Source organism: Cibotium barometz, chromosome 2 (genome assembly GCF_041138505.1).
Source record: "Cibotium barometz isolate CiBa-2024 chromosome 2, ASM4113850v1, whole genome shotgun sequence".
In the NCBI taxonomy this organism is placed as follows: domain Eukaryota; kingdom Viridiplantae; phylum Streptophyta; class Polypodiopsida; order Cyatheales; family Cibotiaceae; genus Cibotium; species Cibotium barometz.
Window position 1 is genome coordinate 36,718,950 of NC_141047.1, and position 72,089 is coordinate 36,791,038.

Sequence of the window (72,089 nt, forward strand, 5' to 3'; positions counted from 1 at the left end):
TCCTAAAAGAAGTCACGGGAAGGAGTCATGTGCTTGGAAGCACCACTATCAAGAATCCATTCTCGAGTATCCTTTGCGGTGAACCCAACTGCCTCCTCGCTTGAAGAAGATGAAGCATCCATGTCCAACATCTCCAAGTGCACAAAGGCTGGAGTCTTTGCAGCTGAAGCTGAAGAATCAGCACTCTTCCTAGTCTGCTTGGGACACTTCCTCCAATAGTGGCCTTTCTCGCCACAATCATTATAGGTCCTCTCGGCCTTCAGTTTCTCTTGGTTTGAGTCGGGCTTCTTCTGAGAAGACTTCTCCGATGAAGCCCTCCCTTTGCCCTTGTTGTTGTTATTACGGCCTTTTGACCGTTGGCCAGTTAAGGCCTCAGAACCTCCGCCCTGTGGAGGGTTTGTGAATCGCTCTTCTTGGTCCAAGACCATGGACACAAGCTCCTCCCATGTGATGGTGCTGAGCTTGCCACTGGTGATCAACGAAGAGTAAAAGGCTGAGTACTGAGAGGGCAAATGTAACAGCAACGTTATGGCCATATCCTGTGACGATATCTCTTTCCCTGCCTGGAGAATCCTGCTGAAGAGCCTGTAGCTAGTTGATGTGCTCCCCAATCGTCGACGACTTTGCAGGATTCATCACTCGCATCTGAACTTCCAAGGAGATTCTCTTCATGGGTGATACCCTGTTGTAGAGAGAAGCCAAATGTTGCCAAATACCTCTGGCCAGTGTCATATGCTTTATATGATTGATCACTTGTGGTGTGCAATTGAGGAAGATGAAAGAACGGACTCTGGCATTGACACGATCCCATAACTGTGCTTGTGACTCCCGTTCCTTCCGAATAGAGGGTAACTCCCCTTCCTCAAACTCGAGCTGTGGAACCCCAACAACAATGAAATCAGCTAAGTCATAGGACTCCAAAACAGATTCCATCATTACCTTCCATATGTTGTAGTTGTTCCCGTCCAACTGGTGGTCTGTTCCCGTCCAACTGGTGGTCCACCGGGAACGTGGGGAGTGTCGGGATCTTCACGTGCTTCTTAGCCATCTCAAGCAAATCTGCCATCTCAAGGGTTCACAAGGTGTTGTGAAGAGAGGGTGGGTGGGAAAAAGGAAGAAGAAGAGGTTGCAAATAGAATGCAAGGTGGCTGTCCAACGGTGATGATGGCCTTCTACCCGATCTGCAAGTCCCGAACAGCCCAAAACAGTCTCCAATCAGCACCTAATCAGCAAACCCTCGACGTCCCACTGTCTCCAAGCTTCAAGCCACCTGGGGCTTTGATACCATGTCAGAATGCACAGCGGAAATGAAGACAACTGCTGTAGAGAGCAATACACAGATGCAAGAGAGAGAAGATAGTGTAACTTGCTATATATACACCAATAAATCCCGGAATACTGAATGAATAGTGTGGGGGGGCAAGGGGCCATTTTAGATGGCCCCAGGCAGCTGGTTGGCTAGCACTAAAAACAGCTTACAGCAGCCCACGACTTGATCCAGCCCAGTCGGCCGGCATATGGGCAGTCGGCCAGGGCAGAACATCATGTCGGGTCAGAGACCATCAGTCGGCCAGCAAATGGAGGTAGCCGACAGCCCTCCCACACCCAGAAAGAAATGGGAAAAATACATGGAAGTGAGGAAAAATGGGGACACACCAAAACTGGGCGGGCACACCCACAACAGAGGCCCTGACATAGTGTACAGATAGGAGATGACTGCTAACAGACCAGTAGTGGCACTTTCTTGGACTGGTGGGGACAAGCTCTAGCAAGGTGTCCCATCTGATGAAAAATGAAGCACTTTCTTGGGAGGCCAGAGTACTCCACTCTCTGCAAAATAGGAGTTCCACGGAGGCACGGAAGCAATATGACATGAGGAACTGTCTCTAGAGAAGCTATGCAGATGCGAAGAGAGGGAATCCCTGATGTCCGAGCGAGAACCGAAGCGGTGGTGGAGGGAGATTCCATCTCTCTCCCGATATCTCCACCTAACACTGGGAGAACGGGAGGATATTCCTTCTTGGATGTCTGGTCGAAGCCGTGCCACCACCTTGCAAAGAAGGCCTAGGCCGTACATAGTGTGACGGGGCTTAGCCGCATGACTCTGTCCAATGCTGCTGGTGAATCAAACTTGACCTAGTAGTATCCACACCCCAGAGGATGAATATCAGTGATCTTTCCAGGCTTGCCGATGTGGCTAGCCTGCAAAAAATCCCTAAGCTGTCATGCGCCGGGCGGCTACCAACTAGCTTATGGACCAATGTGGAGGCCTCTAGGAAGGCGACTATCGCTAACGAGGAGCTGGAGGTCCACTTTAGAAAAAGACGGGTAGGGAGGGGTGGCCTCAGTCGGGGTTTTCAGAGTGTGTGCTATGGAGTCCTCCTGTGGGAAAAGACCAAAGGTGGCGACACTGCAACAAAAGGAAACAAGCCCTTGCCTTCATGGGAGATGTGTGAACCGGGTCCCGGGGTTGGGGGGCGCGCAGGGTTGGAGGGGGGGTTGGGATGAGGGAGCGGTGAAGCGCGAGAGGAAGAGGATCGGATGAAAGGAGAGGCCAGGGTGGGGGCAGCACAGGGTCAAGGTGTGAAAGGGAGGAAGAGGCAGCGGAAAGCAGGGGGCAGCCGTGGAAGGCAGAAGCCGGGGCGCGGGGGGGGGGGGGGGGGGGGGGGGGGGGGTTTGTTTCCAGCTTGATGCTGAGAAAAAGCTTTTCTGCCCGCTTTCCTTCTCGTCTCTTCCACTAGGGGAGAGAGCTAGGTGCCGGAAACAGAGCCCAGTTCAGAGTTAGCTACATTTTGAAAAAACAAGGGTGTATCATATGCACTTCAATAGATTTCTTATTTATTTGAGAAAATTTGTGCTCTCTTTTTTGATACATCTCCTTAATTAAGATGATTTTCAAGATTTTCTTTTGCAGGGCATGACAGCTGTGCATTTGTCTATTTATAAGTACGAGACAAGAAGGAAGCTTGATGTTTTGGAGTTACTTCTCAAGTATGGTGCCAATGCTTGTCTGAAAGCTGCAGCGCCTCCACAAGCAAGCAAGTTATCGATCATCCGACATGATTCTAAGGGCTACTCAGATACGTTATTGGAAACGAAAAAGATCAGTTTGGACCAAAAGATGCCACTACTACTAGCCTTGGAGCTGAAATCAGCACTTTATCTACGTGGTAAGGTCCCTCAACCTTAATCTCAACATCATGCTCTCTGGAGGTCTTATTAGCAATATGTAAGATAGAATGAGAGTGGAGTTACATAAGATTTGGCATAGAATAGGAGTTATAAAAATATTAAAAAGACCTAAGATAACAAAAATTGGCGCTTCCATTAGCTCCAAATTCATAGTAGGGGTGTGATTAAGGTTTTTGTTTTTTGAACATAGAAGGGTTTTTGTCCTGCCATGCGATGGGTAGACATTATAGCCTGGGATGGGTAGGCCTCAGTGATACTTCTCGAGTCAAGACCCTTTTTACCATGGCCAAGATTTATTTTAAAGATTCTCCAAATCACTTGCACATGAACGGCTGTGCGCCGCACGTGCACATGTACACACAAAAACTACAAAAACACACCCAAACCCACACATTGTCCAAACTGCACCACATAAATATAAGCCCATCCAAGCACTGCTCCCCACAGCACTAGCACGGACTGCACTCCAACAATAGCCAGCACCGTTCAACACTATGCCAAGGAATGTGTCCCACCACAATTGAAACAACACCAGAAAGAAAATTTTGCAGGCATGTGATATTTCCTATACCTGTTTTGCTTACCCTTGAACGCATGTGCTCTAGAAGGTTTTGATATAATGGAAACTTGAGCTCTTGCATTGAGAAGATGGCACTACCTAGTTTAAGCGGTGTAAGCTTCTCATGCAGGTTGGGAATACCGGCACTGGGACCCGGTGCTGAAGCTTCTTGCAGAAGCTACTTTGAGGCACTTGTCTACGAAGGGGGTTCACGAGCAAACTCCACTTCATGATATTCCAGATTTTGTCAAGCTAGGATGGAATAGTGTCTTCCAAAGTGGAAATCATAATCTGGTGGAAGTGTGTGTGGAGGGTAAGGATATAAGCGCCCTTGAGTTGTTGCTGAGTGGAGCATCAAAGGTCAGTTACAAGTCTCTCTCCTCTCTCTCTTTCTCTCTCTCAAGGTTTATGTACTTGATGTTTGGCATCACAGCTCTTCTAGCTGATTAGTAGGTCTTTCTTTTTATTAAAAATGTTCTCATTTGTTATACCGGAAAATTGGCTTAAGACCTCCATGGTCTCATGTTATTTATTTCTCTCATACATCATCTTGGCCTTTTGTAGACGTTAATATAACTCTCTCTCTCTCTCTCTCTCTCTCTCTCTCTCTCTCACACACACACACACACACACACACACACGTACATGTTATTTGTGCCTTTGTTGCATAATTATGCACGTTTATGTTTTTCTTTTTCTTTTTCTTTCATAATTCTGCAGAAGATTAAGTTGAAGTTGGAGAGTATGGCTGCATGTCATTCCAACAAACTTGAGCTAAAAGATACATCTTTTAGCATAGCAAAGGCCATGGTGAAGTTCATCTACACAGGATCAATAGAGCCGGAGTTTATGGAACAGAGGGGAATCGACCTTCTTCAAGCTGCTCACAAGGTTGTGATCTTCATTCAGTAAAACAAGTAATGGGTAATGGAGCCATTGATGATCACTAATGCAGAAGACACGCCTGTTAATCTTGTTTTGATAACATTTGTTAATTATATTTAATTGCAGTATGGAGTTGATGCTTTAAAGGCTCTTTGCGAAGTACAAATCAAACCTACACAAGGTGTGTGTCCGACGTCGTCTCCATGCTTTCATGGTTTGTGTCAGAATGCACCAAATGATCTAGATTTGGCACTAATTCTATTTCAAAGGAGGCAAGGAGATATTTCTTCGGCATGCATTGGGTTAAAAAGTTCAATTAGTATAGTAATCAGTGTGCATTATACATAACTTTGTTTCATTTTTACAGAGAACTGGATCAAACTACTTGCAGTGGCTGGTGAAAGTGACTCAGATTTGCTAATCTTAAAATGTGCAAGATCAATTGAGGATGTTATGGTGAAACGGCAAGAGGGCACCCATATATTGAGAAAGAGCTTTTCAGAATCTGGTCATGCTGCCCCAAACGAGTTGTTTCATGATCCTCATCATGTATAACATCGTGTTTTGAAATGATGTGGTAATCAAGGGGGGGGGTTATGATTGTCTTTTATGTTGTATGTTTAAAGGATGGTGCAATGTGCTAATGTATTCATAGAACATTTCCTAGCACTACCTTTTGTATTGGAACTACTTTATTGGTGTGAATCTCAGTTTGGAAGCCTTTCGAAGAAAACCATTTAAACTTGCCTTTACAAACACAACAGCTAGAGGAAGAATGATGAGGCAAAACTTGATCAGTACACTTGAAGTAAGCTATTTCTAGTTTAGTAGAGGAGAGCCAAAACAAAGTAAATACATTACAATATATACTATCTAAAATTGATAAGTTAGATGACCAACCTAACTTGAGTGAATTTCTTTTGTATTCTTAAAGTTGCTTTTATGATCTAAATTACATTTTTTCTCTTTCCAAATCTTTGAAAGGTCAATGTTAGTTCAGTTTTAGGACAAATTAGAGAATAGTCAATGAGTAGACTATTCTCGGTTGGAAAGCAGCAAGTTGGGGGTAGCCAATGAGCAGCTTTCCGAGGGAATGGTCTGCTCATGATCATTCACGCTTATCAGTCATCAGAGAGGTGAGCAATGTGACAAAACACCTAGGGTTTCTAGAGGCAGACAAACGGATTTGACAAGCGAGCAATCTGACAATCACATCTACTATCTCTAGGCAATTCGAAGGCAAGTGACAGCTACACAAATGACACATTTCAATGTTTTGGTGCAACAGTGATAGACATGTAGTGGAGATCTTGACCATTGATAAAATTTGAAGGGTGCAACATTGCAATGGGCTGCTTCAAAGCTCCTTTTAGCCTTCAAAAGAAGCCAGCCTTTGAAAATAGGGTTTTGAAGGCCACCTCCAAGTAAATTCTGTGAAGTAATGGGCATCACTTGAAGGCTTCTAGGCCGTGCAATTTTGAAGTCCAATGCAGGGTTGCAAATTCCAAGCAAGTGCAGCTTTTTTAAATGCAGGAAGGTCGATTAGATGGCATTGATTTGCTGGAATTGGTTTGCGCTTTGTTGACTCTGAGATTTAGAGAGGTTGATTGGATATCCTCGATTTGGTGTGATATTGCAAGCCCTTCTTTTAGAGTTTGATGTGGTAATTAGAAACTCGTGAGAAGTCCCACATTCATTATGGTTTCCCAGGAGTCCCTAGGGGTACCACATTCATAGTGCATTTGTTTGGTAGCCTAGTGATCAACAATTAGAAAAGACTCATAATATGTAATGTTGCATGTGTGCTGTAAACTTTTGCCTGCAGCAAGCCTTGTCCTCTTTCCTATTGAAGTGTATGATGGCTCGAAAATGATTTGAAGCGAGTACTCACCATGTAAGTACAATGACAGACCCTATGAAAGTACATTGTCCACTATCAACATTGAAAGTGCTCATCCTCCACTTTCAACACTAGAAGTGTTCATGTTCCAAAACATAAAATTAATTGAATAACTGGAAAATAGAAACAATTGATTACTAGATATTGCAAGGTGGCATATGCTTCTCAGGCTAAAGCTAGACAAAGTCTTTTGTAGAAGTATATGAAGGGGTTACACTTGACAAAGTTATCTCTTTAGCTCGTGGTGTTTTGTGAGTCAAGGACCTCAAAATCCTCTCAACAAATAGGGGCCTCAAGACAAGATGCATAAGTTGCTTCTATGTAACCTTCACGATGTGAGATGGTGGCATGTGTCTTAAGGTACTTACAACCTGAGATCCATGCATTTAAAATCCTCAGGGCATGTGTGAGGCATCATATGAGGTGCATAACCATAGCCTTAACCTCCTTAGACACTTGGCATGTGCATAATTATATAGACTTAAGCTCTTGAAGGATATGGTGGTAAGTGCATAGAATTGACGACAAAGAGGATGGGTCCTAGGAAACGATTGATCTAGCTATGCAATACAAAAAACAAATTTTATTGTATGTGAAGGCCGTTGTCCTCTCTCTCTCTCTCTCTCTCTCTCAATTTTTTTGTAGGGTTTTTAACATTGAGAGTTGGTATCATTGAATCATTAACGAAGGATGCATAGTGGTTGCAATTTGAGAGTTGGTATCACAGTTTTTGTGAAAGGAGGCTAAGTGTTTCTTTTATGTTATTTATTACATAACAATCTACTATACTATTGGAGTGGTCTTTTGCAGTGTTTATATGTGTGTGTGAATGTACTAAACTTCTATTTTGGTTAACTTAGCTTCAATTTTTATCTTTAAAGAAACCCACTACCCAAGCACATGCAATTTCACTTAACTACCTGGCCGTATGATCTTCTCTTTATCAACTCACCACATCCTCAAGACTGTCTGTTGGCTTTCCTAGTTTTCTCTTGGTTTCGGCTTTCTCTATGGTTATCTACAACAATCTCTCTCTCTCTCTCTCTCTCTCTCTCTCTCTCTCTCTCTCTCTCTCTTGAGGCTAGTCTCTTGTGTCTGCCAAGAATGGGTTATCATGGTTGCCGAGCTAAAATCGTGAGCTAACATTTATTTTGTCCTCTTTGTAGACATATTTCTTCAAGGAATAGTGTTAGATGGCATCAAGACATCGTTAAGGGATTAAAATTTTCCAACGAAGCACTAATGCCTAGGCTCTTGAAAGATCATGGTCCATACAAAGCACAAGTATAATCATAATAAGATTTTGAATAACTACATTAATACATAATATGAATTAACCAAGGTAATGGCCCTCATAAATCACTATATACTACAAATATAAGTATGAAATGAAATCTCGCACTCACACAACTTTCAACTTTGCAAGAAAGAGATCATAGTCCATACAATGCACAAGTATAAACACCTAAATCTTGTGAACAAGTTCATTAACAAAGAAAATGAATTGATGAGGATGATAGCTCCCATTAATCACTATGTAAATTAAGCATTAGAATGAAAACGTAGTATAAATACATTAGAGTGAATAGTGCAGAAGAGTGTACTATGTAGTTTAAACATGAGAGTGAAAATGTAGTATAAACATGAGTGAATAGAGCAGAATATCATACAATGAAAAATGTTATTTCAAACCTTGCATTTACATAGCTTTCAATTTTGTAAGATATAATAGTCCATACAAATCACAAGTATAAGCATCATAAGAGCGTGAATATGATTGTGTGTTTTTTTTAATCAATTTTGGTTGATTTTAGATACTTTTTTTAATTGATTATGGTTGATTTAGCTTATGTTTTCAAAGTGGATTATAATCATAAATTATAGATATTTATTGATTCAATGCAATGAAATCCAAGTCTTGTGGGATTCAAAATCATGCAAATCATCAAGGAGGTTCAACTTTTCCTCTTTCCAAGTATGGCACTAGAATGACCTAATGCAAACAAGCTTTAAATTAAAATAAAACACAATAAATCTAACACATCCAAAGCTCCAAGACCATATGTTTTTCAAAGTGTGGCCTCAGAGGCCTAATCAACACCATGCAATATTGGGTGATCTTGATAGCTTGGAGAATGGACACAAAAATAGAGCTAACTAGTCCTTGACAATGGTATCAAATATGTTCAAGTCAAGATCTTACCTTAGTCTTTGCCAAATCAAGTCTCATTTGGTCTTTACCTTAGAGACATAAATGCAACTTCCTGATGTGTGTGTGCTCCTTCGCTAAGAAAATGAAGATAGATCTTTAATCACCTGGATGAAGGTGAGGAGAAGGTTGCCTATACTATAGATCAATCACGCAAGAGGTGGATAGAGAGGAGAGAGGAAGCTCATGTAAGAGAGGTCCTATAATCAAATATATCTAAGTAAGCAAGATCCAACAGAGCATATCTAAGTAAGCAAGCTCATCTAAGAGAGGTCCTATAATCAAACATATCTAAGCAAGCAAGATATCTAATAGAACATATCTAAGCAAGCAAGATATGTAAGAGAGGTCCTATAAGCAAACATATCTAAGCAAGAAAGATCCAATAGAACATAAGCTAGCAAGAGTAGAGAATAAGGAGAGCTCACAAGTGTTCTATTGCAAATGAATGAATGTGTATTGCCTAATGTCAAAATTGACTTATATAAAAATGACTACAAACTTAAAAATAGTACATGAGTTCTAATCTTAAGGTATGTGAAGTTTGCCACTTCCCCATTTGGCATTAAGCTCAAGGTAAGGCCTCTTTATAAAATCCAACGGTGTCTTGGGTTTGTGCTATACACAGATAAGATGGCAAAAAAATGCCTTACAGTAGGTAGGGTGGGTGAAACCATGTGAACCAGTGAAATTAGGAATTGGCTAAATTATGGTAGCTTAAAGATGCAAACTAGTGTGTGTTTCAAATTGTTTTCCATGTTATTATTATAGATTTATTGATGTAAACAATTTTACTGTGCTTATTATGAGAAGAAAGATGGCTTATGAACTCCCTATATTGAATGTTCTTTTATAAAAAAAATACTTTCACTTTGTTCCCTACCAAGCCATGCACTTCATCTAATTATTTTAGTCGATTCTTCTGACTATTCAAAGAATTTTGAGTATTTTGTTCTCTAAGATAAAACTCCCATTGCCATATGGAACTATAGGTCTCGCTTCACTAAGTGTTTAAGGCTATAAAGGACCATTACATGTATCCATAGGTTTTCTACATCTTATGGAAGGTTACACATTAGCCCAATGGCTACAATCATCTTCCACATTTACTATCATTTTAGGCCTCTCATCATAATAGTGTCTCTTTACTCTTTCGCCAAGATGTATAATTTCATCCCTTATGGTGGTTGGGGTGTGTAAGTTGTAGTAGTGAAATAGTTTAAACACAATACTAAATTCTTTTATTAAATTACTACACTCAATGTATGCTCAATGTAACTAGCTAGCCCTCTTTTCAATCCTTCCTTGTTGAGAATATATGAGCAAACCCCAAGTGTGTTAGCCCATTTGGTAAGGTTTCCTAGCAAGAGGTTGTAGGTGCAAACCCACTGGCAACATTGTGTTAGCCCAAGTGAAATAGTTTAAACACAATACTAAATTCTTTTAATTAAATTACTACACTCAATCTCTCTCTCTCTCTCTCTCTCTCTCTCTCTCTCTCTCTCTCCCACCTGTTTAGAGATGCCTTAACTCAAGCTCCAGATAACTCATAACCACCCATCACCAACTTCTTTTACTTGACCCATGATGGAGGCCCTTAATAATGGTTATAAAGGCCCCAATTTTTTAATGAACCTCAATTGACATACTAGACAACGCACATTGGCAGTATTACGGCCACCTCGACCACTATGCCTCCTAAGTGTCACATTGGAAAGACCACTCCAATTGCAATGGGCCAGATGTCTAAGGCCTACACATCCTCCACCAAATCCAAGAGATCCTCCCATAGGATAGTAGCACTTCACCATAAGCAATGGACATAGAGAATCAGTATGAGGTCACAAATGTAGAGGCTACACATTCAACCCCCTTTTTGGCTAGATAGGGAACTTGTGCCTAGCATTGGTAGTTTTAATGACATTGCATGCTTTAGCCACTACTATAGAGCTACCTTTTAGATTTGTCTTTCTTTCATATGATTGTCTTATCTACATAGTTAGTTTGCTTTATCTTGTCCAAAATACAACTACTTCATTGATTCATTGTTACACTTTTGCTCTCATTGCTCTTTTGGCCTCTCTCTCTCTCTCTCTCTCTCTCTCTCTCTCTCTCTCTCTCTCTCTCTCTCTCCAAATTTCCCATACGTTAGGCTTACACATAAAGACAAGAACTGGGTGATTTGATACTACCTATTGAGGCTATACACACAACATGTGGATCACACCGGTAGGCCCATTACCTACCAAGATGCAATACTACAAAGATCGGCACTATGTTTGCCACCACTAGTGCCAAGTCTACTATGAGATCAAAGGGAGATTTCACTGTCTATTCAGAGGGCTTTGGACCCTTATCCCAGATCATGGAGTACCTAGATCTCAGAGGTGCCTTGGACTCTTCCTACTGGAGCTCAGCCGACACAGAGATTCACTACTCAAAGATCCTCGCTCCCAATGGTCCTCCTTTGAACTTACCACCATAACCAATTTCTTCCAACCTAGAGGGATGGATAGGAAGGCACCAAAGCCCATCATAGTGGATATGGGAGCCTATACCACAATGCCACCTTGTAGTAGGCCCATGGGAGTCGCATCAGATTAGGCACACACTCCAACAAGCTAGATGTCCTCATCCCGTCAAACCCCAGACACCCCTAGCTCATCTGCCCTAGATTCAAGAGATCATGGCCTGCCATCGAGCAGCCTCCTCCTCCTCACAGGGGACTATTGATATCTATAGCCTTCTTGTATCATCCTTGATGGACATCTTGGATGGACCCTTGCCTGACATACAGGGTTGATTGACTGCTTTTATTCAACTCTTCCATATCCCATCACTTATTGTACCCTATACCTGGCATAATAAGATCTAGTTTTTTCATCTTGAATAATCTGAGAGTCTGAGATCTTAGCTTTCAGTTTTGAGCTTTAGGTTACTATTTCCTTTTCTTATTTCATCCATGACGAGATTTCATGGACACTATGTATACATCATTTTGGCCTCATAGACCCTTTGGGCCTTTTGAAGACATTAACTTATTTCTCTCTCTCTCTCTCTCTCTCTCTCTCTCTCTCTCTCTACACATATACACACACAAATATACACACATGTATACATATTCATGCATATGCACATATATATATATATATATATATATATATATATACACAGAAAAATATACATAATTATGTACGCATGCATACACACATACACATTTACATAGATTTATGTGTGTGATACATTACACACAAAGTACGAATCCAAGTCCATAAGCACATCACACAAGAGTGGAGGAGCTAACTTTCAACCCAAAGAGCATGGAAGCTTGTGGAACCTAGGAAATGAGTGACGAAGGTGACGAAGCTATTGGCTTGTGTGTTACCCTTCTACTTCACTGTCAAACAAAACTAGCTTAGTCGAAACAAGGGTATTAAGCCTAAACGAAGCTAACTTGTCCATTTTTTCCTTTGACACTTTTGATGATGGTAGTTAAAGAGAAGTACATGGAGAGCAAGTACATTCTAGAGCAAACTTTAATCATCACACAATCTCCTAACATCATATCATGAGACAAGCGTACTATGAGACATCAAATTTACCTCAAAAACTAAGGTCTTGCTCAATATATAAACAATAATATCTTGCAATCATATGCTCTAAGGCTTATCTCACATTCAAGATTAATTTTTCTTCACTGTACCTCAAAAGCTTACCATGTAGCATGCTATGGGTGTAAACTCAAAATATGCTTTGCTTTCCCACCATTTTAGTGGTTGCCTTGGATGCATGATGGATATTGCTTCTTGTTTGACAAGCTTGACAATTATACACTTTATTACCAAGTCACAATCATGGTTTGGCTTTCACTGGTAAAGAATGTGCAGGATTAATCCCAAATTACTATCTATGTGCATGCATGTATACGCACACCTTTGTATACATTCATATATGTGTATGTATCGTATGCATTTGTCCATATGTATGAATTATACGCTCGTATGAATGCATGTACATATGTGCACACGTATGCATGTATGTGTTCATGTAAAAATAAAGATGCCATCAAAAATCTCAGTCGTCCCAACAAAGTTGCCTCTACATGAGTCCTCTGCATCTGCTTAGGAGGCCCCACCATTCATCTCTCTCTCTCTCGTAGTGTGTGTGTAAGTTGGTCATATATGCCCTTGTGTTGCATTCTGTCGACGTTAATACCTCTCTCTCTCTTGTAGTGTGTGTGTGTAATAAAAGAGGACCCTCGCACTACCTTTCTGCCACCCACAAGTGGGGCAGATTGACTAGTGCGAGGGCCCTTATAAAGGTCATGATCCACACAAGTTCAAGTCCCACCGTTGGTCGTATATGCCGTCGTGTTGCATTCTATCGACGTTAATACCTCTCTCTCTCTCTCTCTCTCTCTCTCTCTCTCATGAATGCAGTGTAAACGTGTGCATGTATGTGTTAATGAATAAAGAAAGACATGTCAAAACTCTTATAGCTATATTGACAAAGTTGCCTCTACACAAGTGCTTTCTCCATCTACTTAGAAGACCCCATCGTTCATCCATCAAAGATGCATGTGCATGTACTTGATGGAGCATAGACAACACAAGGATGTAGCGTTGAGATAGCATGCTGAGAGATAAGCCCAGCCCTGATTGGAACTCCCAGAGTGAGTCATCACAGCTTTCTTTGTGATACACACATCCACATCAAAGTCCACCACCCATATAATGCCTCTACTCCGACTTCAGAGCCCACCACCCATACCCAAGTTCTTAACAAAAGAGCATGATCAGTTTTACGATCCAAACATCCCTAACCCATTGAATCAGGACCCTCCACCACACAGAGATCCGGGAGGTTCTCCATTGAGGTTACATGCTCCCATGACAGGCCTGACTCTCTTTCTACCTGAGATTGGTATGGGTGAGAAGGGATCACAGAACAATAATCTATTATTTGGATGTATCCTCGTTTCCTTTCCAGACACTCATAAATGTACTTCGCAAATTGCAATAAAGACCATGTAAAGGCATTATTAGTCGCCCTTTAAGGAGTGGCCCAATGAAACAGGAAATGAAACACTAGGCAAGTCTCATGAAAGGTCTTGTTATAACCTCATGGCCAAACAAGTCTACTTGTATAACACTGCCACATACTGCTCTAAAAGGCTTGAAATTAAGAGCATCTCATCCACAACCTTGACATGACTTCTATCACTAACTGATCTGGTTTCTTCCAAGAACACAACCAAGCACAATAACAAACTTTGTACGGATGGAATCTTACTGTGAGCATGGCAGAAAAAAGTAACGACATGCCAGCATAAATGATGCTGAAGGAACTTTAGGTGCTAAGCACAGGGTTAAATCAGATTAACAGACATACTGTGTTTTTTGTCATGCTAGCAAACAAATCTTCTATTCTAGGTGTACAAGGGTATAGCATAGATTTCTATTAAAAAGCACTTTTTGATAAGGTAAAATTTCCGTCCACCCCTCTTGTGAAAAGGGTACAAAACCCTTTGAAAGGATACTGGTGGACAAGAATGAAACACATGTTGAATGATTGTACATTTACTTGGAAAATTTGCCACATGCTTCAATAACTATCTTCTTAAAAAAGCACACTTCTTGCTGCCTTGCTGTGGGTAAAATGTCACCTGTCATGCACCTGAACTTCTCTTTAGCATAGCATCCATATACGCGTTCTGAACAAAAGGTACGACAAAATTTCTCTTTTCTAGTCTTTACTGTATCAAGGTACTAACGGTATGTCTATGATCCATTTGTACAGATCACCATTAGGACATAAGCTCTATGTTAAACGTATGTGCAAACTTTTTGGAACAACCTTACCTTCGGCAGATACAAGCCTCAACAACAGAAAGGTAGTCTTTGAACCTATTGTGTGCGCTTTAACATGAATTGCAGATACTTTTCCTGCACCACCCCATGAATAACTTGTTTCATTCCACAGTGGGTAATTTTCTTTTAAAAAGCCCTTGAAAACGTGTTTTGAATGTTTGTATAAAATGCAATAAGACTAACAACTTGGAGTGAAGACACGATTTCTTGGGATCTTACAGATTTTAAATGTAACAAAGTAGGGCGAAATAAGGCATTGGAGCTAGGTCCAAACCATACATTCACTGACACTGTTTGTTGCAGGGTGAAAACCTTCACATACAATGAAACCACCAAATACTATCAAAGATTAAAAACACCTATGGATCTCTGGATGAAAGCTTATTTTTCTAAAATAGGAGCCATCTTACTGAATCAATCTCTGCATATATGCGTGCATCTGCTAATAAGAATCAAACTTTACACAATGCTTTGGCAGCTCTCTATGCTGCTACTGTTTCCAGATTTTCCACAAGACGTTACATACTGAAGGTTCACTTTATCACTGCATTGAGGATTTCATTGGGGCAGCTCAGTGTTTCATCACATAGCTTGCATGGGATCTCACAAGAAAGAGGGAGCTCTGGATATGGCATATGCATCGTATTGTAGCAAACAAGAGGTGAATCGAGGAACATGATGTACTCCACTGTTCATCATGCTGTAACTGGGCCAGTTTTTCATGCATGACTATTAATGCGATTACACACTTAAAATTAAAGGCACTTCAATCATCCAGTTAAACCACAAGCACAACTTCAGAACTTGAGTCTTGACCCCACATTGGGACCTCCCCCCTGGGGGGAAATTTATATCATATTACCAAGGAGAAGCTACTATTACAAGCTTTGAGGGTGCTTCTTACGTCCAGCACCAGATTATCCAAATTACAATGTCCCAAAAGATATCCACATATCATAGGTCTCCTTTAGGCCCAAGAAATCCATAAAACATGGATGCATGTCTTCAAATCCTCATATACTCTCGAAGGGTTCTGTTGACGTACAGGCATACCGCCCTCATTTTTCCCAATGCTTTATCTCGCTTTTGGGTGCTTTTCTTTGCAAGCACACAAGTGATGGCCAAGTGTATAGGCATTGGCAGATCTCCTTTCTCATTCAGACATTTTTAAGGATGATCTCCTACCCAGTAGCAGATGTTCTTAGTAGAAAGACCAGCATCCCGACCAGTCAGGAGTCTACCATTCTCAACATCTCTGGAAAAGACTTAGAAGATCAGAATGTCGATTCCGCAGAGTTTGGTACTCAACCCAGTTTGGCCCTCAATTTTGAGCCTCGCCATCATTTAGTTTACAGACAGGCATGTAAGTTTAGACGAGATGTCCACTTCAAAGAAGGGGATTGGGTCTATTTGCGTATCATGAAACAGAGATTGAAACAAGTGGGCAAACATTGTCCCAAGCTTTCATTCCATAGTTTTGGCCCTTTTCCAATAGTTAAGAAGTTAAGTGATGTCTCCATGAAGTTAAAGTTGCCTGCCACTTGGACAATGCATGATGTTTTCCACGTTTCTTGGCTAAAACCATATGTTGGTCCAGAAGTGTTTGATGTTTCAGATGAACAGCAGCCAGACGTGGTAGACGAGGCATAAGTGATTGAGCCTGAGCAAATCTTTCTTCATCGATGGAAGCATGGTTCCGGTCGACGGATTCGTCAATTCTATACGAAATTCCGAGATCGAGGCACCCACGAAGCCGTATGGCTAGACGAGGAGTTCTTCCAAGAGGTTTGCATCAGAAAGTACTCTGCATTCTGCATAATATGCATTCATATGCCTATGCATCATTTAGAACATCCCAGAAGCCTTAGGAAATTTACTGGAATTTATCTGGTATTTTTTCCATATTTTATAGTATTTATTTAGCATTATTTGCATTATTTGTCATTTATAAATATAAACTTTATTAAATGACCAGCCAACTTGACCAACCTCCAGTTAGTATAAATAGGCTTGCATAGGGCTTAGTTTCTCATTCAGTCTTCATTGTGCTAAGAGCTCTCCTCCTCAACCCTAGGAGTACCCTTGCCTTCAGCATCACTTCAGTCCCTGATCTAGCATACAGCCCAGCCTCAGTTCAATGCCAGAATTCAGCAACAGCACATCTGCGTTTCTGTCCAGCCGTACAGCAGCATATCTGCATTTCCTGTCTAGCCGTATAGCAGCAGCCTGCGTTTTCTGTCAGCATCAGCATACCTGCGTTTTCAGACCAGCAGCATCCCTGTAGGTCTGCGTTTCTGTCCACAGCAGTTTCCAGCCCTGAATCAACAGTTTGCATCAGTATCCAGCCTTCTGTGCATCATCCATACATGCAGCAGTCATCTGGTGAAGGTAACCAAGCATTCATATAAGCATTTACAGCATTCTAACATAGCGTAGAACAGTCCACCATCTTCTTTTCTCAGCCTCAGGTGTGCAGCCCTTCCTCATGCCCTTGGGAAGAGTGCATAAGCTCGAGATCAGGTCATCGAGGTGTTTCTACAGCCGTGTACAGTTCAGCCAATCTCCGATCCTCCGAGATCTTGCGTTTGGCTTATCTACAGTCCACAGTCATTCTCTCTAAAGAAATAGAGCAAATACTATCTCGTTATCGGGATAGGGGGCCCTTCAGTGGGTAATTCGGAACCCAATCTGGTGTACAGTTCTCATATCTCTTTAAAGTTTGAAATATTAAAGTGGATTGCTAAACTCACGAAACTCAGGATACAGAAGACGGTGTGAGCATTTGCGTGACAAGATCTTCCAATACAAAGACTTCCGCTGCATATCACACATCATGCCTCTTCTTTGCAAAGCAAACGACCCTACCATCTACCTTCCCCATCAACATGGGTTTCTTTGATGAAAAAAAAAACACACTATTCTGAAAACAACAGTATGCACAGAAAAAACAGCAAGCTTTTTGAACACATACCTTTCTTCGACCTCATCTTCTCTGCCTACCGACTTGCTCGTTCACGAGGCATGCTCTGATACCACTATTAAATCCCCACGGATCTCCTCGTGATCGTTCCTGGTACGAGACTTGAATCTTGTAAACAAACAAACAAACAACAAGGGGGTGCAGGCCTGACTCACCTCCCAACCATGACAGCCGTGGGCAAGCCCATAGTCTTGGTTGTCCCCACCGAGCCACGAGCTGAGCTAACTAGGTTGACGTACCGACCAATCTCCTCTTCGTGACGTCCCATACCGCCATGAGATTGCTGTTGGCCTTGGTTGCGTAAAGCAGGTGCACGTCTGCACTAGATCCAGGCTCCAAGACCATAGAGCTCTCACAAACACGAGACTCTCTATATCCCAATAACTAACCTTGGCCACCCTTTTATAGGCTCTTGGCCGGTCATCGGGCATCCACACTTGGGCGCCCGCCCGTCCATACTTGGGTGCCCACCTGTTAGTCTATTCCTAACTCAGCTCGTCAATCAGCGTGCCTAGCTCCAAGCTTCCCCAATCCTCGAAGCTAGTCTTGTGTGCGTGTAGCACACGGTAGATACACACTGTGCACATGACACAAAGCATGTTTATGCTAACTATACTCAGGAAACTTTCTTAGTTTGGTTTGTTTTTTCCTGATTGGTAGTGCTAACCGCGCCCTCAGAATTCTGAGAGCCAGTGAAGGTTAGAAACACTAGGGAGTCCGGGAGCAAAGCTTATTTGGGAGAACCAGGCAATTCCCTCCGCGGTGTACCCCTTTGTCTGTGCTAGTACGGGCGTGCTTGTTGGTGCACGGTCCCGGAAGACCAGTGAAAGGCAAGTGTGCACCCAATAAAGGTGGAGTGTGCCTGTGACTTGGGACTTCTTCAACTGTCCAAACTTCATCGACAAGTACCCAATTGTTTGAGTTGTATTCACTCCATGTGAGGAGAAATATGGCCTATTAGCCCGTGACACTTGTACATATAAATACTCCAAGAAATACAAATGTATTGAGAGGGGGCCCGATCCTTTCCGGCCCCAGTGTCGATGTCAAGTGTTATTGGTCACTTTCAGTTTTAATGTTGCTAATAATGTCCATTGTTGATATTAGTTAAGTGATCTAAAAATGTGTATTTTGTCTTCCGATTTGTAGGCCTCCTGTAGGGAGCGGTTACATTGGTATCAGAGCCCAATCGTCTCTCTTTCTCAAGAGCAGACACGGAGTTTTGAGATTGGAAGCATACACAGACACTTGACTCAATGGACAGCCAAGGCAATCTTTTGGAGGTGCCAGATTCAAGAGGTCAATCAAGTGCTTCACGTGATTTTGATGCATTGCTTGGAAGGCACAAGCCTCTTGAGAGAGGTTATGACAGTGCATTCATGGGACAGCCATCCCGTGGAAAATAGCGTATGCATGAGGATGAGCCCAATGCATTGAGGGCTGAATTGGAGCACATGAAGAAGCTTTTGCAGAGCAAGAGCTGAAATTTCTGCATGAAGATCCCCATGTACAAAGTGTCATTGAAGCAAGGAAAGCTGATGCTATGGTGGATATGACCTTTGAGTCCATGGCTCATGAAGTGGGCAAGAAGCCAAGGGAGTTGGCACTCTCTTTTCTCATCCAAAAGGGTGATCTCAAGAAAGGAGAGCTAGTATTCAAAAATCCACCTCGTTTGAAGCAAGGAGACCCAGCATCTCAACGGTTTGAAGCAGGGAGACTCAACATCTCAACGGTTGAGGTCTTTATACACAAGGAAGAGGTATTAGTCACTTCTCGCTATGCATCTATGCCTCATGGGACAGGAGGCAACAAGTATGTGCATGTTGGAGCTAGTGGGCGACATGAACACAAAGAGAAAAGCAAGAACAAGAGTTTGTGCCAATGCAAGAGAGAGAGAAAAGAACGTTGAGATGGGTTGATAAAGGAAAGAGGAAGTTGTAACCTCCCCCAACCACCCAAATCACATGAGTCCTCCACTTTTCCCTTTTTTATTTCTTTAAAATGTTTGCCTTTACATGGTATTCGTAAACCTTAGAACAAGGTTCATTACTTCACATCAAAGAAACTAATGAAAAACTCCTAACCCTTTCAAATTTTTTAGATACACACACTTTGGCAATGGCTATATAACTTGCGGACCCACTATTTTGCCATGCCAATTTACAATGGATTTTATATTGAAAGCACATAAAAATAAATATATTCAATAGCCAAAATTCTACAAATGTGTCAAGGTAGACCAATAAAATGTGCCAAATAATGCACAAATTTGGAGGCTAACATTCCTCCTCCACGTAACTTGCGAACGTCTCCATGAGCACTTGGAAAAGAACCTTTGCCTTCAAAAATCAGCATCATGTCGATGAAGAACTCCGCTCTCGAACACTCCACAATCTTCAAACTCCACCATGTGACCACCTCAATCGGTACCCATTCCAACACACTCTTCTTCTATCAAACTCCATCAACTCCTCCAAACTCCAACATTATCTTCTTGCATCAGCACTTCAAAAATCAAGCATTCACTTTGAAAAATTAAGGCAAAAGGACTCCTCCAAATACCTACAAGATCACCCCCAACTTGGGCAAAGGAAAGCAATATGAACCATCTTGAAGCTCTCAATCCATGGATAAACCATGGTAAAATTCCCAACAACGATCAAGCTTGAAAGCTCTCCCTCACAAAATATTTAGCTTTGAAGAACTCCACCCAAAACATGATTGTGTGTGTGGGTTTTTTAGTTTTTAAAAGGAAAGGTTTTATTCATATACTGGAAAAAGAAATCCTAACTATGGGTTCTAATACGTTGTGGGGGTGAAATCTTGGCTAAGAGAGCATGGAAAAGGATTGCATATGAACATAGGCTAGAGGAAGAGCTTGAAATCAGTGTTGGAGAGACTGCGTATGAACAGTTGCTTATGGGAGACCATTTACATCAAGATTTAATTTGAAACCTTTGTTGATTAAGCCTTCATAAAAACCTTATCTTGTTGAAGCTACATGGCTGTTATCAGATGGCGCCTGCATCAATGACACGTGGCAGACCGCCTTAGGCCTGGATGCACTGTGAAGAGCCCACCATCACCATCGTCTTTATCTTCTCCTTCTCCTTCTACTGTTCGAAGCAGGGATGCCATCACTTGGAGCCACGCACGCTGTGTTGCAGACTCCGTCATCTTCTTCTTCTCCTGTCCTTTGAACTTCATCATCATTCTTCCTCTTCTTCTCCAGTTGCTGCAGCAGCTGCTCTTCAAGCAGTGTAATGTGCATGCGTGAACGCAATGGCTAAGAGGGTAGGCTGGCTTGCAGGTAAGAGTTGCAATTTTCTCAGCCACTGTGATGGGGATGTCATCGTCATGGAGGATGAGGGAGGCATAGGAACACCAAAAATTGTAGCTTAGTATAGCCCAGATATAAAAAGAATAGTCACTACTAAGATCCCCCCCAAAATCAAATCTGCTAGTTTGTAGAAGTTGTTTAGGTTGCTAAAAGGCGCTTCCTTGATTTTCACAAATAAGCAAGCTTAGGCTAGCACTGAGCATTGGGTGAGTGAATCTGGCACGAGAGAGAGTTAAAAGAGCCATTAACAGTCAAATACCTCATGCCACCAACCTGCAGGAATGAAGATTGCCTCCCCAGAGCTCAGCTGATGCAACAGAACAAATTGAGAATGTCATGTCAAGCATGAGTGCATGCTCCTAGAATAGAATTTTCTACAAACCATGCAAATAACTTTTCAAAAAGATAGACAGCTCATGTACCTCAGTTTTAAAGCGCTTGCAATTGTGGAAATAGCAAGTGTGACTATCCTGATTTGCAACAAGTGCTGACCCAATACTAGAGAAGTTGTTCAGTAAACCTGAGGCACAAACCAATTCTTAGAAATATCAAGGTAAGTTCGGGAGTATATTCTAGCAATGTGTTCTTAAACATTACTTACGGTACTCTTAATTTTCGAGAACTAAAACCAATTCTTAGAAATAATAAACCAAGTTTGGGAGTATATTCTAGCAATGTGTTCTTTAACATTACTTACGGTACTCTTAATTTTAGAGAACTAGGATTAGAACTTTGTCTAAACTTTATAAAGATATCCTCTGTCACTAGCTGGGGATTCCCTACGCTTCAGAACCTATGGACGGGCTCCATAGTGTGGACATGACACCTCGTGGCAGGAGAGGCAAGGGACTTACGTCGCCAAGGGTAATGTGGACTGGTACCTCATGGTAGGGACTGATGTCTACACCAAGGGCCACTAGGTTGGATATGAGAGGCTAGGGATTTTGATCCACGCTCATATCCATATTACGGTATTCTAGTTGGCCTGGGGACGTTATGTCTACGCCCGGAATGACCGCCTGTTACAAGCTACATGAAAAGGGGATTGTCCAATACGTTCTTATGCATGGCATACTAGCATGTTTGGAACTATTTTCGCATGGAAGGTTCTTTTGTGTCTAGTTTACGAGTAGGGGATGCCCTCTCATGAACTGTCAAATCCCCAAGGATCTTCTTGGCCGGTCATCGGGCGTCCACACTTGGCCGCCCGCCCGTCCATACTTGGGTGCCCGCCCGTTAGTATTTCCCTAACTCAGCTCGTCAATCAGCCTGCCTAGTTCCAAGCTTCCCCAAGCCTCGAAACTAGTCTTGCATGCGTATAGCACACGGTAGATACCCACTGTGCACATGACATAAAACAAACGAACAACACTTGGCCGCCCGCCCGTCCATACTTGGGTGCCCGCCCGTTAGTATTTCCCTAACTCAGCTCGTCAATCAGCCTGCCTAGTTCCAAGCTTCCCCAAGCCTCGAAACTAGTCTTGCATGCGTATAGCACACGGTAGATACCCATTGTGCACATGACATGAACCATGCGCATGAATCTATATTCTGACCTCGCTTGTAGGCGTGACTCTAAATTCTTTATTTTAAGCTTATTTGTGTTTTAGCTCAGTTTGCTGCTTTGCAGGTCCACACTAGTACGGCCAGACAACTTATAAGTAAGTTTGGGCATCCACACTACATTAAAGACAGAGCGGACAGGTTATAATGAGTTTGGACACTCATTGGATGGTGGCCGGCCAAACTCTCATAAAGCAGGCACCTTGTCACATGCACACCCATAAGGTGTACGAGTGACATGGCATATCAAAGCATTCATAAGCATTTAGCAGATAGCATTCAGGGTCATCAAGTATTATCCAGGGCATTTGCAGCTTATATCACAGCATGAGCATATGTATGTGGCTTCTAGAGCACCCACATCAGGTACATAAAGCATTTAAAGCATATAGAGTATTTATCACATCAAGTCATGGACTGTGGTCAGCAGCCGACTCATCATCTACAACCAGCCAACTGGTATGGACAGCAGTCGTGGACTTTACTCAGCAGCCGACAAAGCATATTGAGCATTGGATGAAGTCGTGAAGGTACAGTAAGCTGGCCGACAGCAGCATACCAGCCTGAACAGCATCATAACTCGTATAAAAGGGCTGCGCATCATTTAGTTCGTATTATCTCCATCATCTCTTCATCGTTTTAGTGGAGTTCAGCATCCAACACTCAGCATTCAGCATACAGTCAGCATTCAAGTCATCTCCTACCTCCTCCATAGAGGAAAGCCAGCATTCCAAGGGTGGACCTCAGCATTGGAGACGGGAACAGTCATTCACCATCAGCATTCAGCTTATCTCTCTAGTTCTGAGAAGAATATTCATTTAGTACAGCATAGATCTATTTATAGATCTTCATTGTAACTCTCGCTGCATTGCATTGCATTGACACCATTGTCTATCTCTTAAGTATCATTAAGTGAAGTTTAGTATTAGCGTAAGGTTGTTTTACTACGATCGATCTCTCGCATGTCACACTCTTTTAAATAAGAGAGTGTGGACAGCTTATTAGGCACCCTCTCCACTTATGGGAGAGGTGTGGCTCCTGTTGAGGTGGCCCAATGGCCACCCATTACATGTATGGAAAGGCTTATCCTCTCCCTCCCTTCTAGGGAAATAGGTGCCTTTTTCATGAGGAGGTGAAGGAAGACAATTTTCAGCATAACCAGTCCATACACATACTTTTTGGCATGGTTGTGGTGCAAGATAGATAGGTTTTCCAGTATTATGTACATAGAAAAAGGCTACATAGGCCGTAGGCTGCCTTTATATATGATGTTGATATGCTGGTCGGCCAGCTTCAACTACTGTTGGCCAGCTGATTTGTCCTCTGACATAAATATGTAGCATAAAATGCTAACTCTTGCACCTAAATTACTCACAAATGCTGCCGACCCTCACACAATGCTACCGACTAATATTCTACTAACGCCAACTTGATATGTGTGTGTTGAACTGCTACTGACCTGATGTATGCTAATGAAGATGCCCTAAATGCACATAATACTGCTGCCTAATGAGGGATATGATCAGGGATTAGACATGGCACTGCCTTGTGCATGTGACATGGTCTTGATCCATGGGGATCCATTCTGGTGTCCTCCTAATCCATGGGGATCCATTCTGGTGTCCTCCTAAGCCATGCTCATGCCCTAAATTGTCTGTCATGTGCACAGAGTGTATCTACCATGTGCAACACGCACACAAGACTAGATTCGAGGCTTGGGGTAGCTTGGAGCTAGGCAGGCTGATTGGCAAGTTGGGCTAGGGATGGACTGATGGGCGGGTGCCCATGTGTGGACGCCCGGTGACCGGCCAAGAGCCTATAAAAGGGTGGCCCGGGTCGGTCAGTCAGTCAGTCAGTCAGTTAGAGTCTCACTAGGCCATGCGAGAGCTCTGTAGTCAGGAGCCTCGATCTAGTACAAACGTGCACCTACTTCATGCAATCAAGGCTGGCAGCAGTCTCGAGGCCCACGTGGGTAGCTCCGTGGCGATATGGAGCATCATGGGGTAGAGACTGGTCGGTACATCTAGCTGGTTAGCTCAGCTCGTGGCTCGGTGGGGACAGCTAGGTCTTGTGGGCTTTGCCCACGGCTGTCATGGTTGGGTGGTGAGTCAGGCCTGTACCCCCTTCACGGTTTATGGCTTTGTTTTGCACGTTTGCTCTACGAGGAGACCCTTGGGGATTTGACAGGTACTTCTGTCAATGTACTTTCTCGCCCTAGTTCGTGTTTCGATTGTTTGTTCAACTCTAAGGTTTTCGGCTTGCACGATCTTCTCTAAGTTTATGGAGAACTAAACAGCCATAGAATTCACATTCTTTTGGACCCCGGAAGCTCACACAATTTTATCAATAACAAACTTGTGCAAAAGTTGGATCTGGACACGATGCCTAGCGATCATACCTACGAGGTACGCCTACCTGCGGGTCGGTAAGTGTGGGATCGAAAGGTGGAGAAGCTACCAATCCGGATTCAAGACTACAGCGATGTTTTGGAGTGCTATGTTATGCACCTAGAGCATGTAGACTTGCTATTAGGGATTGAGCGGTTTAAGACCCTTAAGGTCCAAATAGATTGGTTTAGTCATTCTTTTTCTTTTGAACATAGGAGCACCCAGTTTTACATTCAAGGTGATTGTATATATCCCTCTTAGGGACCTCTTGTAAATACTGTTGATTTTGGAAATATAATGGATTCTTCTTTGTAGTATACTGATTTCCACTGTCTCTTGATTCCATTTTCTTCATTTCTAGTACCTGTGATAGAAGTTAATGAATTAAGTGTGTTTGAAAGCAAAGAATTAAAGAAGCTACTTGACTCATTTCAAGACGTATTTCCTAAGGAGCTGCCATCGGGTTCACCACCTGAAAGGGCAGTTGATCATCGTATTGGTTTAGTCTCTGGTGCTCAACCTGTTAGCGTTCCGCCGTACATGATAAGCCACGCTGAGGAAGATGAGTTGGCTAAACAACTTGCAGAATATTTGAGGATGGGCCAGATTCGTCCAAATAAATCACCTTGGGATGCACCTGTGTTACTTAGGAGAAAGAAGGATAACACCTGGCGAATGTGTGTAGATTACAAGACACTGAACAAAGTGACAATCAAGAACCGCTATCCTCTCCCTAGATCAGATGACCTGATTGACCATTTAGTAGAAGCGAAGTATTTCACGAAAATAGATTTACAAATTGACTACCACCAGATATGTATTCATGAAAGGCACGTCAAAAGAACCACCTTTCGGACTCGGTATGGCCATTACAAGTTTCTCGTATTACCTTTTGGGTTGACCAATGCTCCAGCCACTTTCCAACAAATGCTGAACGATCTTTTTCGTGAACATTTGGTAAAGTTCGTGGTGGTGTTCTTGGACAATATTTTAGTCTTCAGTTTAACTCTCGAGGATCATGTTAGACACCTTACGATTATCTTGATTATTTTAAGACAGAATCGATTGTATGCTAAATTTAGTAAATGTGAGTTTTTCATGACAGAAATCATTTAATTGGAACACAAGATCACAAGAGACGGATTGAGCATTGACTATGACCAAGTGCAGAAGGTTTTGGCTTGGCCGATACCGCAGACGGTGAGACAACTTCGTTCTTTTCTCGGTTTGTTGTTTTTCTTTAGAAATCTATGCGAGAGGACTCTCAGCTCACACTATCAATGACCGACTTGTTGAAAGGTCGTGGACGTGAGTCGAATCAGCCTATCACTTGGAATAACAATTTGGATACGGCCTTCAAACTTTTGAAAGATAAAGTGAAGGAAGCACCTACCTTAGCACTTCCCGATCCTAATCGGTCTTATGTTCTAGAGACCGACGTAAGTGACTATGCGATCAGGGCTGCTCTATTCCAAGATGGTAGACCTGTTGCTTTTGAGAGTCGAAAGTTGGACGACACTTATTGGCAGAGAATAAAGGACGGGAGCTCATTGATTGACCAAGACTCGGTGACTGAGCAGCCTACGATTCAGGCTGCAGGACGCCAGTGGGGATGATTCGGAATGGTTTACTGTTTCGTAATGACAAAATTTGTGTATCGCAGGTCCCGGACATTAGGTCCAAGATTCTTAAGGAGTGTCACGACGCCCCTTCCGCTGGACACCCCGGGGTACGCTTTAGTGAGATACACTTTCTATTGGCCAAAGATGAAAGGGTATGATTATGTCCTCAAGTGTCAGATTTGTCAAGCGAATAAAGCTTGACGCTTTAGATAGGCTGGGATATTGCATCCTTTGTAAATCCCAAGTAATAAGTGGGAAAGTATTTCCATGGATTTTATTACCGGATTGCCAAGAACACGTCAAGGCCATGATTCTATTTGGGTTGTGGTAGACCGCTTGACAAAGATGGTTAGATTTTTATCCACAAGGAAGACTATTACAGCTACGTAATTAGCAAGGCAGTTTATCGAGCAAATGTGTAGATTGTACGGTTTACCGCAGGACTTAGTCAGTGATAGGGACTCTAAGTTTACAAGTGACTTTTGGAGGCTTATTTTTGAGAAGTTGGAAACAACTTTGAATCTGATTTCCTCAGATCATCCTCAATCTAATGGCCAGACTGAAAGGGTGAATCAAACTTTAGAGGACATGCTTCGTGCCTATGTCTCCAAAAGACAAGATTCATGGGAGGATTATCTTCCTATGTTAGAATTTGCATACAACAGTAATAAGCATACAAGTACCGGTTTTAGTCCTTTATGCTTATGTACGGATTTCAACCTAGATCACCTGTTACCGTGGGATTTTTAGGACTTTAGCATGGTGTAACGCGTGCTTTTTTGCAAGACATGTAAGAAATGTTACAAGTTGTGAAGGAATCTAGTAGAAGCGCTCAAGATAGAGAGATTTTATTCTAATAGACATCGTTCACCAAGAGAATTCTAAGAAGGAACCATGGTGTATTTGTGAGTTCCGAAAGATTCCAAGACTTTACGGACAGGCCAATCTTTGAAATTATCCCCTAGATACTGCGGACCATTTCGGGTTAACCACCGGATTGGGTCAGTTGCATATGAATTGGACTTGCCTTCTCATGTGAAAGATCATCCCGTATTTCATGTTAGTAGACTTAAGGAAGTATGGGGTGGAAGAGACTAGTTAGTTACTCCTCAAGAAATCATAGATGTCGAGGATATGACATTTGTGCCACACGAACCGGAAAAGATTCTTGGATTTCGTGAAAGACATTTGCGGCATATGCTACTAACGAAATACAAGATCAAGTGGAAGGATCGTGTTGAGGAGGACACTACATGGGAGACATTGACTACCCTTCAGCGGGATTACCCTGAGTTTTTATTGAGCTTAGGAGCGAGCTCTTAGAGGAAGGGGAGTATTTCATGTGCATGGAGTGTATCTACCGTGTGCAGCACGCACACAAGACTAGTTTTGAGGCTTGGGATAGCTTGGAGCTAGGCAGGCTGATTGGCGAGCTGGGCTAGGGATGGATTGACGGGCAAGCACCCATGGGTGGACGCCTGGTGACCGGCCAAGAGTCTATAAAAGGGTGGCCCAGGTCAGTCAGTTACTCAGAGTCTCGCGAGGCCATGCGAGAGCTCTACGGTCAAGAGCCTCGATCTAGTGCAGCCGAGGCCGGGAGCAATCTCAAGACCCACGAGGGTAGCTCCGTGGTGGTATGGGATGTCAAGGGGTAGACACTGGTCGGTACGTCTAGCTAGTTAGCTCATCTCGTGGCTCGGTGGGGAAGTGGGAAAGTATTTCCATGGATTTTATTACCGGATTGCCAAGAACACGTCAAGGCCATGATTCTATTTGGGTTGTGGTAGACCGCTTGACATAGATGGTTATATTTTTACCCACACGGAAGACTATTACAGCTACGTAATTAGCAAGGCAGTTTATCGAGCAATTGTTTAGATTGTACGGTTTACCGCGCAAGACTCAGTTTACAAGTGACTTTTGGAGGCTTGGGGGCTACGGGCCTATATATATGCCCCCACATCAGCAGTCGGCCTGCTGTAGGGCAGCCGACTGGACACAAGAACCTCCACGACTGGATAATCACAGTCGGCCAGCATAAGAATGGGTCGGCCAGCACCAGCAGAGTCCCACGACTCATGCACTGCAGTCGGCCATGTCACAGATGCAGTCGGCCAGGCTCAGGGTCCTCCTGCCACTACTAGACTGCCTCCCATGCCACAGAAAAATGGGAAAAAATACGGGGAGTGAGGAAAAATGATAAAACACCTGATAAGGGCGGGCACACCCACAACAAAGGCCCTGGTGTATAAATCTAGACAGGAGATGACTTCTAACACCCCCTCTCAGCTCCTGGCTGTGAAACCAACCACAGGGAGCCCAAGCAAGTCCTGAGAGAGCGACTTCGTGAAGAGGTCCACCGTACTGTCCTCCGTCGAACAGAACTCTAGCAAGATGTCATCAGCAAACGATCTGTTCATGAACAAAGTGCCTCTGGATGACCATGGGTTCCTCCAGTGGAAGCCCAAACCTGCAATGTAACCTCCTGGTGCTCCGTAAAACTACTCTTGGGCCTGAAGTAGATCTCCTCGTGTCCGGATCTCCTCCCCAAACCGAGTCACTCCAACTGTGGAGTCGGACTCCATCCAACAATCCCCCTCCTGTGTACAAGAGTCCATGATCCTTAGCATGCCGCAGAAACCACAGGAAATGCAATCCTGCCTCCCAAAGAGACATCTGCAACCATGAGCTCAACCGCCTCATCAGGAAGCTCCCGTCCAATCTGGTGTCCATCAACCAAATCAATGAACCATGCAGCTTCTGAGTCACACAGACATCACACTGCTCAAGGATCAACACCTGTTACGGCGCACAAACAAGTCCTCGAAACCTGATGAAACCTGTCAACCACCCCCTCTGAATCCGGAACCACAAAGCCTGGAGAAACCACCTCCCTCTGCAAGTAAGCACCTGCCACCTGCCTGGCTTTCCAAAAGGTCCCCGTGGAAAGAACATCCTCAACAACTGGAAGTTCTATGTCCCGAACACTACGAGACATCAGAGCATAAGTGACCTGTTCAGCTTCCTCTAACTGACGAACACAAGAACTACCAACATCAGTACTGGAAAGTTCCTGCCAACTGCTGCCATCTACTGGCAAGCTATCTACCACCTGGTCTCGGAAAGCCCGCACCTGCAGCGTATCCACACTTAAGTGGTCATTGCCAGAGAGAGAGTGCTGAAAGCCTGTAAACTCCATTCTCCACTCCGCCTTCCCAAACCACTTGGCTTGTTGCTTTGTCCCGGAGAGCAACAAAATGCTCATCAAACTCCACCCGTACGCCAGTCTTGCAAACCTGATGCACTGACAACAGATGAAAACCAAGTGCCAGAACATACAACACCTGGGAGGAATGCTTCCCTTCTCTGCCATCGGGAACTATCTCCATCCTGCCCTCACTGTGAACTGGGATAGTGGACGTATCCCCAGTAAGAATATGACCAGAAAGCCTGCAGAGATCCTGTAAACCGGAACGGGAAGGAGTCATGTGCCTGGAAGCACCACTATCGAGAATCCACTCCCGAGTATCCGTTGTTTGCGGAGAGTCCTCCAATCTCCTCCCTGCCTGAAGAAAATGAAACATCGGTGTCCACCACCTCCAGGTGCACAAAAGCCGGAGTCTTTATGATTGCTACTGAGGAATCTTCACCCTTCTCGGTCTTCTGCTTGGGACACTGCCTCCAATAGTGGCCTTTCTCGCCACAATCATTACAGGTCCTCTCTGCCTTCAGTTTCTCGCGGTCAGCGTCGGACTTCTTCTCAGAAGACTTCTCCGACGAAGCCTTCCCTTTGCCCGAGTTACGGCCTTTCGACTGTTGGCCAGTTAAGGCCTCCGACTCCACCCTGAGGAGGGTTCGTGAATCGTTCCTCCTGGTCCAGGACCATGGGCACAAGCTCCTCCCACGTGATGGTGCTGAGCCTGCCCCACTGGTAATCAAAGAGGAGTAAAATGCTGAGTACGAAGAGGGCAAATGTGACAGCAACGTGTGGCCATGTCCTCTGACGATATCTCCTTCCCAGCCTGAAGAACTTCCTGCTGAAGAGCCTGCAGCTTGTTAATATGCTCCCGCATCGTCGACGACTTTGCAGGGCTCATAACCCACATCTGTACTTCCAAGGAAATCCTCTTCATGGGCGATACCCTATTGTAAAATGAGGCCAAATGCTGCCATATACCTCTGGCCAGCGTCATATGCTTTACATGATTGATTACCTGTGGTGTGCAGTTGAGGAAAATAAACGAACGGACCCTGGCGTTGACACGATCCCACATCTGTGTCTGAGCCTCCCGGTCCTTTCCGGTCAACGGTAACTCCCCTTCCTCTACTTTCGGCCGTGGAACACCAACAACGACGAAATCGGCGAGGCCGTAGGACTCCAGAACAGATTCCACCATCACCTTCCATATGCCGTAGTTGCTCCCGTCCAACTGACCGTCCACCGGGAACGTGGGGAGTGTCGGGATCTTCACATGTCTCTCGGCCATCTCAAACAGATCTGCCATTGCGGGGATGTACTCTGAAAAGGGTGGGTGGGTTGGAACAAAGAAGAACTAAAACCTGCAAGTGGCTGTCCAGCAAATCAGCCCGCCTTCCTCTTGCACCTTCTCTTCCCGATCAGCCCAAAACAGTCCACCAATCAGCCACAAAACAGTCCCCCTCTTGCTCACACAAATCCCAAGACCTATCTAGAGCCTTGGGCTCTGATACCATGTCAGAATACGCAACGGAGATGATGACCAGATCTGGGAACACAAGAGCAAAAACGCAGGCAGAAAAACAGCACAAGAGAGAGAGAGATGTAGGCGTGTAACTCTGCTCTGATATACACAAGAAGATCCCGAATATGATACAACATGGTATGGGGGCTGGGGGCCTATATATATGCCCCCACATCAGCAGTCGGCCTGCTGTAGGGCAGCCGACTGGACACAAGAACCTCCACGACTGGATAATCACAGTCGGCCAGCATCAGAATGGGTCGGCCAGCACCAGAAGAGTCCCACGACTCATGCACTGCAGTCGGCCATGTCACAGATGTAGTCGGCCAGGCTCAGGGTCCTCCTGCCACTACTAGACTGCCTCCCATGCCACATAAAAATGGGAAAAAATAGGGGAAAAATACGGGGAGTGAGGAAAAATGATAAAACACCTGATAAGGGCGGGCACAATAAGGGCGGGCACACCCACAACAAAGGCCCTGGTGTATAAATCTAGACAAGAGATGACTTCTAACAAAAGTAGCTTGAAGCGATCATGCCTTGTGAAAGTAATTGATTCATATAATAGGCTACTGGCATTCAGAGAGCATATGGTATCTACAAGAGCTTATTGCCTTTCCATTGGATGGCTCAGGGAATGCAAGATGACTTGAGGACTCGGAATGACTCAAGGAGTCCAACCTTTTCAAACCAAGGCTTGAAGGTGACTTGGGAGAATACTTGGTTCTCTACAAAGAAGTTCCTTCAACTGGTAATAGGTTGTGAGCAAGAAGCTCGGTGATTGAAGGACGATCTCTCGCTTCTAGTGGATTTGGACAACCTTTATAGTGACATCCGCAAGAGACTTCCATGAAGTGAAGGTTCTAAGAGTAAAACAAACTATAATGGAAGTGTGGAGTTAGGATAGAGGAGGGAATTGGTAGCTATGCCTTTGCCAAATCAAAAGCAATTGGTGGGTTCAGTCTTAGGTGAGGAGTGGACAAACGAGATCTTATGATTGAACACAAGCTTCGTTCAGTTTTGGATAGGGGAGATTGTGTTTAGTATATTGTGCCTTGAGTACGTGGTACGTACTCAGAGGACTTCTCTTACGTGAACAATTGTTTCACATGCATGGACGTGCATGAGGAGGGAGAGATGATACAACTAGTTACGTGAGCATGAGTTGTTTAGACTTGTGATGGGGGTAATAAGATGCTCAAACTTATTTGCACCAAGTGGGCTAGTGTTTGCTGACAACCAATGCAAGATTCCATTTGGTATGACGATTGAGCTGTGTTGTGGATCTGTGCTAGAGTGTTATGGTAGATCTTATTGCACTTCGTGACTAAGTGTCCTACCTCAACTCTTGGATTAGAGTCCGATTGGTGCTGATATTTCAACTCTTAGATTGGAATTGGATTATAGAGAACCTTTCAACTCTTGTAGGAGAGTTGGATTGTATTTGCAACAAGCACTTAGATCTTTGTAGCAAGGTCTACAAGGGGAGTTTCATACTAGCTAAGGTAAGAGCCAAGAGACTTGAGTAGATGCTATGAGTGATTGTACGTAGGCTAAGGGCGCTAGCAGGATGAGATCTAGACTGGCCGTGGATCAATAAATAATAGCAAAGGGATAGTTATAGCTAAAAGCTTATAAATAAAGCAAAGGCTAAATAATAATTGGCTTATTGCTATATAAGTGACCTTGGGAACACTTATGAGTTATGAGTGGTATCCACGCGGCGACAAGAGAGCTAGCACAGGAATGCGGTACCTCAAGGCCATGGAGCTGTGATGAGGTGGCTCGGCTTGGTGGTATGGGACGCCACGTTGGGCTTGGTAGGCTCGTGGCAATCAAACCTAAGGCTCAGGGGTGGATCAACGTACTGAACCTATGGTTGGGTGGTGGGTCGCTAGCCACAATCCATCGCAATAATGCAATGCATACGACGTCAAGTCTACAAAACCCCTGTTAGGGTTTCTCAAGTATGTGAGTTTAATCCTAGTCCCCTATGGTTCTATGTTAGATAATCCTTGGCTAGGTCTATGGAGACATTATAGTATCAAGGCTGTCATTTGACAAAGAACCATCTCATACCCTGTTAGATAATCTTTGGTTAGGTCTATGGAGACCTTACAATATCAAGGCTGTCATTTGACAAAGAACCATCTCATACAAGCTATTGGGTTAGCTATGTCATGTGAGAGCTTCATGAGATCCAAATCAATTAGCATTGAGAGATAAAAGTGCAATGGTACGAAACCAACCTTCATTCCAAGGCTCTGGATAGAGATTCGGAAGCTCTAATGGGGAATACAAATGCACCACCTTTTTTCCCGACAAGCACACATGTAGGTTGTCCAATGCATCAAAGTGTATTCTGCTTGTGACAAGGGTTCCCATCCAAAGATTCCTCTGCTTAATGGTGTCTTTGACTATAAACTCCGGTGTTGTTATGGGATGTATAATTCTATCAATAAAAGAGCAAAACTCTTCTGGCATAGAGGCTGGCAAGCTGAATTCTGGCAGAGACCTCCAAGTGAGATACAAAAGCTGGTTTTTGGGATCCCCCATGAGAGAGGAAGATTCTGATATGAACGCTTCAAAGTCCATGAATTCTGTCGTGCTCACCGGGATTGGGAGAAGGGAGCATGCGTTGTTCAGAGTGGCCTTCTTTTCCAGCTCCGGAGGCCCCAAATCCTCGCTTGCACAATAAGTTGCTGTAGCAGTGTTCGTAGAGAGTGATGATCTTTCAGACACATTGAGGCCATCATCATCAAGCTTGTATAGAAGCCGAAAAACTTCAACCTGAACAGGATCAAAAAGAAAATGTATCAGAAAAGGACCCGATGGCTATGTATTGAGCCCCTTTCCAGTGATGCATTGGAAAAGGACTCAGAAAACACGAATCGAAAAAAATACTTGTTATAATTTTGATCCCTTTCCAGCTATGTATTGGATAAGGATCCAGTAGCTTTGTAATGGTTTTGATAAGAGATGCGAAATCACAGTAACTATGGATTAGAGATGCAAACTCTTTCTCTCTCTCTCTCTCTCTCTCTCTCTCACACACACACACACATACATACATACATAAATTTCTTTATATATTCATGCCTGACAATTGAGAAAAATAAATTTACAGGTAGTATGAAAATGTTGGGTCCATATTGCGATAACCTAATTCATAATTAGCTGAGACGGGAAAAGGACCCACCTGTAGGATGCCGCCCAGCAGGTCTCTCAATGCGGAAGTAAGGCAAGGTACGCTGCCCAAGGCTCGGTGGGCCCAGTAGGCGGGAAAGACGGCGGGAGTGCCCTCGTAGGTTGCTGTGAGGAGGTCCAGGTCCTGTGGTGTGGCCGGGGGTGACGGCAGGTGGAGCACAGGGTGAGCGCTTGGCAACCCCCCACACGATTCCAGCGTGGAGAGCCGCTCGGCGAAGTGCTGTAAAATCTCTTGCCCGTTCATTTCCAAATTCTCAACCGGAGCCACCACAACATGATAGATCACCAATTTTTCAAAGCCCTTGGAGGAATCTTTTCCCAAATCCCAGTGCTCAAAAATTAAGTCCTCTATATGCACCCAAACGTTTTTTGTAGTTAATTAATTAGTTTGAGTGTACAAACCTTGGAGTTACCTAAAAGAATAGGGCACTCCGATACTAGTTTAGAATTCGGGTGCTTATTAGTTTAATTGCTTTTTTTTGAATGCATGGCCCCTTCACGTGCATGTTGTGTGCCTTTTGGTTGGTAGGTTTCTGCACAGTCTCGAAGTGCCACGATCATTCTGTCTTTCTCTCTCTCTCTCTGGCTCTTTCGTAAAGAAATTTTCACAATAAATATATTCTCTCTCTCTCTCATGCTTGGTCATGCATGGTGTACCCCCCTAACCGCTCTCTCTCTCTTAGACCAAAGTCCTCGACGATGGAGTGTTCTCTCTATCTGAGTTCTGTTGAGCCATAAGGAGGAGGAAGCGGGGGTACTTGTTGGGCGCATTGAGTTGGGTGGGTTTTGGAGGTTGATTGAGGGGGGGAGAGACGTGGTTGGTGAAGAGGAGGAAGGGACGTGGAGTAGGAGGAGGAGGAGGGGCGGTTGACAAGGAGGAGAACGTTGATGGGTTGTGGAGGTGGGCGAGGGGGAGAATGGCGAGATGTGGAAGGGGGCACGTGCTTGGTGAGGAGGAGGAAGGGACGTGGAGTAGGAGGAGGAGGAGGGGCGGTTGACGAGGAGGAGAACGCTGATGGGTTGTGCAGGTGGGTGAGGCGGGGAGAACGGCGAGACGTGGAAGGGGGCACGTGCTTGGTGAGGAGGAGGAAGGGACATGGAGTAGGAGGAGGAGGAGGAGGGACGGTTGACGAGGAGGACAACGGTGATGGCTTGTGGAGGTGGGCAAGGGGGAGAATAGTGAGACTTGGAAGGGGTACCTATGGTCTTGCATTAAATAATGCCACGTCATTGGCATTATTTAATGCACCTACAATAAAAGTGTGAATATGCACCTACAATAAAAAAAGAAGATTATGTTTCTTTTTTTAAGGTCCTTTAATATATTTTCATCCAATTAAAAAAAGAAGAGTATATTTCTTTTTCTAAGGTCCTTTAATATATTTTCATCCAATTAAAAAAAGAAGAGTATATTTCTTTTTCTAAGGTCCTTTAATATATTTAATTTAGAAATTTCTAATTATATAGCCTAGCTAACATTACCTACCCATCTCGCTCTCTCTCTCTCTCGCCACCCACCACTAATGGCTCTACCACCATCGATAGCTCTCTCTTTTTCTCTCACGTGTCCCTTTTTGCAAGCTAGAACACTCGTTCGAGGAGATGCTCCACCCAACAACTTCATATCTGAGAGATCCTCGTGATATCTAAGAGTGTCCCTCCAGAAGTAGTGGAGGGACACTCTATATACAAGAGTGGATGTGGAGAGCCTCTATGTAACTCGTTTGAGGAGATGCTCCACCTAACAGCTTCAAATCTGAGAGATCCTCCTAAGATACAAGAGTGCCCCTCCATAGATAGTGGGTGTGGGGAGCCTCTATACAATCATAGATGTCGAGGACCCACTTCGATCTCCTCACATTGTATTATATGTAACATTGTACCAATGGCACTTACAAGGCTAGTGGGTGTGGGGAGCCTATATACAATCATAGATGTCGAGGACCCACTTCGATCCCCTTGTTGAAAATACAAGTGAATAGGGTGTGTGCGGGAACAAGCCCTTGGTTAGAGACTGTAAAAGAGGATGTGTAAATGTGAAAGAACCTGTAAAAAGGTGAGAAGAATCTACTGGGAGAGAATAAAGGGTAGCATGAGAAGATTTAGGAAGTGTGGAGATATTCTGGGAAAAGTGAAGAGGTGGAGAGAATCAAGGAAAAGAGGTGGAGTGAATCATGGAGAAATCAGTGGGATTTGATGCTTGATGTAAACTCTATAAATTGAGGCATTGCCCTAATGAGAATTTGCTGGTTTTTGAGTATCCATGCCTACATTAATCTATTTGCTAATTACCCACTAATAACGTCTTAATTATTTACTAATAACTTTATTAATGATGTTGATTCTAGTGTTTGATCCACCATAGCACATCACAATGCTCAAATTTTAACATGGTATCAGAGCCAGGCTAATTTGTGAGCCCATTATCTTGCTAATTATTTTGCTAATTAGGATTAGTAGAAAATTATAATTTTCTCTCTTTTTTCAACTCACCTCTGTACCCCCAGCTGGTGGAGGAGCTCTAGCTACTTGCATACTCAATCATTGACCAAACCCTTCTAGCCCAAGGTAGCTAACCCAAAGGGCTCCAGCCTATGCAATCAAAAGCGCAAACCGCCCACGCTAGCTCTCAATTTTCGCAGATTTGCAGGCGTCGATTTTCTGAGGGAAATTTGAGATCTTCTCTTCCACAAGTCAAATCAGTCTAATTTCTCTTAGCCCCAAGGGTTTTCAAGCATGCTCTACAACCTGGTGAAGACAGAATTCAATTTCATCAAGTCTACAGTGAGATCCAAGCTCTTCATCAAATCTACAAGTGACTTTGGTAAAACAGAGATTAAGCTTTCAATATTTGGTCAAATCTTGTGTTTCTTGGCTTAATCCTCTACTAGACTCATTGCTATTGATGCCTTTGAAAGCATTTGAGCTCATTTGAAGTCTAAGGCACCAAATCTGGACTCCCCACATACTCTGTTTTCTGCACACAAAACAATAGATTAATTTGCTAATCAATGATTAATCAATGCTAATCACTGTATTTTGGTGCAATTGAGGGTTCAAATTAACCATTAGCTATCTGATACAGATCCCTATAACTTCATATTGCAATTCAGAGTTGGTTTGATACTCCAACCATTCCGTACAAATTGTGGTTACCCTTGATTTAATGTAATTTCTAGTGATTTTATGCTGATAAATTTGTTGTAATCATCTCTTAAACACCAGATTGAGTTGTAAAAGGGTAGACACTGCCCTTGAATCTTGAAATTGGATCAAGAGGTAAGACCCCCTTCACATCACCATGAGTACAGCACAGGAAATAACCAAATTTAATGGGGAGCAGTTTTACACATGGCAGACAAAAACCATGTATTTGCTCATGAGGAAAAATCTGTGGGGATTAGTTGAAGGGAGAGATGAATGCCCAAAGAGAGGGGAAAATGAGTGGAAGAGCAGGAATGAAAAAGCGTTGGGACTTATTGCACTCAGTTTAAATGATGAAATCATTCATCACATCACAGGGATACAATGGGCAAAAGATGCATGGGATGAACTCAATAAATTATTTGGTACACAAGCAAAAAATTCAAAGATAAATCTGTTAATGCAATTCTACAAATTGGACATGAAGGAAAGTGAACCTTTAATCACACACTGAACAAATATAAAAGCATTAAGCAACAATTGGCAGCAGCTATTGGGCAAAAAGGTAGAAGATGATGAGGCATTAGCAGTGCTTCTGAAGAGTGTGGACAAAGGTGATTATGAAAACATTGTAGCAACACTAAAGAATGTACCTGAATTGAAGCTACACGAGATAGAAGCAGCTCTACTAGAGCAAGAGAGCAGAGGCAAAGAGAAGAAATGGCTCGACTCAACAGTAGGAGAAGAAAAAGCATTCTTCACCCGAGGAGGATTCTCTCAAGGACGAGGACGAGGAAGAGGCAGAGTAGGAGGAAGGATCTTCACTTGCCACAAATGTGGAAAGCCAGGACACATGGCGAGAGACTGCTACAGCAAACCCAATGGAGAAGGAACGACATCGGCAAACTTTATGGAGGCTCCAAAAGGAAGTGGAGTCGGATCATCTTTTCTGAGAGAGAGAGAGAGAGAGACCCCACAGCCCAATGTAACCTGCCCCAACAAAGTAAAACCACCTCTGAGCCACCGATGATGTAGGCCACTGATGGATGTAGGCCACGTGGTAGATGTATGTGTGAGCACTTTAGTCAAGTTCGCAGGCAACTATAGTAAGCCTTGGATGTAGGCCACGTGGTAGATGTATGTGTGAGCACTTTAGTCAAGGTCGCAGGCAACTATAGTAAGCCTTGGACACATAGAGAGAGAGAGTGTGTCAAGGACTATGAGTTTAAGGACCCGAGGCACTGGTCGCAGGCTATCAAGTAAGAGAGAAACTTGGTATAGGATCCAGGTGTGCTAAGATAACTTGAGGGGAGGTGTGCTAAGAGACACTAGTCGTGGAGACTATCAAGTAAGGGGAGGCAAACTTAGTATAGGGTCTAGGTGTACTAGGATTATTCACTTGAGGGGAGGTGTTAAAAATACAAGTGAATAGGGTGTGTGCGGGAACAAGCCCTTGGTTAGAGGTTGTAAAAGAGGATGTGTAAATGTGAAAGAACCTATGAAAAGGTGAGAAGAATCTACTGGGAGAGAATAAAGGGTAGCATGAGAAGATTTAGGAAGTGTGGAGATATTCTGGGAAGTATGGAGATATTCTGGGAAAAGTGAAGAGGTGGAGAGAATCATGGAGAGAATCAGGGAAAAGAGGTGGAGTGAATCATGGAGAAATCAGTGGGATTTGATGCTTGATGTAAACTCTATAAATTGAGGCATTGCCCTAATGAGAATTTGCTGGTTTTTGAGTATCCATGCCTACATTAATCTATTTGCTAATTACCCACTAATTACATCTTACTAATTACTTTGTTAATGATGTTGATTCTAGTGTTTGATCCACCATAGCACATCACAATGCTCAAATTTTAACACCCCTCACATTGTATTATATGTAACATTGTACCAATGGCACTTACAAGGCTATTATTTTTTTCTTGCATCTCTAGTTAAGGTGGTTTATCATTGTTTTTCCATGATTGTTATGGGCTACCACACCTCCAAGAGGGAACTCAATGCATTCACCTAAAGGATGAGCAATAGATGACAACCGTCGTAGGGCACTTACCAATGCTTTGAACTTAAGTCCCTTGAGGCCTCCAAGCTCACTTGTTAAGCTTCAAACCTCCAAGCTCCACCTCCACGCTGTCACCATAGAGTCGCTCACACCGTCGCATAAGGCAATCACTCTCTCTCTCACTCTTCTACACAAGCATGAATCATACAAGCATAGAAGAGGCACAATGCTAGAATGCTTTCTCTCTCAATCTCTGTCAAGACACAAGGAAGAGCTCTCTAAAGCACAAAGGGGGATTGTGTCTTTTCATTTATGAGAAAATGCCTTATATACATTTGGTCCTTATTCACACTTGGGTGCCCAAAACTTACTTAACTAGGTCTTAGGTGGCCAATATCTCATAATGTATAACTTTTATGGTGCCGTTTCATGACACTTATTAATGTCCTCAATTGGAGGAGCATGCTTGTTAATCCAAAATGGGATTAACATCCCCCCCTTTCTGATGTAGGTTCTATCCTCATAACCTGTTACCGAGATCTAAATCTTGATTTCTAGCAGGTCAGCCAATTGGGGATTGGCCAATTTTGTGTGTCTTGTCACATTAGCCCATAATGCACCTTCTCCAGCCAAGGGAAGTAATTCTTCTAAATTCGAGCGAGGTGCTTGTAGAGGGTATGGCACATAATGCTGCTTTGTTGGTGTGACCTCGGAGTAGGCTTTTGGCATAATCCGTCGAGTTGGTTCAAAGGGTATTACTTGCATTAGCACCTTGAACATCAACTTGGGCTTTAATAGAGGATTACCAACGCGAATGAAGCCCTCATATTCTGCACTAGACAATGATTCCAAAATTGTATCATCAGTGAAAGCTTCAATATTGTCCTGGGAAATAGGATAGCGTACCTCTTGAGGTTGCCGTTGGGGAGATGGGTGAGGTGCCAGTATCTTCTCGGGGGCGAGAGGGTTAGTGGGAAAATCTATTTGTTGCTGAGGAGTGAAAGTAGAGAATATGCAGTCGGCTTGAGATGTGTTGGTAGGTGGGGTACTAGCGACATTAGAATAGACGGGGTAAGTGGACATTGAAGATGAAGACGAGGTATCTTCTTGACCAGGACCTGTGCTAGGGGATGGGTGGCTAGGCTTGTGAGATTTCATAAACTCTTGTAGGTCAGGGATATCCTTAGGATTTATAGTAGGATATTCAATATGGGTGGCATCAAAATTGTACTGTACATTGGTTAACATGGATTCTAAGTGTTTGTAGATATTAGATTATAGCTTTAGAATTCCAAAAGGATGATATAAGGTAGACTTACATAAGTTAAGATGTTGGTGATGAGTATTGTAAACTTCGAGCCACCCATGGCTTATAATCCACTGATAGCTATGTGCTGCCACCTCATAGTTGGCCGATGTCTCGAGAATGTCATCTGGAACAAACATGTCTAATTTTTTGATACTGTTGCCTAGAATTTCAGAATTTTGGAGTACCCGACAACAATTATGAAGGGGAAGACGATGCATGATGATTAGAAATGAGAGCTCTAAACGCGTAGCGATGGACACATGATGCAAAATGACGAGAAAGGAAGTAATTTTTGATTTTATATCGTAGCTGTTGGATAAGGCGGCTGCCTTAATGAAGAAAGCCACGTGGTTTCTTTTGAGAAATGATCGTTTCACGGCATGAAATTTTTAAACCAGTTCACAATGTGAACTTTTTAGGGTTGGCTCGCGGCGTGAACCGTTTTGAACCAGTTCACAGTGTGAATATTTCTAGATCAGTTCACGGCGTGAATTTTTTTGGATTATGAATGTGTAAGATTGATACCTTCTATTTTTTTCTTCATGCTCAGGCATTCAAACATGCATTAAATGAGTGAATGATACCCAGTTTACCTTGTATCCATTGGGCAATAAAATAGATACCTTCATCTTTTATTGCCATAAAAACCAAGGTGACACCTTGGCACTTCTGAACAATGTGGTTGGGGGCTTTTATTCGTGTCCCTTTGCTGAACTTCTTTGTTTCTATCTTTAGGGTCCTTGTTTAGTTATGTGATTGAAGTGGTCATTGACATTGCTTTGGCAGTTCCCAACCCATCTTGTTGAGTTATCTTCTTCCTCCACACCAATGTTGGTGCAGTTTCAGCATTGGTTGGGAGTTGATGTTGTATGCTTTTACTACTCTTTCCTTTGTTTTTGGAACTACTTGTGATGGTGGCCACTAAGCAGGTTTGGTTGGAACCCGTATTGCCTTGGTAGTATCCTTGTGCTTGTAGTAAATCTTTTCGGACCCATTGCTTATGAAAGCCTTGTGGGATATTGGTATATCTGGAGTCTTGCCAATTTGTTTGTGTAGGCCAAGTCTGACTTTTGATTCCTTTGTGAATTTTTCTTACCCCCATATTATTCTTCTTCTCCTTCTTGTGGAGTTGGTTTTTGATTTGTCCCTTGGGCACCCACATCTGTGTACCCTGCGACTTTGGGTATTGTTTGTGTAGGCTTTCTAGGACTAATGCTTGTTCTGTTTTATGAGTTGATGTTACTGTACTACTCGGAGTCATTTTTTCATCAATCATGATCTGTTTCCCTATGTTTGTCAAGCTCCATAAGGGTATGGACATGAGCTTGTCGCCCTCATTCAATAGCGATGTCCTCTTCTTCCATTGGACATTACATTTGCTAGCGTAGATCTAGGATTGTCCTAGAATCATTTCCTCTTCCATGGAACCAACAGGCATGACAAACACTTTCCCAACCAAGGAATTATTTCTGATGAAAATCAGATGTGCTGCTTGCACGGATAATGCCGTAGTCGGTGTGATCGCCTTATCCATCTTCTTCGACAGAAGCAGTGCTTTATGAAAATTTGGAACCAATTTAAGAAGCTGACCCAATTTAATTTGTAGAGGAGCGTCGAGCAATCCATCCCATCCTTCACTCTCGTCCTTCGAACTGGGTTGTTGGGACGATTGTTCTGGAAGATCCTTCTGGGCGGCTTGTGGCAGAGGCTGCCCCGACAAATGTATGTCGTCGTCGTCGATGAGGGTCACAGCATCTTGAAACTACATTTTACTTGGGCCGAGCGCAATTTAAGACAAGTATGGAAAATTTATACAAAACATGACAACAGAATTTTTGATTGATTGATTCGTGCATACAGTTACATCCATATATAGGTAGTATCCTGTGATCTGAATAGATACATCTACCTATATGACATCCCTTGGAATCCCTAATTGACTATTGTGCATTACGATTTACCCAATGTGGTTATAAGAATGCAGTTTGTGGTGTGCAGTTAAAAGGGTTATGCACAAACCCAAGGCTTCGACTATGATGAAACATTTAGTCCAGTTGCAAAGATGAGAATAGTGAGAGTAGTCATTGCTATGGCTGTAGCAAATGGTTGGGAAATGCATCAAATGGATGTGAAAAATGCATTTCTAAATGGTGATTTATAAGAGGAAGTTTATATGGCGGCACAGCCAGAAGGATATGTACACCCGAGGTACCCCACTCATGTATGCAGGTTAAAGAAAGCATTATATGGTTTGAAGCAAGCACCTCGTGCTTGGAGTGATAAGTCGATATCTTATTTCCCTTGGATTTCAGACTTCTTCAGTAGATTCTTCACTCTATGTGAAGAAAACAGATCATGGGATTGTCTTGCTTGTCATCTATGTAGATGACTTGATTGTCACAGAAGATCATGCTACAGATGTTATGCATGTCAAGAAGGCATTGAGTGGGAAGTTTGATATGAAAGACTTGGGTGAATTGAGATATTTACTTGGGATTGAAGTGATCAAAGACCATACAGGGACATCGTTAGTGCAATGCCAATATGCATTGGATATGTTGGCAAAATATGGGATGACAGGGTGTAAGCCAATGAGTAATCTTTGGAGCAGAATGTAAAGCTGCGGGCTGATTTTGGTGAAGAGTTGGATGATCCATCTATGTATAGAAAGATGGTTGGTGGTATTATTTACGTGACTATCACAGGACCGGATCTCAGTTATGTTGTGGGGCTAGTAAGCCAATTTATGCAAAGCCCCAGAAAACCTCATTTGGATGCAGTGAGATGAATTATGCGCTATGTAAAGACCACTGTACATTATGGTCTTCTTTATGAGCATGGTAAAGGCTTGGATGTACACGGCTACACAGATGTAGATTGGGCAGGTAGCTCGTATGATAGGAGGTCTACTAGTGGTTATGCCTTTACATTTGGAAGTGCAGTGGTGAGTTGGAGTAGCAAGTAGCAACCTACTATTGCTTTATATAGTACAGAGGCTGAATACAGGGGTGCAACCATTGCTACGTGTGAAGGAGTATGGTTAAAGAGTCTTTTGGCTGATTTGGTTGAGCCTATTGATGGCAAGGTTGTCATTCATTGTGACAACATGAGCAGCATACAGTTGGCCAAGAATCCAGTTTTTCATACGTGGACCGACCATGTAGAGGTCCACTATCATTTTGTCAGAGAGAAAGTGTTGGATGGTACAGTGGATTTGTAATATGTGAAGACTGAAGAGCAGGTAGCCGACATCTTTACAAAGCCACTTAGCAGGGAGAAGTTTGAGTACTTCCCTACTATGTTGGGAGTACATGGGTTGAGCTTGAGGGGGAATGTTGAGAGCTTTGATAGCCCAAGCTCATCTACATCTTTATCTATGGCAGTACATCATGAGCTTGAGAGGGGCTATTGAGATTCAAGCTCAATGTTAGCTTGTGCCAGTTGCACTATGTGCTAGCATGTTAGGTAGTAACATGTGTGAGACATAAATGAACGCGTCCAGCTGGTCATAGTTGTGTGGACAGTAGCTAGGGTTAGCTGTGTGTGGACACAACACATGTAGTGTGTTGTGGCTTATGGATTATGGCTTTATGCATTGTGTGAGAAGGGACATGGCTTCCCTCTATGGTTAGGGTTTGATTAATACATTAGGGTTTGCTTCTGTGTGTGTGTCTCCTCTCCCTCTACCTGTTTTTCATCATTCACCACCCCTCAGGTACGCAGCACCCTTGTCACTAGAGCCTGCACCCTTTAGGTACACACCTTCAGGTACACAACACCCTTGTCACTAGAGCCTACACCCTTCATGTCTTGCAGCACCCTTGTCACTAGAGCTTGCACCACTATACCACTCGGGATGGCATCCCTCTTTGCTCTTCATCTACCACCTTAGGTACCACAACACCAGAGCTTGCATACCTCATCTTCCACTACCACTACCACCTCGGAGTGCCTTTGCATCTTGACCGCGACCTCGACATTGACCACCTCTCTGAGTGCTTTGCCTCACATTGATGTGAGCCTTTGTCATTGACCATGCTTCATCTCTGACATCATCTCTGCTTCTGCATTGGGTCTTTCTACTCAAAGTCACCTCACATCAGAGGGCTCTTGTACATATGTTCATTCACCATTATATATAGACTCACTCACCTATTTCATGCTTTGTTGTTTTTCTCTGATATCTCGTACATTTGGCCCTTTTGTCCTTTTGCCCTCACATGGTATCAGAGCTATCATGAGCAAAGGGATTGAAGACCTTGAGAGAAAATAGCATGGATAGTCTACCTGCACTCCCGGAGGACCAATTCTTCTCACTAGAAGTTGATTCTCCAAACTCTAATCTGGACCACACAGGAAATGGGACTTCTTACTCATAGGAGAGCCACACTCAAGATCTTACTTTGGGAGATGATCAACCCATCTACATCAACTCATCTTCACCACCTTTGCCATCTCGATTGCCCTCTCTAACTTTATCAAACTTTGTTTGCAGAGGGGGATACATTTGTTCTGCTAGTTTGTCAGTGTGGGACTAGCATCCTCCCCATCTTCCTCCATCTTCTCTCATCTTCTCTCATGGTCCCCTTTTTGGCCTAAGAAGGGGTGTCTGAAAATGGCATTTTTGGCCTAAGAAGGGGTGTCTGCTAGTTTGTCAGTGTGGGACTAGCATCCTCCATCTTCCTCCATCTTCTCTCATCTTCTCTCATGGTCCCCTTTTTGGCCTAAGAAGGGGTGTCTGAAAATGGCATTTTGTCCAGCCCTAAAAGGGGATTTTATCTGGAATTTTCTAGATTTATTAGTTTTTTCCTTTTTTTTGTGTCTTTGCTCTAGTGGGTGGCTGACAACCCTAGCCTTTAGTCTGGCCAACCAACAGTCTATATAGCTTTGCCTCATCACTTCGCCATTGTACCACTTCTTGACCATATCAAGTACCATCTGCTGTTGCTATTGGCTTTGCGCATACATCATACATGTTTTATCATCATCGCTTGTCATCCCTAGCACATCAACGTTTACTACTGGGGCCACACCTTGGGACAACAGCCCACTCTTTGATATAGGCCACACCTTGGGACAGTAGCCCACTCTTTTACAACATAGTGCTTCGACGTTTTACATCTGGCTACACTTTGGGACGGCAGCCACCTCTGCCACATAAATCACATTAGGGTTACATATTTGTGTATGGGACAATAGCCCTCTCTTCCACATAGATCACATCAACGTTACATATCTGCTCATGGGACAACAGCCCTCTGTGCTATAGTAGAGCATATTAGTGTTTTATCTTCAGCTCATGAGACATCAGTCTTCTCTGCTACAAAGAGCACTTTAGTGTTTTTCCTCAGCTCACACCATCAGGGAAATAGCCCACTCCTCTCTGCTATAGTACAAGACATCATCGTTTTATCATCAGTACTCTCTGGATAGAAGCCTAGTCTCTTCTACATCACACCATCAGGATGGCAGCCCACTCTCTACTTATCTTCACCATTGACACCACTCAGGACGGTAGCCCTCTCTACTCTTCACCACCCCTCAGGTATGTATAGCACCCTTGTCACCAGAGCCTGCACCCCTCAGATACGTAGCACCCTTGTCACCGGAATAATGCACCCTTCAGGTAGTACGTAGCACCCTTGTCACCGGAATAATGCACCCTTCAGGTAGTACGTAGCACCCTTGTCACCAGATAATGCACCCTTTAGGTACGCACAGCACCCTTGTCACCAGAGCCTGCACCCTTCAGGTCTTGCAACACCCTTGTCTCACCAGAGCTTGCACCACTACACCACTTGGGATCACAACCCTCTTCACCACTACACCACTTGGGATCACAACCCTCTCTGCTCTTCATCTACGACCTTAGGTACTATAGCACCCTTGTCACCAAAGCCTACATCTCACCTCATCTTTCGCTACCACCACTACCACCTCATAGTGCCTCTACATCCATCGACACGAGCCTTTGACACCGACCACCTCTCGGAGTGCTTTTCCCCACATTAACGCGAGCCTTCGTCATCGATCGTGCTTCAGCTCTGACAGCATCTCTACTTCTACACTGATCTTTCTACTCAGAGTCACCTTACATCAGAGGGCTCTTGTACACATGTTCATTCACCATTATATATAGACTCACTCACCTATTTCATGCTGTGTTGTTTTGCTCTGATCTCTTGTACATCTGGTCCTTTCGTCCTTTTGCCCTCACACACACTATGGACCGAATTTTTACAGTAGGATTGTACTTATCTTTATGTTATGGTTTTAGAGAAGAGCATCCATCTCTCTTATGTGATTGTCTTCTTGTGTGTATGTGTGAGTTTTCTTGCAAGGAGCTCAAGCTTGCCCTCTTCTATGCATTCTTCTCACAAGTGCCTCCTTAAAACATGTGGGCTCTACCTCTTGTATTCCTTTCACTATATAAGTAGAATCATGGGCTCTATCCCCATCATAGCTTAACTCGTCTCCACTGGATCACTATGAGGTGTTCTTAGTAATGCTTAAGCTCTTTGTACACTAGATGTAACAACATCTGGGAGCCCAAACTCCTTATCAAGGCTCTATTTTGAGCCATTATCCCCATCAATAAAGGAATGGCCTACTAAAACATAAGGCATTATGAAAGGTTTTCCCTTTCATGATACATGTGAATTTATAAACTTTAACACTTTTCAAAATTCTTAGTATTCTTCCTCAACCTTCTTGACCAAGGTTTAACAATAGACCCACTACTAGAGGTCCATTGAGTATAGGTGATTGCTGTTGCTCTCCATTTACTACATACACATTGTTATAGGTGAATTTATAAACTTTAACACTTGTCAAAATTCTTAGTATTCTTCCTCAACCTTCTTGACCAAGGTTTATTAACAATAGACCCACTTAACAATAGACCCACTACTAGAGGTCCATTGAGTATAGGTGATTGCTGTTGCTCTCCATTTACTACATACACATTGTTATTTATATTAGCCTCAATGGAATCCTTTACTCATGTATATAAGCTACTCACCTCATAAAAAACATTATCCTTACTCACTCACATCTCACATGTAGTGGAGTTTTAGCATCTACAATCTTTTTGCTGAAGGGAATATCTAATAAAGATAATTTTCTTCCTTGGGATCCAATTTTCTTCTCACCTCATCTAGTACATGTACACCTGAACACTTTGAAGTGTGCCAAATTTGGTTTTTTTCTAGTAAATTTATGTTTAGGCATCATACCATAAACTGCTGCAATGGGGTTTCTATTCATAATGTAAGTTCACTTGTTATTACTACTTCAACCCAAAAATCATGAGGCATTGCTTTCTCATTCATCAACACATGGGAAACTTCTGCAATATGCATGTTCTTTCTTTTTATAACCTCATCTTCTTGTGGGGTGTACGTGTATGTAAAGTACCTCTTTATTGCATGCTCTTAGATAATTATTGAATTTATTAAAGAATAATTTTTCTCCACACCATCTGATCTTAGGCATTTTATGTCAATGCCTTTGTCTTTCTCAACCATAGCCTTAAAGCTCTAAAATTGCATAAATACTTTACTTTGCTCTTTTACGAACTATACCCATATCTTTATAGTGTGAACATCAATGAAAGATACATAATAGTGGTGTGTGGGATTTTATATGGCAAACTATTTCTAGCGAGTGTATTTTTGGAATCGGGTGAGAAAATCCATCTCGGCCTTTAGATGAAGATATTACTCTACCTCTACTTGTGTTCATGTAGAAGGCCTTCTCCTACGTATTACCACCTACGTATTACCAAAAGATGAATTACTCTTAACATTCATCTTCTCAGTGAGGGCTATAAGTTCTTCAAAGTTTGGAACGGTTTTCATGAGTTTGGATAGATGTCCAAAATTGACCATAGCCTTTGCCAGGTCCATTCAATGTGATCGATACCAATTCATCATCATCAACAACAACTGGATCTCCAATAGAGGTGAGGGTATCTCTCATTGATATTTACCTTATTCATCTACACATTATACAGCTTTGGTAGCTGCATCTTTCTTGTCCTAGTACTTGTGCTATAAAACTTAAACCAAGGTATCCCATACATCCTTAGGTGTCATTCCATCCTGGATATGGCCGATCATAGCATGAGACACACTAACATGCAGCTAGTACATCACTTTGCTAGCTTTCTCATGCCAAGTCTTAAAGGCATGTGTTTCCTGTTGAGGGATGAAGTTTTCTTCCAGATTCTTGAAACTCCAATCCTTCATGCCAGGTGAAATCCTTTTCCCATGAGGAAGTTTCTTACCTTGAACTTCCATGCTTGGAAGTTGTACTTATCCAGCTTCTATCTCACAATCTAGGATAGACTAATCATATATTATTACCTACTACATGCAACTTACCAATAATGATTGCTAAAAACTTCTACACTTATAACAAACTATAATGTCTAACACAATCACCTCATGTGGTACTATAAACATGTTGTAGTGTTATTTTACGTGAGAACTAGTCACATAAACATACATCTGCAACAAGGTGTAAATCTTAGATTCTCTGCACAGACTGTTTTACAACCAAATTTCTATTACAACTACGCATCAAACTAAAAATTGGGCATTCACACTCAAAATCGACACTTCCATAGAGTGCGTGAAAAATTTTACAATGCCAAAATGGGGCCCGAAATGGCATTGAATCCAAAATCTAAAATCAGTAAGGTCTTATGGACTTCTCCCACACAATGTAAATATTAGATTCTTTACACCTGACTATCCCGTAATCAAACTTTTGTTGCAACTATTTGCATTAGACCTAAAATCAAGCATACACACTCAAAATCGACACTTTTATAGAGTGCATGTGAAAAACTTATAGAGCTAAAATGGGGCCCGAAATGGCCTTGAATCTAAAATTTGAAATCACTAAGGTTCTACGAACTTCTCCCACATAATATAATGCCCCTTTACTTCATCAATGAAGGGAGGCTTAAGATGTGACAGTGCACCTTACTGTTTTGCTTGCTTGCTCCTCTTGACTAGTAGCAATTTGCAGAGATTTGCTTCCAAATAAAAGGGAAAGACATGGAGTTACCCTTACCCATGTAACCTACTACCTTTGCTTGTCTCCTGCTTGTCTCTTGAGCTCTTCATGCAAACCAATGCTCTGATACCATGAGAAGAATGTAGGGAAGAGGGGGACCTTGAGCTCCTTGCAAAAGTAAACACTCCACACAAGAATAGACAAGCACACAAGAGAGATGTATGGATATTTTTTCTTCTATTCTCTTCTCTTATCGACAACCATAACATAACATACTATAAGGGAAAGTAATCTCTCACTAAAATGTACAAAGGTCGGTTCATAGTGTGAACCCGACTACATGAGATGGAATTATAACTATGCCATAATTATACCATGATCTTAACATTTTTCCCTTTGATCTTTCTGTGCATCTTCATGAGACTCACTCCCACATCTTCATAAGTGTTGCCATATATATATAGGCAGTGATGTGTGTGAACACACTTAGGACCGCCGGGGCACTTTTTCCCTCTTTAGAAGGTTTTTTCCCCCGGCTTGTATATACGCCCATCACTCTAGGGCTAACTTATCTTTTGTACATTGACACAATCTAATACACTTTGTGTTGTGTGCATTCTTGCTTCTTCTTCTCCAAGCTTTGTGTGCTTTCCTGCAACCCTAATCCCAACAATTGGTATCAGAGCAGGCATCGGCCTCCCAGGGCCATGATGCCAGCACCCTCTGACTCACGTTCTCCGATTGAGGTGAGCTTTCACGAGCGCTTGCAGGTCCCTATACTCTGCAAATAAGCGTGAAGGGCTTCGCGTTCTCAGAATTTGCATCTGAGGTCATTTTGGGCTCCGTTTTTGCATTTCAAGTTCTGCACAGGTGTTTTCGTCATTTTCTGTAGAAATTTCGACAGTGCAGTTTTCTGCAAAACAGGCATACGTATTCTATTGTGGACCATGCTACATAGCACAAGTTGTTTTCTGTTCAGTCTTTGCTTCATTACAGGTAGCTTTTGCATCAGTTTCAGTCAGTGGCCATGGCTGATAACAGCAACAATGATGTATTTCGCATGTTGTCTGCTGAAGACAAACTGGATGGAGACAGCAACTATCCACTTTGGGCATACATGATGTAACATGTTTTGGTTGCAAAAGGAGTGTGGAACATTGTGCAAGGTATGGATGTACGTCCAGGTTCTGTGGATGTAGGATCTGTTGAGGATGTTGCAGGTTCTAGCAGCTCTACTGTTGCTGCTATTTTACCCACTGCTGAACAAGCTCGTTGGGATGGTAAAGATGCGCAGGCTCATGCCTTGATTGCACTTTCTGTCAAACGTAACATCACCCCACATATTCGTTCAGCTAAAACAGCAAAACAGGCTTGGGATATTCTAGCTGGTTTGTATGCAGGTCGTTAACGAAGCAAAAATCGCTTACTTGTGTAAAGAGCTAGAATTGAAGATTATGCAAGAAGATGATGACATGAATGTTTTTCTTGCTAAGATTAAAGATCTCAAAGAACAGTTGATTTCTGCAGGTGAGATTATTCCTGATCATTCTCTTGTGCAGACTGTTCTTGATGCTTTACCTGAGACATATCAGACTTTTGCTTCCACGTGGAGACTTCTTAATGAGGACAGACTTGATGCTGTCAAGTATGATACTTTAGTCAACAAGCTCTTGCAAGAAGCGCAGTCCAGGCAAAACAGGGCCAGGCAGCGTGCAGTTGATCAAGCATTTATTGCTGCCCAGCAGAGCAGCAGAGAAGAAGTGGTAAGGCAACCCTTTCCACTTTTTCTTCTCCTATTAGTAGGTCTGCAACTTCTTCTCCTTCCATAGGTAGCAACAACAAGTCTGAGAAGGCTCTTGATAAAGGCAAGAAAAAGACCAGGTGCAACTATTGTAAGGCAAATGATCATGTCATTAAGAATTGCCCTAAGCTAAAGGCTAAAGAGGCAAAGAAAAAAGAGTCAAATGCAGCCACAATAGCGGATGCTTCTACAAATGCAGATTCTGCAAATGTTGTGCAGGATACAAAATGGGCGTTTAGCGTGTATTGCCAGTATGACCCATCTGTACATGATGCATGTTTGGCAGTTTTTGTTGACTCTAATGTATGCTATTTTGACAGTGGTGCTACAAAGCACATTACCTCGCATCGTGATATGTTCACTTGTCTTGAGGCTCTCTCTACTGGGAATACTGTCACATGTGCCAATAATGCTTCTTACCCAGTGAAGGGCGTTGGTAAAATTATGCTTACTGCTGCAAATGGTAGCACTTTCACACTTTCAGATGCTTTGTATGTGCTAGGGATAAAGAAGAATCTATTGTCTGTCTCTGCGCTTGCTAGACTTGGATTTGTAGTCAAATTTGTGGATGACAGATGTACTGTTCATGATTTGACTTCTGGTGATACGATTATTGCATCTGGCACCTTGTTTCGTGGGCTGTATAGGCTCAATTCTTATGACAAGTGTGTGGAAGATTCAGCAAATGTAGGCAGTTTCAGATGCAAAACTATGGCATGCTCGTTTTGGTCATTTGAACTTTGCTAGTTTGTTGCGTTTGCAGAAATTTGATATGGTTGCTTCATTGCCCCCTCTTGAGGCACCATTGAAACATGTTTGTGAAGGCTGTATTTTGGACAAAATGTAGCGTTCTGCATTTCCAAAGGATGGTTCTGTGCGGGCCACTCGCAAATTGCAACTTGTACATAGTGATGTATGTGGGCCTATGCAAACTCCTAAACACTTGTACTTCGTGACTTTCATTGATGATTACTCAAGGCATGCATGGGTATATCCACTGAAGGCAAAGTCTGAAGTGTTTTTATGCTTCAAACAGTTTTTTCTTATGGTTGAAAATGTATCCAATTGTACTGTGGGCACCCTCCGTTTTGATCGAGGGGGGGAGTACATGTCTAAAGAGTTTGATGCATTTCTGGCTAGTCGTGGGATAAAACACCAATGTACAGTGCCGTATACCCCTCAGCAAAATAGTGTTGCTGAGAGGAAAAACAGGTCACTTATGGAGATGGCACGATGTATGGTTAAGAGCCAAGCTTTGCCACATGCGTTTTGGCTTGAGGCTGTCATGTGTGTTGCATATGTACTCAATAGGTGTCCCACTAAGGCCTTGCAGTCTATTACTTCATACGAAGCTTGGCATGGTAGGAAGCCTTCTATTAGTCACTTACGTGTCTTTGGTTGCTTGGCCTATGCTTTAGTGCCTGTGCAACAACGCAGAAAATTGGATGATAAGGCTGTCAAATACATTTTTGTTGGTTACAGTGCTGAGAGCAAGGGTTACAGATTGTATCATCCACAGTCAAAGCATATCTTGATTAGTCAAGATGTTGTTTTTGTGGAAGATGCTGTGCAGCCTTTGTTATCATGTACCAAAGAGACAGGTGTGAGCTCACGGGATGTATTTGATACATTGTTGCCTCTGTTTACAGGCGAGAATTCAAATGTAAGTCCTAATGAGGTAAATATTCAGCCTATGTAGATTTCAAACATCATAGATCAGCCTATTTCTGATGCAGATTTACAGGATGTAATTCATGAGGATAGGGCTGAAAATGAGCAGGCTAGAGGTATGCCAAAATGGCTGGTGCAAACCTTGCATGATAGTAAGATTGATGCACCTATGACTAGTCGTACTCGTTCAGGTTTTCAGCATGCCTCTTATACATCAGATTGTTATGCTTTGGCTGTGTCTAGTATGTGTGAAGAGGAAGAACCTCTTTCATTTAATGAGGCACAAAATTCAGAAAATTGGTTGGCTGCAATGCAAAGTGAATATGATGCTATAATGAAGAATGGTACATGGTCTTTGTGTGATTTGCCTATTGGTAAAAAGGCCATTGGATGTAAGTGGGTTTTTAAGTTGAAACGAAAGCCAGATGGCAGTGTTGATCGCTATAAGGCTAGACTTGTTGCAAAGGGTTATGCTCAAAAAAAGGGCATTGATTTTGATGAGACCTTTGCTCCCACTTGTCGTATGACTACCATTCGTAGCATTTGTGCATTGGCAGCTCATAATGGTTGGAATGTACATCAGTTGGACATAAAGATTGCATTCTCGAATGGAGATTTGCATGAGGAGGTGATGTATCGCAGCCTCATGGTTTTGTTCAAAGAGGGCAGGAAAACAAAGTGTGCAGGTTGAAAAAGGCTTTATATTGTTTAAAGCAAGCTCCACGAGCTTGGTATGAAAAGATACATGCATATTTGACTGCACATGGTTTTCAGAATAGTCCAACAGAAAGCACTTTGTATGTTAAACGTGTGGATGATGTACATCTAATCATTGCTCTCTATGTCGATGACATGCTGCTCACAAGACCAAATGAGAGTCATATTGCTGATTTTAAGGCTGATTTGAATGCCTCTTTTTTGAGATGTCAGATTTGGGGCATTTGCATCATTATTTGGGGATACAATTTAAGCAGTGTGATGGAGGTATTGCTTTGTGTTAGACAAAGTATATTGAGACATTGTTGCGGAGATTTGGCCTTGAAGACTGCAAGCCTATTGCTACTCCAATGGAGACAGGTTTGAAGTTGAGTCTTCATGATGCTGGAGATCACTTTGATGTCACACTCTATCAGACAGCTGTTGGTTGCCTCATTTATGTATGCATTACGAGGTCGGACATTCAGTTTGCAGTCTCACAAGTGAGCAGGTTTATGTATAGCCTAGGGTCTCAGCATTGGAAGGCAGTTAAACGCATCTTTCGCTACTTGAGTGGCACCATACATCTTGGGTTGTTTTATCCCAAGGGGGGGATCGTTGCCGCCAGATTTACATGCTTTTTCGGACTCAGATTGGGTTGGTTGCTATGACACAAGAGTGTCCACAAAAGTGGTTTTTGTTTTATGCTCGGTAGCTCATGCATATCTTGGTTGAGTAAGAAGCAACCTACTGTGGCCACTTCTAGTTGTGAAGCTGAGTACAGGGCAGCTTTCACAGCTACGGTTGAGTGTGTGTGGCTTAGACGGCTTATGGTGGCTGACTTGGGTGTTGGACAGGAGTCTGCCACCTCTTTATTCACTGACAGTCAGAGCGCATTGGCAGTTGCGAGAAACCCAATTGTTCATGCTCACACAAAGCACATTGAGGTGCATTATCACTATGTCAGGGAGAGACTCTCAGCAGGAGAGATCAGCTTGGCCTATGTGCCAACACAAGACAACCTTTCCGATCTTTTCATAAAGGTGCTTCCTCGTGAGAAGTTCGAAGCTTTCCGCAAAGCTTTGGGCTTGCTCCCCTTTGTGGGCTGATCTACTTCGGGCATGGCACTCCCCTATACATGAGTGCCAGCTCTCGTTCACACCATCACTCCCAGGGGGGATTTGTTGCCATATATATATAGGCAGTGATGTGTGTGAACACACTTAGGACCGCCGGGGCACTTTTTCCCTCTTTAGGAGGTTTTTTCCCCCGGCTTGTATATACGCCCATCACTCTAGGGCTAACTTATCTTTTGTACATTGACACAATCTAATACACTTTGTGTTGTGTGCATTCTTTCTTCTTCTTCTCCAAGCTTTGTGTGCTTTCCTGCAACCCTCATTCCAACAATAAGAACATGATCTTAACACTTTCCCCTTTGATCTTTCCATGCATCTTCATAAGACCATGGGGTCACTCCCACGTCTTCTCATAAGAACATGATCTTAACATTTTTTCGCTTTGATCTTTTCGTGCATCTTCATAAGACCATGGGGTCACTCCCACATCTTCATAAGACCATGGGGTCACTCTTGCATACTGTGGATGATAAGCAACACATATGTGTACTGTCTTGATGGTAAATGTGGTAAACCATAACTTCCGTGATTTTGGTAGTACTTGGAAATGACATCTTCTACACAAAATACACTTGCTTTTGTTGTCTTTGCATCCTCTTCTTGTCTCTTTGGTCACTTAAATGTGGAGTCGTTGGGACTCATGCGTCAACAAAAATAAAGGCCGTCATCTTTTAGTTCTTCCAATAAAGACAGAAAATGTGGTCATTGGGACTCACGCATCCTAAAAAATAAAGGCCTTCATCTTTTGTTTCTTTGAAAATCTTCTTTTCTCTTTGATCACTTAAATGTGGAGTCATTGTTGGGACTCATGCATCAACAAAAATAAAGGCCTTCATCTTTTGGTTCTCCGAAAATCTTCTGGGTGCTATAGTTTTGGCTTCATGGGTTTCCCCCAAGCAGATGAAGGTTTCTTTTTATTGCTTGCATATCATTGATTTTGTATGTCAGATCATTAGAAGTGTACATCAAACTTCTTTGGTGACTGCGCTTAGTTCTTTCGACCATTTCTCGCCACCTTTTGGCCTTGTGCATGCATGCACCTCCTTTATGATGATGAGCGGCTCGAGTTTATTGACATGATGCACACAAGGGGGTTTCACTAACTAAGTATAACCTTTGCATTAAAACCCAACGTTTTACCCCCTTCGATGTGGATCCATTGGCTATGGTGAATTGGGGTTGGGTCTAGGAAGACCCAACCCCAATTCACGGTGGTACTAAGGTATTTAATCAAGGGTCTAGGAAGACCCTTGATTAAATACCTTAGTACCACCATTTGAGGTAGGAATAGGCATGTATTTTGAATAGACTTTGGGCTTTTTCTTGATTAAACTTGTGAATAGACATTGGGATTTTTCTTGGGCATCTAAATAGACCTTGGGATTTTTCTTTATTAAACTTATCTCTTTAAAATTTCCCTTACTCTTTATTAAAGTTGTGTTTCTTTAAAATTGCCCTTACTCTATCATTTCCTAAGCATTGAGAAAACTCAAGCGTCTTTCAACTTGACCATTAGAATTTTAAATCGAACTTCTTCGGCCACACTGAGTTGAGTTCCTTTGACCATTTCTTGTCACCTTTTGGCCTTGTACATGCATGTATGTACAAGGCCACTTTTTCACCTCCTTTTATGATAAGTAGCTTGAATTTATTGTGAGAAGTGACTCATGCAGCATAAGGGGGACTAAGGAATAACTTTGGCAAGCAAACCCAACATTTGACCCCCCTTGAACATGGATCCATTGGCTCTGGTGAAATGGGATAGGGTTTGGGAAGACCCTTGATTAAGTGCCTTAGTGCCCCATTTGGGGTAGGCTTAGGCATGGGGTGCTGAATAGACTTGGGCTTTTCCTTGATTAAATTACAATTTCTTTAAAATTAAAGTTTCTCTTTGAAATTCTTTTACATTTCCTAAGCATTGAGCAAACTCACGTTGCTTTCCTTTTTTAGACATGGAAGAATCATGAAAAATATGGGCATCTTCAAAAGCCTCAAGATATTTTTACAAATGGTAATTCGAGTCTAAACCCCTGATACTCCTTAACCTTTTGAAAGCCATATATGCTCTTAAGCCTAAGGATGCAATCCTTGTAGGAGGTAATGAACTTTTTGAGGATTTCTAGACATTTTGCACTTATCCCACATGATCAAATCACACTATTGCTCCTTCTCAGGCAAGAACTCTTTGTATGTATAGCTAGCACCAACTCCTCCCACGTAAACTTCGGCTTCTTTTAGACTCAACTCCTCCCACGTAATCTAGTCGGCTTCTTTTAGACTCAACTACCATTTATAAGCTTCAAGGTCGAGCAAGAGACCACTTTCTCATTAAGTGAATGAATTTATCACCTGAATTTTAGAAGAAAGGTATGGATAGTATTTTTATTTCTATGCTTTTCTTCCCCATTAAAAGGTTTCAAATCCATGTAGTGCTCAGGAGTTACTTCCACTATAGTCACTTGTTCTACAGGTCTAGAAACTAAGGCCCTAGGCATAAGAGTGTCCTTAATTTGAGGTTCCCATAAACTATTAAGGGAATCCACATTTGTGACATTTTATGGCAAGCTAGGTACTTCTACTACCTCTTCCCAAATTCATCTAACAGCTAATGTAGACAAAGAGCTTCTTTCCCTCTCTATTGGAGAAGTCATTATTATATAAAAATACAAATAAAATGTTAAAATTGAAAAACAAGTAAAACCAAGGTACTTCTTGATTTTTGTTAAAATGCTTGGTAGCAGAAAGAAATGTTGATTTCTAAAAGAAGCTACCTCAATGTACTTTGCTATAGGCAACGTGGTTGTTTCTCTTGAAGTCAACATTAAGATGCGTAGTATAAAGAAGTCAACTTTTTAAATCAAAATATAAAAGCTATAAAATGTATATAAGCTAAGGTATAATAGCTTATAAATGCTTTAACATTTCATGATGAAAATACTTTCCAAAATAAAAAAGTTCATCACCTTGGTAAAAAACTAGAGTGCCGATAGCTTTGAATATGAAAAATTTAACAAAATTGACTTGCGCATGTCATTGTGGAGTTCTAGAGTATTGTATTCGATATTATATCTATCAGGTATGCAGTCTATAAACCCTAATTATAGCAATTAGCAAACCCTGGTAACATTAGGGGTCTACTTCCTTCCTCACTTCCCACAACCAAAGTAATATAGTCTTTCTATCTTCCACAACTCTTTCCATGAGGCTACCAAAATAATTTCCTCTGTCCAATGCTTGCACCATGCGGCCAATTACTTCTCTAAGGTATTCACCCCTTGGGACTTGCCATTTTTTGAGCTAAAACCCACGAGCTCCCGAGAAAAGTATGACAAATTAGGAGCAATTACTAACTTTTTGAGAAAAATTACATGATCCCACCAGCATGTTTATCCAAGAAATATGGATATATTATTAAATTATGTATTTTTAACATTCTAAGAAAGAAACATTGATATTACATGATGGATAGAAAATAAGCACAACTGAATATTAGGAGTTACATGGCATACATGGAGAGAGACTGGTGGATTTAAGACACGTGAATGTAGGCATATGTAAAGGATATCATGCCCATGTAAGAGACTCCAATCCATGCACTTAATCAACAAAATTAGGAAGGACAAGGAGTTCATGGGTCTGTAGAGGAGCTCATCCTCCATAGATACATAGTAAGATAGACTTAAGTAATGTTGCTAGAAAAAACATAAGAAATTTCTTTTAAACTTATCCAATTATAGATCTAGATCTTTATTTTTAATATTTTTCATAGTAAATCATGTTTTTTTGTAAGATCCAATCCATTATATGCGCTCAAATGATATTTTCCCTTCGATTTGAGTGGCTGGATGATTATATTTGGACATTAGATGTGAGAGTTATGATAATTTTGAAAAGTTTTCTCAAGTATTTCGCCAACAAAAGTCCTTGGGCTTGCCTTCTTTCACAAGCTATCCCAAGTACTTTCTCTAGAGAAAGTACTTGGGCTTGCTTTCTTTCACACCAAGTTATCCTATTTCATGTGCATGTAGAGGAGATCTTGCTATCTTAGGGACTCCTCCTTAAGTAGAGAGGAAAAGGAGGTCATGGTAATGTAATGGAGAATGTAGAGGAGATCTTGCTATCTTAGGGACTCCTCCTTAAGTAGAGAGGAAAAGGAGGTCATGGTAATGTAATGGGACTCCTCCTTAAGTAGAGAGGAAAAGGAGGTCATGGTAATGTAATGGAGAACATAGCCATGCTAGGGACTTCCCTAGGTAATTTCTATAAGTAAATAGGGAGGATATGGAGGTCATGTGTGCTTCTAGAGGAGGCCATGCCAAGAATTTCTACTGAACATGTATCCCCACTAACCCTTTTTTCTAGTATGTTGTATAATTTCTTGGATAAATAGATGAATTAATGCATGTGGAAAACCATAGCTCATCATTTTTAACTCGAAGGTTTTAGCTCAGTAAATGTGCATATCCCACCCCCCTTTGGGGCTTTTACTTCAAAGACTTCAATTAATGCCTATAAGAAATTCCTTAGGATGTTCTAAGTCACATTGGCCACCTGAAGCACTAGCTAAGCCCTCTAGACTCCTAATAATTATGCATCCGCCCATGGGGGTTCTAGTCATACAAGACATGTACAAGATCTATGGTTTGCCCCACTTTTTCATTGCACACTTTTAGCAAGCCATATTTATTGAATGGAAAAAATGGTCAAGTTTGTCATGATTAGATCATCTTGAGTCACATTGCTAGCTCATTAAGGTCTTAGTAGACATACGAACTTCAAAATGACCAACATTAAGGTCTTACGGGACATAAGGACTTAAAAATGATCAATTCCTTTCTTTAGCATCACTACAAGCTTCTAGTAGTAACTCCTAACACCATGCCTTTAAGTGTGACAAAACAATAACACGTGGGGAGGTGCAATAACAACAACTACCTTTGGCAATCTCTAACAAACTGCCTTCTTACTTTTTGTTCTTTGTGGATGGTGGTGGCTATAATTGTAATGTAGTCTACCACTCAAGCCTACTTAACTTAGGTAGCTCTATCACACTAATAGAAGGTTGCCACAATGCAGGTTTCTAATTTTAGTTTGAAAATTATTATTTTTTCAAACTCAAATGTTGAGAAAATGTAACTTTGGCATTATTTAAACACATCTTCATTTTGTGTCCACTTGCTCAATCCTTTTACTAATTGTTCTTCTTACCATTTTTATAGGCTATGACCTTTATCCCTTAATTACCTATTTGCTATCATCACCATCTCTGATTAGGTCAAGGGAAACTACTACTATGATATGTATGATTTCCTGACCAAGGGTGTCATACCTTCAAAGATCAGAATAAAAGGTTAGCTCAGAAGAGCAAGGGCTACACTACGGTTATGCAAGATGGGCAATGATCAGATTTTGAGGTGTGTCAGAGATCGTGAAAAGGAATATGTGCTAGCAGAAGCACATCAAGGCATTAGTGGAGGTCACTTTGGAGGCAGCGTGATAGGAAGAAAAATATTACAAGCAAGAGGTTTATGGTGGCCCATAGTCTAGAAGGACTCTAGAAGGATGCATTGTAATTTACAAGGCAATGTGATATCTACTAGATATAGAGACTGGGTCAACCAAATGCATTTGATAGGATGCCACATAATCCCATATTACCACCATTTATGAAATGGGGATTAGATTTTATACTACCTTTTAAGCATACAACTCAAGGGACAAATACAAAGTATATCTTAGTTGCAATAGACTATTACACTAAGTGGGTGGAAGCAAAGGTCTTGAAGGACAATTCTACTACATGAACAACCAAGTTTATGTATGAGTAGATTTTTAAAGGTGTAGATTCCCTATAGAACTAGTGTCTAACCAAGGAAAGTGTTTCTAAGAAGATGTGGTGAAGAAGATGATAGACATCCATCTGATAATACTACATAAGAAGTCTACAATTTATTATCCATAGGTTAAAGGAGACGAATACACAAGTCAAGGAGACGAATACACAAGTCAAGTTCTAAAAAGAATTTTGACTAAGATAGTGAACCAAGACTAAACTAGTTGGGATTAGAATCTACACTCAACCTTTTAGGGGCATTCAAAATTTTGGCTAAGATAGTGAACCAAAATAGAACTAATTGGGATCAGAATCTGCACTCAACCTTTCGAGCATATAAGATAAACTTATGGGCATTTTGAAAAACATATAAGATAACCACATTCCAAACTTCATATCAGCTAACTTATGGATTAGAGGAAATTTTCCCACCATGGAGTTTGTAGTGCCTAGCTTGTGATGAGTTATTGTATCAGATGGGCTAAGTATTGAAGATTCCGTGGAATACAAGCTTCAACAACTATTGACATTTAAAGAAGTAATGAAGAAATCTGCATGGCTAACATAAATAGTTCAAAGAAGAAGGAAGATTTGGGTTGAGTGAAACATCAAGTAAATTTATTTTGATGTTTTGATTATGTGTTACTATTTAATTCCAAGATGGACCCACATCCAAGAAAGTTGAAGCGAAGGTGGATATGACCATATCAAAGTAAGAAGAAGCTAGACACACATTTATACTAGTGATGCCTGATAATATCAACCTTGTAAAACCAGTGAATGTGTTTAGATCAAGACCTTACTATGGTACGGTACATCAATCATCAAGCTAGCTCTACACGGCAACCTTATTTACCATATCCTCTCCAAGCACCAATGCCAAAATTGGAGGAGTTACTGCCATTAGTAGGAGAATGAACTTTATGGGCTAATGTCACAAAACACACAAAGCTAGCTAGCCCTCATTTAGTAGATCTCCTAGACATCAAGATTGTGACATTCATGATTAGCTATATACTGCTACTACTGATGGAGAAAAGCACATCCTATACATATAAGAGGGGGCTATACCAACATTATCACAGATAATGCAAATCCTAGAATTGAATATTTTGGTATGCAACCAGCGTGGCGGGGGGAGCACTTGATCATACCAAAATATAGTCAATAGTACCAATGTGCACCGCCCATACAAAGAGTGGATCCACTATATATGCCCGTTAAGCAACAAATGATTCCACTCGAGTTCTATGATGCAAAGCAACGGGATTCACATGTGTCCTACAACTTTCCATTATTTGTCCTAGTAGCTTTTTCAGATATAGCCCAACAAAGACAATAAATTTTGACCTAGATACGTGCATGGCGTTGTATTCCAGATCCAACTATCGTGGCCAATGTCAGATTCTTGAAGCTGATTGTGGTGCTCATTGACCAACCCAAAGAAAGATATGATGACTTTGACGTAGATCAACTCCTCTTCCACATGAACCAAGGCCCAAGTGAGTGAGGCATGATGATGTACTACCGTTGCCTCAGGTGTCTACCAATTTATATGCATGTTACATTTTAAGACATGGTAGACACCGGCGGGTTCTAGCCTTCCCACTCTGCATTCCGAACAACCCTAAAAAAGCTTTAGTCCCGCCAAAACTTCTATCGACACGAGTTCAACGACCACATCTTTAGACCTCCGTACAGGTTCTGAGGACCAAAACCTACATCAGGTAGGGGGGATGTTAATCCCATCTTGGATTAACAATTATGCTCCTCCATTTGAGGACATTAATAAGTGTCATGCAAAGGCACTATAAAAGTTGTACATTATGAGATATTGGCCATGCAAGGTCTTAGTTAGTAAGTTTTGGGTGCCCAAAAGTGAATAAGGGCCAATTGTATATAAGGTATTTTCTCATAATAAATGGACACAATCCCCTTTGTGCTGTGAGAGCTCTTGTCTTGTCTCGTGAGAGAGTGCGAGAGTGTACTCTAGTGTATATGCCTTCTCTATGCATGCTTGTGCATAGAGGAGTGAGAGAGAGATTTCCTTGTGTGGTGGTGTGAGCGACTCTACGGTGATAGCATGGAGGTGGAGCTTGGAGGATTGGAGCTTTCGAAAGTGAGCTTAGAGACCTCAAGGGACGTGATCTTGGAGCATTAGTAAGTCCTCATCAATAATGGTTATTGTTCCATCCTCATTCTCTTAGCTCTACTCTCTCTAGCCATGATTTGTGAGAGGAAGAATGGTATACTAAAGGATCACAAGCCATAGTAAGTATCATGTGTCTAAACACTAGAGGGCTTGATTCTTTTCTAAAGACCATTCAACAAGTTCATGAACAACATCATTTACAATAACAACAATACCAAGAAGGTTGACACTAATAACAACGAAAATTTCAAACCTCATGTGACTAGGTGATACAAATGAAATAAGGAGGGCTACATTGCTATAAATTTTCCCAGAGAAGAAGAATGTGGATAAGCTACACATGAACAAGGATGACAAGGACTATGCGTGCCTCAAGCAAGAGGGTAATTTTGACCATGACAAAGTCTTAGGATTAAACCCTGTAATAAGGAGAAACAAGATTTCTTAGTGGCATCTATACAAGGACTAGACATAATTTAAGGTATGGTGAAGATATATTTCTTGAAAGTCAAATGAGAGGAGAGATTAGTCCTCTACTTAGTCATACACAAGCTAAGAGGGCTATATGGAAGAAAGAGAATACTTTCATGGTGTTTGTTAAAAACGCTACTACCACTAAGACTGCACTGACTAGTCCTCCACATAAAGCCTTCCTCTCTAAATTCTCAGATTATTTCCTAGCAGAAATAGCACCTAGAATACCAAACTCTAGACATGAAGATCATAAAATATAGGTTCTTTTAGGGAACACGCCACCTTATAAGGCTCCACATAGAGTTAACATGTTAGAGAAAAAATAATTCCAAAGACACGAACTAATATATTATCTTTTTGAGAGGGGATTGAATCAACCTATTATCTCACCTTATGGTGCCATTCTTTTTGGTCAATGAATGACACTTACAGTCTTACTGTATGTAGAGCCAAGATTACATTAAAGAATAGATACCCTATCCCTAGAGTTGATGACTTATTGGACAAATCAAGAGGGGCTAAGCTATTTAGCAAGATGGGCCTTAAGTTTGGGTACCATCAAGTGCAAATGGTTGAAGATGATAGTTATAAGACTATATTTAGGACCTATTCTAGTCACTATGAGTTTATGGTTATGCCCTTCGAACTACCCAATACTCCTACAACTTTTACTCGTATTATGAACCAAATATAATCCTTAAGTTTCAATCCTTTATGGTAGCATTCTCTGATGGAAAATTCAAGAACATGAAAAGCATTGGGAACTAGTATTTTCACCCTTAATAGAAATCCAACTCTATCCAACCCCAAGAAGAGTAGTTTCTTCCAAGATAAATTGAGTACTTAGGCCACATTGTTTTAGTTGGAGGGAATACAAGTTGATCTAAAGAATATCAAGAGGATTATCACTTGGTATAGACCACGTGATTCATATGAGTTATGATCATTCTTAGGTTTATGTAGCTACTTTAGGAAGTCATCAAGAATTTTTCTTACATTGCACATCCATTCATTGAAATTCTTGAAAATTTTTCTTAGGTTTAGGAAGTCATCAAGAAATTTTCTTACATTGCACATCCATTGATTGAACTTCTTGAGAAAGCTAATTATTTTCATTAAACTGAACTGAGAGATAAGATAAAATGTAAATATTTTGTCAATTACTCAATTTGACCAAATCTTAACCTTGGAACTATGGGTTACTAGCATTTACTATATAAGTCTTTATGATCTAGAAATGATATAACAAATGTAGAAATAATTATAAATTTTTTGTAAAGGATTTGAGTATATACCTATGCCATTTGATAGTTTATCAGTGATGTTACCCTCTTGCTTGAGATATTTGCCATCGCTTGTGCATGGAAGAAAGAATTGGGTCTCCTCTTTTGTCGGATAGCTTTTAGCATAATGTCCCTTTTGACAATATCTATAACATGTAACACGTTTCTTGGACTTTTTGTTGTTGTTAGTCAGGTCGTGCATGTCTGTTATCTTAGATTTGTTAAATTTTCTTATTTAATTCTTATTGCTTCTGCTTAATCATTTTAAAAATTTCTTCTAAAATTCCTCTCAAAGTTCTTATTATTTATACAAGAACTTGTGATGAAGAGAGTTGATTTGTTCTTGGATTGTGGGACGTTGTAATGTAGTTTTGGGAATTTTGGGAATTATTCGAGTCCCATTTCTTATAGGATTGGTTGGAAACTCGGTATTTTTGTGTAGTTTGAGCTAACATCTATTTGTTGGTGCACTCTTTGTGCCAATAGATTATATCTTGACACAACTATTTGGCGTATTTGTTTGTAGTTGTATAGATACATACGTGACACTAAACTTAATTGAGATTATACAACACCTTTCATATGAAGAAGATAATGTTAAATACTATCTCTACTTTGAGACATTGAAGTAAAAACATGGGGTTTATTTAATTTGCCAAAAGAATTCTAAATATCATTATAAAAAGGAACCTTAAAAATGAGAGATCTCTAAAGGGTGTGGTGTTAGAAACAACAAAACAAAAAGTAAATCTCAATGACAGTAACAATATGCTAAGTTTACGATTGATCCACAGATAAAAACCCATCTTAGACACTATATCAAGATTATAAATCATGATATATATGCTCAAATTTGAGGGACATTGAAGTAAAAACATGGGATGATAATGCCAAAGAACACTTGTTACATTCAATGAGATTGTTACATTCAAGTTTACAATTTATCCGAAGACAAAAATCCTTCGTCAAGATAATAATTGAGTACAAATTGTATCTCAAACATAGCGTTTTCTCATGTATTGCTCCAATACATACAAAGTTTCTCTATCATAAGCTGCTTCATTTACTAAAGTGTTGCAAGTATACTCCCGTTTGTTCTTTGCATAAATCCAACCAAGTAACCATGCGCTGATTGTTGTCTCCAAAAAACTTTGAAGCTCCTCTATATTTTGATTCCACATCTTTGGAAAAATCAAGTAGGTTCCGGGCATATTCCACATTACATTGTAGAGGGTATCATCAAAAATTAGTGTGTTATTTCCATCCAGGTCATGAAAAATTCTCCATGCTACATCTAAGTTTTTGTGGTATACAAATCGATATCCAATAAGAAGATCCGTCTTTTGACATGCTGCATGCCCTGCTACGACCTTAAACTTTTGATGGTGCCGAGGAAAGCACAACTCAAGAATGCGTCGAGTCCTTTGTAGTCTATTAGTACTCCAGATCCATACCTCAAACCATTGCATAGAAAAATCAAGGAAAGTGAATGCATCTTTGCGAATCAAATGCCAAACACTTGTATTCTCTTCCACAAGATGCATATGTTTGGCCCAGTCTGGACATACATCACCATGTTGCATCTCAATGGTCTTAAGTAAAACACCATTGAGTTCAAGTATCAATACTCTTCTTTGTTTCCTTATTATATCTGGGGGTGGTGGAACTCTTTTGCCTCTAGGTACATAAGTCACCAATGATTGGTGCCACCTCAATAGTAAGTTTTCTGTACACTTGAAATCAAAGCTATATGCTTCAACATATCCTGTTGAAAACAAAATGTTTGGTTAATGTACATTCAAAATTTTGAATAAATAAATTATGTGCCAACAACATAAATTCATCCATGATATGGATGGTCTTAAACCTTCATAGACAAATGCTCCAATACCTCATTAGTTCAACCAAAAAAATAAAAGAGCGAGTATATTGTCAATGCTAAATTTCATCAAATTTATTGAATATGATGTATAAAAGATTTTCACTATTGAGATAATTGAGTCTATCCAAATTAAATTATTATGATATTCATAGCCTTACACCTTGACAAGGCAATATATTCAATAAAAAACAAACACATCTTTATTGCAATCGAATTGCAAATATTGACAAAAGAGATAATCAAATGACAGTAAGTTTGAAGGCATTTGATTTCTTGATACAATAGTGTAAAGATTTGGCTCGTACAATCCAAAAATTAAACCCATCTAAGTACATTGTTTTGGCCAAAGCTTAAGTCTATCTTATGGGCTTTTAGGTACAAAATGGCTCCAAACATTCTGCACCCAACAAGTCTTGATATTTGTACAGATCTCATACTTCAAACTGCACGTTTAGACCTCAGAAATGGTTTCCTTCGACCTGCACAGCAATAACTAGTTTGGGTTAGGTTGGAATCTGATTATACTGTCACTCAATGTTTAATGAAACCAGACATTATCCTACCCATAAGCTCAAGTAAGCCTTTTGTAGCCTTGATATGTATGCTTTTGCTGCAACTCCACTTATGAGATGACCACGATCATATCCCAAGCGAGTAGCATAAGCAATAGCGTGTTGATCACTCAAAATCCTTCTTTTGTAACACACTTTTAACAAGCTTAGCTGGTCTTTGGATAGTAATGGTACTCCAGCTTTGGATGCCAACATTGCTAGATCCTTGCTTATAGATTCTACTTCTCTTTTTTTCCCTCTTGATTGGACATACTTTAGCTTATCACCATATAATGGTAAGTGTGAAGATGCAGAAGATGAGTTTTCCACTTCTTCTCGCAAAAATAGGGAGGTGAATTGGAGCCATTCTTCCAGTACATCTTGAAAATCGATAAATAAATTATGGCCATGTGTGATAGGAGATTGACCTAGCCGATTAAGCAAAATAATAGACCTAATGTCATTTGTATTATTTAGATTTAAAAGGTAGGGTAGAAGGTCATTGCACAGTACGTAGTCGTGCCCTCCTTGAAAACTTTCAGGGAAGAGACAGTTGTCTTTTGGATTAACACATCCCTTGAAAGGGCTATCATCAATAAGCAATGTATTCTTCTTATTGCAAATATCTTGGAACTGATTCCAAACCTTGAGTAAAGGTTTAAACATAGCCTCAACAGTAGGCTTATCTGGCCTATACACTTTTCGAAGATTATGGATATAACATTCTTCTTGTCCCCACACCATAAAGAAATGATATTTCTTATGTGCATACTGTTCAAGAGTGTTTACATAGGCACAAACATTCTTGTGTAGCATGGTGGACCAAATACCAACATGAAAGTACTGGCAAATCTCATCCGAAAATTCAAAACACCCGGGGCGAATAACAACTATGGTGCGACCAATATCAATTCGAATACAATTTGTTTGTGGATGCCTCTTCTCTTCCTTGTTGAGTAAAACTCCATTAAGATCAAGTATAAGTGCATGTTTCTTTATGGTGATTGCACGAGGAATATTTTCTGCATACAATACAGAAGAATGATAACACTTTAATGTGTTTACATACTTAACAATATTAAAACAAGTGATCCTATATTATCAATGAGAGCTAATTACAACAAAACATCCACAAGTTTACTTTCGTTTCATGCTCCCATATTCATCTATGACGATGGCTCCTAGACGTGATTGCATTTCCCTATTGATTGGTGAAGATTGAAATACTAATCTATCTCCATCTCTCTCAAAAGAATATAAACTTCCTAGAGGCCTACTCTTTTGTGTATCGGAACGTAGCTCCTCAACACGTTGCTCTATTTCTTGCGTACTTAACTTGTGATTGTTAGAAGCAGCTATACCTGCAAAAACAACTCTCGCTGAGAAACATACTTTTTAACACACAAAATTGCTGAATAAATCATCTTAAATAACATCCTATTGAAAAAGATATACCTTTAGTTTTCTTGGCACCCTCTGCCACCACAGAGTCCTTGATTTCAACTATTCTCTCTTTATTCGTAGCATATGTAGCCTCATCAATTTCTTCAACACCCTCTGCCACAGAGTCCTTGATTTCAACTATTTTCCCTTTATTTGTAGCATATGTAGCCTCATCCATTTGTTCAACAATCTCTTCTTGTCTCTCCTTGGTTGCAGAAGTCTCTTGAAGCTCTTCATTGACTTTATCTTTATTCTCACTAACCTCAACATTAACTTTCAAATTAGGAATGTCCTTAGTCTCTTTAGTCCTATCACTTGAAGGCCTTGAAGATGTTTGCAAAGCTGAATCATTGATGTGATCTACCTCCACCATGTTGTCTTCATTATTTCTAGCATTTAAATCATGAGAGTTGATCTCTCTAGTAGGGCTTTCATGATGATGTTCTAGTTGAGCAATGTTATCTTCGTCTTTCCCTTCTTTGTATATATCTGTAAGATTAAAATAAAATGCTATTACTTTTAGGATTTAAATAATACAACAAGGCTAATACAATACTAGTCATTTTTATATCTACACATATACTTTGTATCCAAACTTAGATTACTAAACTTCGACTGATGTACCATAATGAATTAGGAACCATAACATAAGAGTCAAACTTGAGTTTGAGCCTCACTTACAAGGGCAACGTAAAGATCGCTCAACTTGAGATTATGCCTTGTGTTGGAAGACATCCCCAAGGTTGGACATAAGTGGAGGTACGGTTGAAACTTAAGTTTGAGACTCACCGCTACACTAGGATATGGAGTAAGTGTAATTTCTTAATAGTAAGTGTGCGTCATCATTTGTATTAGGCTCAAACTTAATTTTGAGCCTCACTGCTACACTAGGATATGGAGAAATTTCTTAATAGTAAGTGTGCATCATCATTTGTACTAGACGTTAGCATGAAATAAAGGATAAATAGAATAGAAATATTCACTTTAATAGAAAAATGTTAAAAGTGAATCCAAAAAAGCCAATGTATTAATCAAAAGACAAATTATTATTTCAACAAATCCACACTTTGAACAAAACCTTTGCTAATATTAGTTGTTGATAAGCTCCTTTCAATGATTCGTTGTACATTCATAATAAGCACTATCAATGCACTTTTCTACCTTTCTTTGGTTGAGAGCTTGATGGGCTATGAGCATGGAAAGCCTTGTTGACATCTGTATCCCCAATCTTCTCAACGGCCATAGCAACCCCAACATTTGTAGCTTCCATGGCTTTTGCAGAATCCAATATATCATCACCATTCCCACCTTCATCATCATTTTCATGCCTTCCAATATCTTCAAAATTGTCTTCGGCATCCTCATTGAATAGAGCATCATTCCCTTGGTCCTCTTCATTCCTTTGCCCTGCATCTTCAAAGTCTATAGCATCCCCAACTTCTTTATCATCATCTGTGTCATTTTTGTTGTCAATATCATCACCTTCCTCTTCGTCGTCTGTACTTGGTGGGTCATCAATGTGAAGATTTTGAAGGTTCTCTTTTTCTGCATCATCTAGTGTTTGCTTTTTTGTGCCGCCACTTGCACCACACCACTCTTGCAAGGACGGGTGACCATCTAAAAGAGCAGAGCACTTTGATTCTAATGCCATCGCTTCCAAATCATCTTTGCATAAAGCAATACATCGTCTCTTCTTTAGCAAGCTCTCCTCTAGCACAACTCCACCACAATATATCTCTACAACATAGCTCTGTTGAGGACAAAACCCTGTGATGAGACCATCAATAAAGCCTTTGTCGATGAATTCTCTATTTTGGCCACTAGATCCTGAGATGAATACCTTTTTTGTGAGAACCTTATCAATGGCCTCAAACTTGTCAACCTTGCTGATGAAAAGAATAACAGTTGCAATCTCAACTGTTCCAGATGTCCAGGCATCATCTTTTTGTGTGTGGATCACACCAAATTCATAGTGCACCTTTGTTGACTGGCTAGAAATCCCTTCGATAAGCATTCCAATGGTGATGAAATCAACAAAACACACAAGAATATATTCATATTGTGAGTTTAGTGTGTTCAAAGCAAGTGCCAACTTGGAGAAAAATTCTGACGAGAGCTGCTCCTTTGTACCATGTAGGTCCATGATTGCCAGCTGAAATGGTACATGCTCTTCACTATAGAAGGCTATAATCTTTGTCATATCAAAATCCACCCCCCTAATTTTCCAAGGAATAGACTCTTGTTGAGATACAATACCCATAGATGCTCTATATAGGTGATTCAGTAAAGTTACTACACTTTTTGAAAGTGAAGGATTTTTTTTTGAAGGATTGAGAGCATCCCTAACAAAGGACTGGCTGTAGCTCCTCAATTGATTATACTCATACTCCCCTAGCTTATATGTCTCACACACCTGTTCCCAAGTCATCTTTTCCCTTGTCAGATCAAAATAGAAGGCGGTTATTGCATCTTTGAGAACTCGATCTGTTTTTAGCTTCCAAGCCATCTCCTCTATATCCATTCTTTGATGGGTTTGCTTTCCCTTTTTAAGCAGTATTCTCTTGTCAAGAAGTGATGTTTGAATGTCCAAAACTTCACTCTTCTGAAGGCCTAAAATGCACCTAAACAGCGTTGGGCCTAGTTGGACTGTTCCTGGTGCCTGCTGAATTTGCCCACTCTTCAAAGTTGGAAGTCTGGGATTTTGATCAAGACCTTTAGTTTGAGTTTCGCCCTTTGTATTTGGTAGCAAGCCTTTTGCATAAAGCCTCATGATCTTAACCCAGTTTTGCCATACATCATCATCACATAGAAGCAAGTGTAAATCATTTTTGACAAAGTTCTTATGTAATGTGTGCTCCGTGGTCTCCACAAAGGCCTGCAAAGTTGCAAAGTAAGAAGTTAGCCCCCTCACTATGGATATCACAAAATATTAGGAGGAATTATGCATCTATGGGTTTTCAATCATTTGGAGCTTATGCTCAAACTTGAGTTTGAGCCTCACTTGCAGTGCTAAACTAGTATATAATCGTGATGCTCGATCTTAGGTTTGAGCATCACCTCCGTATGCAAATCTAGCACTTGCAAGTGAGGCTCCAACTTAAGTTCGAGCCATAATTAGATATGCAAGTGCTACACCATCACAGAGAGGTGAGGCTTGAAGTTCAATTTCAAACCAAACTATTAAGTTTATGTAGTTTGAGAAGAAGCCTTACATGCATCTTTCTTATGCTACTGCTATACTTAA

General features: G+C 41.5%; 2 protein-coding genes across 6 annotated transcripts in view; one reads left to right on the forward strand and one right to left on the reverse strand.

The window, feature by feature from the left end:
* The window catches only part of LOC147641008 (uncharacterized), a 44,269-nt gene extending 38,719 nt beyond the window's left edge, over window positions 1-5,550 (forward strand). For 3 of the 5 annotated variants that reach the window (XM_086817254.1, XM_086817260.1, XM_086817268.1), the window contains exons 3-7: window positions 2,915-3,170; window positions 3,882-4,111; window positions 4,472-4,642; window positions 4,763-4,817; window positions 5,004-5,550. In XM_086817254.1, coding sequence (XP_086673380.1) covers window positions 2,915-3,170; window positions 3,882-4,111; window positions 4,472-4,642; window positions 4,763-4,817; window positions 5,004-5,191 — 900 coding nt within the window. In that variant the 3' untranslated portion in view covers window positions 5,192-5,550. Of the gene's footprint in view, window positions 1-2,900; window positions 3,171-3,881; window positions 4,112-4,471; window positions 4,643-4,762; window positions 4,818-5,003 lie in introns of all 5 variants that reach the window. The other 2 variants (XM_086817287.1, XM_086817277.1) reach the window with 1 other exon arrangement.
* Window positions 5,551-13,911: 8,361 nt separating this feature from the next.
* LOC147641009 (uncharacterized) lies at window positions 13,912-34,755 on the reverse strand. The gene is made up of 7 exons (XM_086817299.1): window positions 34,428-34,755; window positions 33,478-34,018; window positions 21,358-21,455; window positions 21,195-21,242; window positions 14,835-14,927; window positions 14,607-14,690; window positions 13,912-14,410 (listed from the first exon to the last, which is right to left on the reverse strand). Exons 1-6 carry the CDS (start codon window positions 34,677-34,679, stop codon window positions 14,652-14,654), a joined length of 1,071 nt encoding a protein of 356 aa, XP_086673425.1. The 5' UTR covers window positions 34,680-34,755; the 3' UTR covers window positions 13,912-14,410; window positions 14,607-14,651.
* Between the last annotated feature and the right edge of the window lie 37,334 nt (window positions 34,756-72,089).

What these genes read in the sequence shown, in the direction of transcription:
- LOC147641009 (XM_086817299.1), bottom strand. Translation starts at nt 34,679, where the DNA reads ATGAACGGGCAAGAGATTTTACAGCACTTCGCCGAGCGGCTCTCCACG. An exon ending in TGCTGGGCGGCATCCTACAG is followed by an intron (nt 34,019 to 34,427) that starts GTGGGTCCTTTT and finishes GATCCTGTTCAG; the next exon opens with GTTGAAGTTTTTCGGCTTCT. An exon ending in TCCAGAGCCTTGGAATGAAG is followed by an intron (nt 21,456 to 33,477) that starts GTTGGTTTCGTA and finishes TTTGTGCCTCAG; the next exon opens with GTTTACTGAACAACTTCTCT.